We start from the raw sequence: 72,089 nt of genomic DNA, 5'->3' as shown, positions 1-72,089 counted from the left end.
ACACCAACAGCTCCAGGGATTCTGTTCTCTCACGTCCTACATGCCATGGAGTCTGCCTCATTGTCCGATTTTGAGCTGCTCTTAGAAACACAATCTGCTTCGCCTTTCTTCCAGGAACTCACACCCAAGGACCCCATACCTACAGTAGAAAGGAGGCTTGCATCCTACTGCAACGAAACCACAGTTTTCCTGTTACACTGCAGGATTTTAGAATAGGCTTTAGCCTATTCTAGCCCGATAGCCTACATAGAGCATTTCAAATTTGAGGGAGTTCGCTACATGGAGAACACTTTGTGAAGAAAAGTTGATTCAGGCAAGGGACCAGGGTAGAGCTAGAGTCTCTTTTGACTTGTTAGAAATCAGAAGACTTCAGGCTGATTGTTCACCGACAAAGAAGACCTGATGGCACAAGCCTTGCTTTCCCATATTAAAAGCTCTTAGTCATGCTGCCCTGAAGCTACCTAAATAACTCTCTTTTTGACTGGCCTCTAGTCACTGTAGTTAGCCCTCTGGAACAAAAAGCAGTTTTCTCTAAAGAAACACGGTGCTTCCATAGTATGGGTGGGAGCTCATCCTGTCAGGCTCTAGAGCTAAAGGGAAACTTGACGTGAGTACTTGCCTCACGCTAAGGCCTGAAAAGCCCTGCTGAAGCGAAAGCGTGTTGCAGTTTCCATTAGCTAGTATTCGCAGTTCTGCTTTACTTTAACGTTTCTCCGCTTTTCCAGACACTTAGGACCCTCGTGTGGGCACCCCACTGCCTACAAATACAGTGAGTACCAGCAGGTTCCACTGCCCTTCTAAGAAACTTCCAGGCCGTAAGTCTTTCCAAGTCACTCTGCATTCAGAGAGCAGGGCAATACACTGCACCCTTCCTTGGGAAAGCTAGATGTCCTCAGCACACCAACAGCTCCAGGGATTCTGTTCTCTCACGTCCTACATGCCATGGAAGTCTGCCTCATTGTCCTCATTTGAGCTGCACTTAGCAACACAATCTGATTCGCCTTTCTTCTAGGAACTCACACTCAAGGACCCCATACCTACAGGAGAAAGGAGGCTTGCGTTCCTACTGCAACCAAAGCACAGTTGTTCCTCTTACACTGCAGTATTTTGAATAGGCTAAGGACCGATAGCCTACTTAGAGTGTTCCAAGGATGAGTGAGTTCGCTACATGCAGAACACTTTGGGAAGAAAAGTTGATTCAGGCAAGGGAACAGGGTGTAGCTAGAGTCTCTTTTGACTTGTTGGAAATCAGATGGGTTTAGACTTCGTGTTCACCGCAAAAGATGACCTGATGGCACAAGCCTTGTTTCCCATATTAAAAGCTCTATTCAGGCTGCCCTGAAGCTACCTAAATACGTCTATTTCTGACTGGCCTCTAGTCACTGTAGTTACACTCAGGACGAAAAGATTTCTCTAACGAAGCACGATGCTTCCATAGCATGGGTGGTAGCTCATCCCGTCAGGCTCTAGAGCTAAAGGGAAACTTGACGTCAGTACTTGCCTCACGCTAAGGCCTGAAGAGCCCTGCTGAAGCGAAAGCGTGTTGCAGTTTACATTAGCTCGTATTCGCAGTTCTGCTTTACTTTAACGTTTCTACGGTTTTCCAGACTCTTTGGACCCTCGTGTGGGCACCCCATTGCCTACCAATACAGTGAGTACCAGCAGGCCGTACTGCCCTTCTAAGAAACATCCAGGCCGTAAGCCTTTCCAAGTCACTCTATGTGTTCAGAGAGTAGGGCAGTACACTGCACCCTTCCTTGGGAAAGCTAGATGTCCTCAGCACACCAACAGCTCCAGGGATTCTGTTCTCTCACGTCCTACATGCCATGGAGTCTGCCTCATTGTCCGATTTTGAGCTGCTCTTAGAAACACAATCTGCTTCGCCTTTCTTCCAGGAACTCACACCCAAGGACCCCATACCTACAGTAGAAAGGAGGCTTGCATCCTACTGCAACGAAACCACAGTTTTCCTGTTACACTGCAGGATTATAGAATAGGCTTTAGCCTATTCTAGCCCGATAGCCTACATAGAGCATTTCAAATTTGAGGGAGTTCGCTACATGGAGAACACTTTGTGAAGAAAAGTTGATTCAGGCAAGGGACCAGGGTAGAGCTAGAGTCTCTTTTGACTTGTTAGAAATCAGAAGACTTCAGGCTGATTGTTCACCTGCAAAGAAGACCTGATGGCACAAGCCTTGCTTTCCCATATTAAAAGCTCTTAGTCATGCTGCCCTGAAGCTACCTAAATAACTCTCTTTTTGACTGGCCTCTAGTCACTGTAGTTAGCCCTCTGGAACAAAAAGCAGTTTTCTCTAAAGAAACACGGTGCTTCCATAGTATGGGTGGGAGCTCATCCTGTCAGGCTCTAGAGCTAAAGGGAAACTTGACGTGAGTACTTGCCTCACGCTAAGGCCTGAAAAGCCCTGCTGAAGCGAAAGCGTGTTGCAGTTTCCATTAGCTAGTATTCGCAGTTCTGCTTTACTTTAACGTTTCTCCGCTTTTCCAGACACTTAGGACCCTCGTGTGGGCACCCCACTGCCTACAAATACAGTGAGTACCAGCAGGTTCCACTGCCCTTCTAAGAAACTTCCAGGCCGTAAGTCTTTCCAAGTCACTCTGCATTCAGAGAGCAGGGCAATACACTGCACCCTTCCTTGGGAACGCTAGATGTCCTCAGCACACCAACAGCTCCAGGGATTCTGTTCTCTCACGTCCTACATGCCATGGAAGTCTGCCTCATTGTCCTCATTTGAGCTGCACTTAGCAACACAATCTGCTTCACCTCTGTTCTAGGAACTCACACCCAAGGACCCCATACCTACAGTAGAAACGAGGCTTGCATTCCTACTGCAACGAAACCACTGTTTCCTGTTACACTGCAGGATTTTGAATAGGCTAAGGACCGATAGCCTACTCAAAGTGTTCCAAGGATGAGTGAGTTCGCTACATGCAGAACACTTTGGGAAGTAATGTTGATTCAGGCAAGGGAACAGGGTGTAGCTAGAGTCTCTTTTGACTTGTTGGAAATCAGAAGGGTTTAGACTTCGTGTTCACCGCAAAAGATGACCTGATGGCACAAGCCTTGTTTCCCATATTAAAAGCTCTATTCAGGCTGCCCTGAAGCTACCTAAATACGTCTATTTCTGACTGGCCTCTAGTCACTGTAGTTACACTCTGGACGAAAAGGTTTCTCTAACGAAGCACGATGCTTCCATAGCATGGGTGGTAGCTCATCCCGTCAGGCTCTAGAGCTAAAGGGAAACTTGACGTCAGTACTTGCCTCACGCTAAGGCCTGAAGAGCCCTGCTGAAGCGAAAGCGTGTTGCAGTTTACATTAGCTCGTATTCGCAGTTCTGCTTTACTTTAACGTTTCTACGGTTTTCCAGACTCTTTGGACCCTCGTGTGGGCACCCCATTGCCTACCAATACAGTGAGTACCAGCAGGCCGTACTGCCCTTCTAAGAAACATCCAGGCCGTAAGCCTTTCCAAGTCCCTCTATGTGTTCAGAGAGTAGGGCAATACACTGCACCCTTCCTTGGGAAAGCTAGATGTCCTCAGCACACCAACAGCTCCAGGGATTCTGTTCTCTCACGTCCTACATGCCATGGAGTCTGCCTCATTGTCCGATTTTGAGCTGCTCTTAGAAACACAATCTGCTTCGCCTTTCTTCCAGGAACTCACACCCAAGGACCCCATACCTACAGTAGAAAGGAGGCTTGCATCCTACTGCAACGAAACCACAGTTTTCCTGTTACACTGCAGGATTTTAGAATAGGCTTTAGCCTATTCTAGCCCGATAGCCTACATAGAGCATTTCAAATTTGAGGGAGTTCGCTATATGTAGAACACTTTGTGAAGAAAAGTTGATTCAGGCAAGGGACCAGGGTAGAGCTAGAGTCTCTTTTGACTTGTTAGAAATCAGAAGACTTCAGGCTGATTGTTCACCTGCAAAGAAGACCTGATGGCACAAGCCTTGCTTTCCCATATTAAAAGCTCTTAGTCATGCTGCCCTGAAGCTACCTAAATAACTCTCTTTTTGACTGGCCTCTAGTCACTGTAGTTAGCCCTCTGGAACAAAAAGCAGTTTTCTCTAAAGAAACACGGTGCTTCCATAGTATGGGTGGGAGCTCATCCTGTCAGGCTCTAGAGCTAAAGGGAAACTTGACGTGAGTACCTGCCTCACGCTAAGGCCTGAAAAGCCCTGCTGAAGCGAAAGCGTGTTGCAGTTTCCATTAGCTAGTATTCGCAGTTCTGCTTTACTTTAACGTTTCTCCGCTTTTCCAGACACTTAGGACCCTCGTGTGGGCACCCCACTGCCTACAAATACAGTGAGTAACAGCAGGTTCCACTGCCCTTCTAAGAAACTTCCAGGCCGTAAGTCTTTCCAAGTCACTCTGCATTCAGAGAGCAGGGCAATACACTGCACCCTTCCTTGGGAAAGCTAGATGTCCTCAGCACACCAACAGCTCCAGGGATTCTGTTCTCTCACGTCCTACATGCCATGGAAGTCTGCCTCATTGTCCTCATTTGAGCTGCACTTAGCAACACAATCTGATTCGCCTTTCTTCTAGGAACTCACACTCAAGGACCCCATACCTACAGGAGAAAGGAGGCTTGCATTCCTTCTGCAACCAAAGCACAGTTGTTCCTGTTACCCTGCAGGATTTTAGAATAGCCTAAGGACCGATAGCCTACATAGAGCATTTCAAATTTGAGGCCGTTCGCTACATGTAGAACACTTTGTGAAGAAAAGTTGATTCAGGCAAGGGACAAGGGTAGAGCTAGAGTCTCTTTTGACTTGTTAGAAATCAGAAGGCTTCAGGCTGATGGTTCACCGGCAAAGAAACCTGATGGCACGAGCCTTGCTTTCCCTTCTTAAAAGCTCTTAGTCATGCTGCCCTGAAGCTACCTAAATAACTCTCTTTTTGACTGGCCTCTAGTCACTGTAGTTAGCCCTCTGGAACAAAAAGCAGTTTTCTCTAAGGAAACACGGTGCTTCCATAGTATGGGTGGGAGCTCATCTTATCAGGCTCTAGAGCTAAAGGGAAACTTGACGTGAGTACTTGCCTCACGCTAAGGCCTGAGGAGCCCTGCTGAAGCGAAAGCGTGTTGCAGTTTGCATCAGCTCGTATTCGAAGTTCTGCTTTACTTTAACGTTTCTACACATTTCCACACACTTAGGAACCTCGTGTGGGCACCCCATTGCCTACAAATACAGTGAGTAGCAGCAGGCTCCACTGCCCTTCAAAGAAACATCCAGGCCGTAAGCCTTTCCAAGTCACTCTATGTATTCAGAGACTAGGGCAATACACTGCACCCTTCCTTGGGAACGCTAGATGTCCTCAGCACACCAACAGCTCCAGGGATTCTGTTCTCTCACGTCCTACATGCCATGGAAGTCTGCCTCATTGTCCTCATTTGAGCTGCACTTAGCAACACAATCTGCTTCACCTCTGTTCTAGGAACTCACACCCAAGGACCCCATACCTACAGTAGAAACGAGGCTTGCATTCCTACTGCAACGAAACCACTGTTTCCTGTTACCCTGCAGGATTTTGAATAGGCTAAGGACCGATAGCCTACTCAAAGTGTTCCAAGGATGAGTGAGTTCGCTACATGCAGAACACTTTGGGAAGTAATGTTGATTCAGGCAAGGGAACAGGGTGTAGCTAGAGTCTCTTTTGACTTGGAAATCAGAAGGGTTTAGACTTCGTGTTCACCGCAAAAGATGACCTGATGGCACAAGCCTTGTTTCCCATATTAAAAGCTCTATTCAGGCTGCCCTGAAGCTACCTAAATACGTCTATTTCTGACTGGCCTCTAGTCACTGTAGTTACACTCTGGACGAAAAGGTTTCTCTAACGAAGCACGATGCTTCCATAGCATGGGTGGTAGCTCATCCCGTCAGGCTCTAGAGCTAAAGGGAAACTTGACGTCAGTACTTGCCTCACGCTAAGGCCTGAAGAGCCCTGCTGAAGCGAAAGCGTGTTGCAGTTTACATTAGTTCGTATTCGCAGTTCTGCTTTACTTTAACGTTTCTACGGTTTTCCAGACTCTTTAGACCCTCGTGTGGGCACCCCATTGCCTACCAATACAGTGAGAACCAGCAGGCCGTACTGCCCTTCTAAGAAACATCCAGGCCGTAAGCCTTTCCAAGTCACTCTATGTGTTCAGAGAGTAGGGCAATACACTGCACCCTTCCTTGGGAAAGCTAGATGTCCTCAGCACACCAACAGCTCCAGGGATTCTGTTCTCTCACGTCCTACATGCCATGGAGTCTGCCTCATTGTCCGATTTTGAGCTGCTCTTAGAAACACAATCTGCTTCGCCTTTCTTCCAGGAACTCACACCCAAGGACCCCATACCTACAGTAGAAAGGAGGCTTGCATCCTACTGCAACGAAACCACAGTTTTCCTGTTACACTGCAGGATTTTAGAATAGGCTTTAGCCTATTCTAGCCCGATAGCCTACATAGAGCATTTCAAATTTGAGGGAGTTCGCTACATGGAGAACACTTTGTGAAGAAAAGTTGATTCAGGCAAGGGACCAGGGTAGAGCTAGAGTCTCTTTTGACTTGTTAGAAATCAGAAGACTTCAGGCTGATTGTTCACCGGCAAAGAAGACCTGATGGCACAAGCCTTGCTTTCCCATATTAAAAGCTCTTAGTCATGCTGCCCTGAAGCTACCTAAATAACTCTCTTTTTGACTGGCCTCTAGTCACTGTAGTTAGCCCTCTGGAACAAAAAGCAGTTTTCTCTAAAGAAACACGGTGCTTCCATAGTATGGGTGGGAGCTCATCCTGTCAGGCTCTAGAGCTAAAGGGAAACTTGACGTGAGTACTTGCCTCACGCTAAGGCCTGAAAAGCCCTGCTGAAGCGAAAGCGTGTTGCAGTTTCCATTAGCTAGTATTCGCAGTTCTGCTTTACTTTAACGTTTCTCCGCTTTTCCAGACACTTAGGACCCTCGTGTGGGCACCCCACTGCCTACAAATACAGTGAGTACCAGCAGGTTCCACTGCCCTTCTAAGAAACTTCCAGGCCGTAAGTCTTTCCAAGTCACTCTGCATTCAGAGAGCAGGGCAATACACTGCACCCTTCCTTGGGAAAGCTAGATGTCCTCAGCACACCAACAGCTCCAGGGATTCTGTTCTCTCACGTCCTACATGCCATGGAAGTCTGCCTCATTGTCCTCATTTGAGCTGCACTTAGCAACACAATCTGATTCGCCTTTCTTCTAGGAACTCACACTCAAGGACCCCATACCTACAGGAGAAAGGAGGCTTGCGTTCCTACTGCAACCAAAGCACAGTTGTTCCTGTTACACTGCAGTATTTTGAATAGGCTAAGGACCGATAGCCTACTTAGAGTGTTCCAAGGATGAGTGAGTTCGCTACATGCAGAACACTTTGGGAAGAAAAGTTGATTCAGGCAAGGGAACAGGGTGTAGCTAGAGTCTCTTTTGACTTGTTGGAAATCAGATGGGTTTAGACTTCGTGTTCACCGCAAAAGATGACCTGATGGCACAAGCCTTGTTTCCCATATTAAAAGCTCTATTCAGGCTGCCCTGAAGCTACCTAAATACGTCTATTTCTGACTGGCCTCTAGTCACTGTAGTTACACTCAGGACGAAAAGATTTCTCTAACGAAGCACGATGCTTCCATAGCATGGGTGGTAGCTCATCCCGTCAGGCTCTAGAGCTAAAGGGAAACTTGACGTCAGTACTTGCCTCACGCTAAGGCCTGAAGAGCCCTGCTGAAGCGAAAGCGTGTTGCAGTTTACATTAGCTCGTATTCGCAGTTCTGCTTTACTTTAACGTTTCTACGGTTTTCCAGACTCTTTGGACCCTCGTGTGGGCACCCCATTGCCTACCAATACAGTGAGTACCAGCAGGCCGTACTGCCCTTCTAAGAAACATCCAGGCCGTAAGCCTTTCCAAGTCACTCTATGTGTTCAGAGAGTAGGGCAGTACACTGCACCCTTCCTTGGGAAAGCTAGATGTCCTCAGCACACCAACAGCTCCAGGGATTCTGTTCTCTCACGTCCTACATGCCATGGAGTCTGCCTCATTGTCCGATTTTGAGCTGCTCTTAGAAACACAATCTGCTTCGCCTTTCTTCCAGGAACTCACACCCAAGGACCCCATACCTACAGTAGAAAGGAGGCTTGCATCCTACTGCAACGAAACCACAGTTTTCCTGTTACACTGCAGGATTATAGAATAGGCTTTAGCCTATTCTAGCCCGATAGCCTACATAGAGCATTTCAAATTTGAGGGAGTTCGCTACATGGAGAACACTTTGTGAAGAAAAGTTGATTCAGGCAAGGGACCAGGGTAGAGCTAGAGTCTCTTTTGACTTGTTAGAAATCAGAAGACTTCAGGCTGATTGTTCACCTGCAAAGAAGACCTGATGGCACAAGCCTTGCTTTCCCATATTAAAAGCTCTTAGTCATGCTGCCCTGAAGCTACCTAAATAACTCTCTTTTTGACTGGCCTCTAGTCACTGTAGTTAGCCCTCTGGAACAAAAAGCAGTTTTCTCTAAAGAAACACGGTGCTTCCATAGTATGGGTGGGAGCTCATCCTGTCAGGCTCTAGAGCTAAAGGGAAACTTGACGTGAGTACTTGCCTCACGCTAAGGCCTGAAAAGCCCTGCTGAAGCGAAAGCGTGTTGCAGTTTCCATTAGCTAGTATTCGCAGTTCTGCTTTACTTTAACGTTTCTCCGCTTTTCCAGACACTTAGGACCCTCGTGTGGGCACCCCACTGCCTACAAATACAGTGAGTACCAGCAGGTTCCACTGCCCTTCTAAGAAACTTCCAGGCCGTAAGTCTTTCCAAGTCACTCTGCATTCAGAGAGCAGGGCAATACACTGCACCCTTCCTTGGGAACGCTAGATGTCCTCAGCACACCAACAGCTCCAGGGATTCTGTTCTCTCACGTCCTACATGCCATGGAAGTCTGCCTCATTGTCCTCATTTGAGCTGCACTTAGCAACACAATCTGCTTCACCTCTGTTCTAGGAACTCACACCCAAGGACCCCATACCTACAGTAGAAACGAGGCTTGCATTCCTACTGCAACGAAACCACTGTTTCCTGTTACACTGCAGGATTTTGAATAGGCTAAGGACCGATAGCCTACTCAAAGTGTTCCAAGGATGAGTGAGTTCGCTACATGCAGAACACTTTGGGAAGTAATGTTGATTCAGGCAAGGGAACAGGGTGTAGCTAGAGTCACTTTTGACTTGTTGGAAATCAGAAGGGTTTAGACTTCGTGTTCACCGCAAAAGATGACCTGATGGCACAAGCCTTGTTTCCCATATTAAAAGCTCTATTCAGGCTGCCCTGAAGCTACCTAAATACGTCTATTTCTGACTGGCCTCTAGTCACTGTAGTTACACTCTGGACGAAAAGGTTTCTCTAACGAAGCACGATGCTTCCATAGCATGGGTGGTAGCTCATCCCGTCAGGCTCTAGAGCTAAAGGGAAACTTGACGTCAGTACTTGCCTCACGCTAAGGCCTGAAGAGCCCTGCTGAAGCGAAAGCGTGTTGCAGTTTCCATTAGCTCGTATTCGCAGTTCTGCTTTACTTTAACGTTTCTACGGTTTTCCAGACTCTTTGGACCCTCGTGTGGGCACCCCATTGCCTACCAATACAGTGAGTACCAGCAGGCCGTACTGCCCTTCTAAGAAACATCCAGGCCGTAAGCCTTTCCAAGTCCCTCTATGTGTTCAGAGAGTAGGGCAATACACTGCACCCTTCCTTGGGAAAGCTAGATGTCCTCAGCACACCAACAGCTCCAGGGATTCTGTTCTCTCACGTCCTACATGCCATGGAGTCTGCCTCATTGTCCGATTTTGAGCTGCTCTTAGAAACACAATCTGCTTCGCCTTTCTTCCAGGAACTCACACCCAAGGACCCCATACCTACAGTAGAAAGGAGGCTTGCATCCTACTGCAACGAAACCACAGTTTTCCTGTTACACTGCAGGATTTTAGAATAGGCTTTAGCCTATTCTAGCCCGATAGCCTACATAGAGCATTTCAAATTTGAGGGAGTTCGCTATATGTAGAACACTTTGTGAAGAAAAGTTGATTCAGGCAAGGGACCAGGGTAGAGCTAGAGTCTCTTTTGACTTGTTAGAAATCAGAAGACTTCAGGCTGATTGTTCACCTGCAAAGAAGACCTGATGGCACAAGCCTTGCTTTCCCATATTAAAAGCTCTTAGTCATGCTGCCCTGAAGCTACCTAAATAACTCTCTTTTTGACTGGCCTCTAGTCACTGTAGTTAGCCCTCTGGAACAAAAAGCAGTTTTCTCTAAAGAAACACGGTGCTTCCATAGTATGGGTGGGAGCTCATCCTGTCAGGCTCTAGAGCTAAAGGGAAACTTGACGTGAGTACCTGCCTCACGCTAAGGCCTGAAAAGCCCTGCTGAAGCGAAAGCGTGTTGCAGTTTCCATTAGCTAGTATTCGCAGTTCTGCTTTACTTTAACGTTTCTCCGCTTTTCCAGACACTTAGGACCCTCGTGTGGGCACCCCACTGCCTACAAATACAGTGAGTAACAGCAGGTTCCACTGCCCTTCTAAGAAACTTCCAGGCCGTAAGTCTTTCCAAGTCACTCTGCATTCAGAGAGCAGGGCAATACACTGCACCCTTCCTTGGGAAAGCTAGATGTCCTCAGCACACCAACAGCTCCAGGGATTCTGTTCTCTCACGTCCTACATGCCATGGAAGTCTGCCTCATTGTCCTCATTTGAGCTGCACTTAGCAACACAATCTGATTCGCCTTTCTTCTAGGAACTCACACTCAAGGACCCCATACCTACAGGAGAAAGGAGGCTTGCATTCCTTCTGCAACCAAAGCACAGTTGTTCCTGTTACCCTGCAGGATTTTAGAATAGCCTAAGGACCGATAGCCTACATAGAGCATTTCAAATTTGAGGCAGTTCGCTACATGTAGAACACTTTGTGAAGAAAAGTTGATTCAGGCAAGGGACAAGGGTAGAGCTAGAGTCTCTTTTGACTTGTTAGAAATCAGAAGGCTTCAGGCTGATGGTTCACCGGCAAAGAAACCTGATGGCACGAGCCTTGCTTTCCCTTCTTAAAAGCTCTTAGTCATGCTGCCCTGAAGCTACCTAAATAACTCTCTTTTTGACTGGCCTCTAGTCACTGTAGTTAGCCCTCTGGAACAAAAAGCAGTTTTCTCTAAGGAAACACGGTGCTTCCATAGTATGGGTGGGAGCTCATCTTATCAGGCTCTAGAGCTAAAGGGAAACTTGACGTGAGTACTTGCCTCACGCTAAGGCCTGAGGAGCCCTGCTGAAGCGAAAGCGTGTTGCAGTTTGCATCAGCTCGTATTCGAAGTTCTGCTTTACTTTAACGTTTCTACACATTTCCACACACTTAGGAACCTCGTGTGGGCACCCCATTGCCTACAAATACAGTGAGTAGCAGCAGGCTCCACTGCCCTTCAAAGAAACATCCAGGCCGTAAGCCTTTCCAAGTCACTCTATGTATTCAGAGACTAGGGCAATACACTGCACCCTTCCTTGGGAACGCTAGATGTCCTCAGCACACCAACAGCTCCAGGGATTCTGTTCTCTCACGTCCTACATGCCATGGAAGTCTGCCTCATTGTCCTCATTTGAGCTGCACTTAGCAACACAATCTGCTTCACCTCTGTTCTAGGAACTCACACCCAAGGACCCCATACCTACAGTAGAAACGAGGCTTGCATTCCTACTGCAACGAAACCACTGTTTCCTGTTACCCTGCAGGATTTTGAATAGGCTAAGGACCGATAGCCTACTCAAAGTGTTCCAAGGATGAGTGAGTTCGCTACATGCAGAACACTTTGGGAAGTAATGTTGATTCAGGCAAGGGAACAGGGTGTAGCTAGAGTCTCTTTTGACTTGTTGGAAATCAGAAGGGTTTAGACTTCGTGTTCACCGCAAAAGATGACCTGATGGCACAAGCCTTGTTTCCCATATTAAAAGCTCTATTCAGGCTGCCCTGAAGCTACCTAAATACGTCTATTTCTGACTGGCCTCTAGTCACTGTAGTTACACTCTGGACGAAAAGGTTTCTCTAACGAAGCACGATGCTTCCATAGCATGGGTGGTAGCTCATCCCGTCAGGCTCTAGAGCTAAAGGGAAACTTGACGTCAGTACTTGCCTCACGCTAAGGCCTGAAGAGCCCTGCTGAAGCGAAAGCGTGTTGCAGTTTACATTAGCTCGTATTCGCAGTTCTGCTTTACTTTAACGTTTCTACGGTTTTCCAGACTCTTTAGACCCTCGTGTGGGCACCCCATTGCCTACCAATACAGTGAGAACCAGCAGGCCGTACTGCCCTTCTAAGAAACATCCAGGCCGTAAGCCTTTCCAAGTCACTCTATGTGTTCAGAGAGTAGGGCAATACACTGCACCCTTCCTTGGGAAAGCTAGATGTCCTCAGCACACCAACAGCTCCAGGGATTCTGTTCTCTCACGTCCTACATGCCATGGAGTCTGCCTCATTGTCCGATTTTGAGCTGCTCTTAGAAACACAATCTGCTTCGCCTTTCTTCCAGGAACTCACACCCAAGGACCCCACACCTACAGTAGAAAGGAGGCTTGCATCCTACTGCAACGAAACCACAGTTTTCCTGTTACACTGCAGGATTTTAGAATAGGCTTTAGCCTATTCTAGCCCGATAGCCTACATAGAGCATTTCAAATTTGAGGGAGTTCGCTACATGGAGAACACTTTGTGAAGAAAAGTTGATTCAGGCAAGGGACCAGGGTAGAGCTAGAGTCTCTTTTGACTTGTTAGAAATCAGAAGACTTCAGGCTGATTGTTCACCGGCAAAGAAGACCTGATGGCACAAGCCTTGCTTTCCCATATTAAAAGCTCTTAGTCATGCTGCCCTGAAGCTACCTAAATAACTCTCTTTTTGACTGGCCTCTAGTCACTGTAGTTAGCCCTCTGGAACAAAAAGCAGTTTTCTCTAAAGAAACACGGTGCTTCCATAGTATGGGTGGGAGCTCATCCTGTCAGGCTCTAGAGCTAAAGGGAAACTTGACGTGAGTACTTGCCTCACGCTAAGGCCTGAAAAGCCCTGCTGAAGCGAAAGCGTGTTGCAGTTTCCATTAGCTAGTATTCGCAGTTCTGCTTTACTTTAACGTTTCTCCGCTTTTCCAGACACTTAGGACCCTCGTGTGGGCACCCCACTGCCTACAAATACAGTGAGTACCAGCAGGTTCCACTGCCCTTCTAAGAAACTTCCAGGCCGTAAGTCTTTCCAAGTCACTCTGCATTCAGAGAGCAGGGCAATACACTGCACCCTTCCTTGGGAAAGCTAGATGTCCTCAGCACACCAACAGCTCCAGGGATTCTGTTCTCTCACGTCCTACATGCCATGGAAGTCTGCCTCATTGTCCTCATTTGAGCTGCACTTAGCAACACAATCTGATTCGCCTTTCTTCTAGGAACTCACACTCAAGGACCCCATACCTACAGGAGAAAGGAGGCTTGCGTTCCTACTGCAACCAAAGCACAGTTGTTCCTGTTACACTGCAGTATTTTGAATAGGCTAAGGACCGATAGCCTACTTAGAGTGTTCCAAGGATGAGTGAGTTCGCTACATGCAGAACACTTTGGGAAGAAAAGTTGATTCAGGCAAGGGAACAGGGTGTAGCTAGAGTCTCTTTTGACTTGTTGGAAATCAGATGGGTTTAGACTTCGTGTTCACCGCAAAAGATGACCTGATGGCACAAGCCTTGTTTCCCATATTAAAAGCTCTATTCAGGTTGCCCTGAAGCTACCTAAATACGTCTATTTCTGACTGGCCTCTAGTCACTGTAGTTACACTCAGGACGAAAAGATTTCTCTAACGAAGCACGATGCTTCCATAGCATGGGTGGTAGCTCATCCCGTCAGGCTCTAGAGCTAAAGGGAAACTTGACGTCAGTACTTGCCTCACGCTAAGGCCTGAAGAGCCCTGCTGAAGCGAAAGCGTGTTGCAGTTTACATTAGCTCGTATTCGCAGTTCTGCTTTACTTTAACGTTTCTACGGTTTTCCAGACTCTTTGGACCCTCGTGTGGGCACCCCATTGCCTACCAATACAGTGAGTACCAGCAGGCCGTACTGCCCTTCTAAGAAACATCCAGGCCGTAAGCCTTTCCAAGTCCCTCTATGTGTTCAGAGAGTAGGGCAATACACTGCACCCTTCCTTGGGAAAGCTAGATGTCCTCAGCACACCAACAGCTCCAGGGATTCTGTTCTCTCACGTCCTACATGCCATGGAGTCTGCCTCATTGTCCGATTTTGAGCTGCTCTTAGAAACACAATCTGCTTCGCCTTTCTTCCAGGAACTCACACCCAAGGACCCCATACCTACAGTAGAAAGGAGGCTTGCATCCTACTGCAACGAAACCACAGTTTTCCTGTTACACTGCAGGATTTTAGAATAGGCTTTAGCCTATTCTAGCCCGATAGCCTACATAGAGCATTTCAAATTTGAGGGAGTTCGCTATATGTAGAACACTTTGTGAAGAAAAGTTGATTCAGGCAAGGGACCAGGGTAGAGCTAGAGTCTCTTTTGACTTGTTAGAAATCAGAAGACTTCAGGCTGATTGTTCACCTGCAAAGAAGACCTGATGGCACAAGCCTTGCTTTCCCATATTAAAAGCTCTTAGTCATGCTGCCCTGAAGCTACCTAAATAACTCTCTTTTTGACTGGCCTCTAGTCACTGTAGTTAGCCCTCTGGAACAAAAAGCAGTTTTCTCTAAAGAAACACGGTGCTTCCATAGTATGGGTGGGAGCTCATCCTGTCAGGCTCTAGAGCTAAAGGGAAACTTGACGTGAGTACCTGCCTCACGCTAAGGCCTGAAAAGCCCTGCTGAAGCGAAAGCGTGTTGCAGTTTCCATTAGCTAGTATTCGCAGTTCTGCTTTACTTTAACGTTTCTCCGCTTTTCCAGACACTTAGGACCCTCGTGTGGGCACCCCACTGCCTACAAATACAGTGAGTAACAGCAGGTTCCACTGCCCTTCTAAGAAACTTCCAGGCCGTAAGTCTTTCCAAGTCACTCTGCATTCAGAGAGCAGGGCAATACACTGCACCCTTCCTTGGGAAAGCTAGATGTCCTCAGCACACCAACAGCTCCAGGGATTCTGTTCTCTCACGTCCTACATGCCATGGAAGTCTGCCTCATTGTCCTCATTTGAGCTGCACTTAGCAACACAATCTGATTCGCCTTTCTTCTAGGAACTCACACTCAAGGACCCCATACCTACAGGAGAAAGGAGGCTTGCATTCCTTCTGCAACCAAAGCACAGTTGTTCCTGTTACCCTGCAGGATTTTAGAATAGCCTAAGGACCGATAGCCTACATAGAGCATTTCAAATTTGAGGCAGTTCGCTACATGTAGAACACTTTGTGAAGAAAAGTTGATTCAGGCAAGGGACAAGGGTAGAGCTAGAGTCTCTTTTGACTTGTTAGAAATCAGAAGGCTTCAGGCTGATGGTTCACCGGCAAAGAAACCTGATGGCACGAGCCTTGCTTTCCCTTCTTAAAAGCTCTTAGTCATGCTGCCCTGAAGCTACCTAAATAACTCTCTTTTTGACTGGCCTCTAGTCACTGTAGTTAGCCCTCTGGAACAAAAAGCAGTTTTCTCTAAGGAAACACGGTGCTTCCATAGTATGGGTGGGAGCTCATCTTATCAGGCTCTAGAGCTAAAGGGAAACTTGACGTGAGTACTTGCCTCACGCTAAGGCCTGAGGAGCCCTGCTGAAGCGAAAGCGTGTTGCAGTTTGCATCAGCTCGTATTCGAAGTTCTGCTTTACTTTAACGTTTCTACACATTTCCACACACTTAGGAACCTCGTGTGGGCACCCCATTGCCTACAAATACAGTGAGTAGCAGCAGGCTCCACTGCCCTTCAAAGAAACATCCAGGCCGTAAGCCTTTCCAAGTCACTCTATGTATTCAGAGACTAGGGCAATACACTGCACCCTTCCTTGGGAACGCTAGATGTCCTCAGCACACCAACAGCTCCAGGGATTCTGTTCTCTCACGTCCTACATGCCATGGAAGTCTGCCTCATTGTCCTCATTTGAGCTGCACTTAGCAACACAATCTGCTTCACCTCTGTTCTAGGAACTCACACCCAAGGACCCCATACCTACAGTAGAAACGAGGCTTGCATTCCTACTGCAACGAAACCACTGTTTCCTGTTACCCTGCAGGATTTTGAATAGGCTAAGGACCGATAGCCTACTCAAAGTGTTCCAAGGATGAGTGAGTTCGCTACATGCAGAACACTTTGGGAAGTAATGTTGATTCAGGCAAGGGAACAGGGTGTAGCTAGAGTCTCTTTTGACTTGGAAATCAGAAGGGTTTAGACTTCGTGTTCACCGCAAAAGATGACCTGATGGCACAAGCCTTGTTTCCCATATTAAAAGCTCTATTCAGGCTGCCCTGAAGCTACCTAAATACGTCTATTTCTGACTGGCCTCTAGTCACTGTAGTTACACTCTGGACGAAAAGGTTTCTCTAACGAAGCACGATGCTTCCATAGCATGGGTGGTAGCTCATCCCGTCAGGCTCTAGAGCTAAAGGGAAACTTGACGTCAGTACTTGCCTCACGCTAAGGCCTGAAGAGCCCTGCTGAAGCGAAAGCGTGTTGCAGTTTACATTAGTTCGTATTCGCAGTTCTGCTTTACTTTAACGTTTCTACGGTTTTCCAGACTCTTTAGACCCTCGTGTGGGCACCCCATTGCCTACCAATACAGTGAGAACCAGCAGGCCGTACTGCCCTTCTAAAAAACATCCAGGCCGTAAGCCTTTCCAAGTCACTCTATGTGTTCAGAGAGTAGGGCAATACACTGCACCCTTCCTTGGGAAAGCTAGATGTCCTCAGCACACCAACAGCTCCAGGGATTCTGTTCTCTCACGTCCTACATGCCATGGAGTCTGCCTCATTGTCCGATTTTGAGCTGCTCTTAGAAACACAATCTGCTTCGCCTTTCTTCCAGGAACTCACACCCAAGGACCCCATACCTACAGTAGAAAGGAGGCTTGCATCCTACTGCAACGAAACCACAGTTTTCCTGTTACACTGCAGGATTTTAGAATAGGCTTTAGCCTATTCTAGCCCGATAGCCTACATAGAGCATTTCAAATTTGAGGGAGTTCGCTACATGGAGAACACTTTGTGAAGAAAAGTTGATTCAGGCAAGGGACCAGGGTAGAGCTAGAGTCTCTTTTGACTTGTTAGAAATCAGAAGACTTCAGGCTGATTGTTCACCGGCAAAGAAGACCTGATGGCACAAGCCTTGCTTTCCCATATTAAAAGCTCTTAGTCATGCTGCCCTGAAGCTACCTAAATAACTCTCTTTTTGACTGGCCTCTAGTCACTGTAGTTAGCCCTCTGGAACAAAAAGCAGTTTTCTCTAAAGAAACACGGTGCTTCCATAGTATGGGTGGGAGCTCATCCTGTCAGGCTCTAGAGCTAAAGGGAAACTTGACGTGAGTACTTGCCTCACGCTAAGGCCTGAAAAGCCCTGCTGAAGCGAAAGCGTGTTGCAGTTTCCATTAGCTAGTATTCGCAGTTCTGCTTTACTTTAACGTTTCTCCGCTTTTCCAGACACTTAGGACCCTCGTGTGGGCACCCCACTGCCTACAAATACAGTGAGTACCAGCAGGTTCCACTGCCCTTCTAAGAAACTTCCAGGCCGTAAGTCTTTCCAAGTCACTCTGCATTCAGAGAGCAGGGCAATACACTGCACCCTTCCTTGGGAAAGCTAGATGTCCTCAGCACACCAACAGCTCCAGGGATTCTGTTCTCTCACGTCCTACATGCCATGGAAGTCTGCCTCATTGTCCTCATTTGAGCTGCACTTAGCAACACAATCTGATTCGCCTTTCTTCTAGGAACTCACACTCAAGGACCCCATACCTACAGGAGAAAGGAGGCTTGCGTTCCTACTGCAACCAAAGCACAGTTGTTCCTGTTACACTGCAGTATTTTGAATAGGCTAAGGACCGATAGCCTACTTAGAGTGTTCCAAGGATGAGTGAGTTCGCTACATGCAGAACACTTTGGGAAGAAAAGTTGATTCAGGCAAGGGAACAGGGTGTAGCTAGAGTCTCTTTTGACTTGTTGGAAATCAGATGGGTTTAGACTTCGTGTTCACCGCAAAAGATGACCTGATGGCACAAGCCTTGTTTCCCATATTAAAAGCTCTATTCAGGTTGCCCTGAAGCTACCTAAATACGTCTATTTCTGACTGGCCTCTAGTCACTGTAGTTACACTCAGGACGAAAAGATTTCTCTAACGAAGCACGATGCTTCCATAGCATGGGTGGTAGCTCATCCCGTCAGGCTCTAGAGCTAAAGGGAAACTTGACGTCAGTACTTGCCTCACGCTAAGGCCTGAAGAGCCCTGCTGAAGCGAAAGCGTGTTGCAGTTTACATTAGCTCGTATTCGCAGTTCTGCTTTACTTTAACGTTTCTACGGTTTTCCAGACTCTTTGGACCCTCGTGTGGGCACCCCATTGCCTACCAATACAGTGAGTACCAGCAGGCCGTACTGCCCTTCTAAGAAACATCCAGGCCGTAAGCCTTTCCAAGTCCCTCTATGTGTTCAGAGAGTAGGGCAATACACTGCACCCTTCCTTGGGAAAGCTAGATGTCCTCAGCACACCAACAGCTCCAGGGATTCTGTTCTCTCACGTCCTACATGCCATGGAGTCTGCCTCATTGTCCGATTTTGAGCTGCTCTTAGAAACACAATCTGCTTCGCCTTTCTTCCAGGAACTCACACCCAAGGACCCCATACCTACAGTAGAAAGGAGGCTTGCATCCTACTACAACGAAACCACAGTTTTCCTGTTACACTGCAGGATTTTAGAATAGGCTTTAGCCTATTCTAGCCCGATAGCCTACATAGAGCATTTCAAATTTGAGGGAGTTCGCTATATGTAGAACACTTTGTGAAGAAAAGTTGATTCAGGCAAGGGACCAGGGTAGAGCTAGAGTCTCTTTTGACTTGTTAGAAATCAGAAGACTTCAGGCTGATTGTTCACCTGCAAAGAAGACCTGATGGCACAAGCCTTGCTTTCCCATATTAAAAGCTCTTAGTCATGCTGCCCTGAAGCTACCTAAATAACTCTCTTTTTGACTGGCCTCTAGTCACTGTAGTTAGCCCTCTGGAACAAAAAGCAGTTTTCTCTAAAGAAACACGGTGCTTCCATAGTATGGGTGGGAGCTCATCCTGTCAGGCTCTAGAGCTAAAGGGAAACTTGACGTGAGTACCTGCCTCACGCTAAGGCCTGAAAAGCCCTGCTGAAGCGAAAGCGTGTTGCAGTTTCCATTAGCTAGTATTCGCAGTTCTGCTTTACTTTAACGTTTCTCCGCTTTTCCAGACACTTAGGACCCTCGTGTGGGCACCCCACTGCCTACAAATACAGTGAGTAACAGCAGGTTCCACTGCCCTTCTAAGAAACTTCCAGGCCGTAAGTCTTTCCAAGTCACTCTGCATTCAGAGAGCAGGGCAATACACTGCACCCTTCCTTGGGAAAGCTAGATGTCCTCAGCACACCAACAGCTCCAGGGATTCTGTTCTCTCACGTCCTACATGCCATGGAAGTCTGCCTCATTGTCCTCATTTGAGCTGCACTTAGCAACACAATCTGATTCGCCTTTCTTCTAGGAACTCACACTCAAGGACCCCATACCTACAGGAGAAAGGAGGCTTGCATTCCTTCTGCAACCAAAGCACAGTTGTTCCTGTTACCCTGCAGGATTTTAGAATAGCCTAAGGACCGATAGCCTACATAGAGCATTTCAAATTTGAGGCAGTTCGCTACATGTAGAACACTTTGTGAAGAAAAGTTGATTCAGGCAAGGGACAAGGGTAGAGCTAGAGTCTCTTTTGACTTGTTAGAAATCAGAAGGCTTCAGGCTGATGGTTCACCGGCAAAGAAACCTGATGGCACGAGCCTTGCTTTCCCTTCTTAAAAGCTCTTAGTCATGCTGCCCTGAAGCTACCTAAATAACTCTCTTTTTGACTGGCCTCTAGTCACTGTAGTTAGCCCTCTGGAACAAAAAGCAGTTTTCTCTAAGGAAACACGGTGCTTCCATAGTATGGGTGGGAGCTCATCTTATCAGGCTCTAGAGCTAAAGGGAAACTTGACGTGAGTACTTGCCTCACGCTAAGGCCTGAGGAGCCCTGCTGAAGCGAAAGCGTGTTGCAGTTTGCATCAGCTCGTATTCGAAGTTCTGCTTTACTTTAACGTTTCTACACATTTCCACACACTTAGGAACCTCGTGTGGGCACCCCATTGCCTACAAATACAGTGAGTAGCAGCAGGCTCCACTGCCCTTCAAAGAAACATCCAGGCCGTAAGCCTTTCCAAGTCACTCTATGTATTCAGAGACTAGGGCAATACACTGCACCCTTCCTTGGGAACGCTAGATGTCCTCAGCACACCAACAGCTCCAGGGATTCTGTTCTCTCACGTCCTACATGCCATGGAAGTCTGCCTCATTGTCCTCATTTGAGCTGCACTTAGCAACACAATCTGCTTCACCTCTGTTCTAGGAACTCACACCCAAGGACCCCATACCTACAGTAGAAACGAGGCTTGCATTCCTACTGCAACGAAACCACTGTTTCCTGTTACCCTGCAGGATTTTGAATAGGCTAAGGACCGATAGCCTACTCAAAGTGTTCCAAGGATGAGTGAGTTCGCTACATGCAGAACACTTTGGGAAGTAATGTTGATTCAGGCAAGGGAACAGGGTGTAGCTAGAGTCTCTTTTGACTTGGAAATCAGAAGGGTTTAGACTTCGTGTTCACCGCAAAAGATGACCTGATGGCACAAGCCTTGTTTCCCATATTAAAAGCTCTATTCAGGCTGCCCTGAAGCTACCTAAATACGTCTATTTCTGACTGGCCTCTAGTCACTGTAGTTACACTCTGGACGAAAAGGTTTCTCTAACGAAGCACGATGCTTCCATAGCATGGGTGGTAGCTCATCCCGTCAGGCTCTAGAGCTAAAGGGAAACTTGACGTCAGTACTTGCCTCACGCTAAGGCCTGAAGAGCCCTGCTGAAGCGAAAGCGTGTTGCAGTTTACATTAGTTCGTATTCGCAGTTCTGCTTTACTTTAACGTTTCTACGGTTTTCCAGACTCTTTGGACCCTCGTGTGGGCACCCCATTGCCTACCAATACAGTGAGAACCAGCAGGCCGTACTGCCCTTCTAAGAAACATCCAGGCCGTAAGCCTTTCCAAGTCACTCTATGTGTTCAGAGAGTAGGGCAATACACTGCACCCTTCCTTGGGAAAGCTAGATGTCCTCAGCACACCAACAGCTCCAGGGATTCTGTTCTCTCACGTCCTACATGCCATGGAGTCTGCCTCATTGTCCGATTTTGAGCTGCTCTTAGAAACACAATCTGCTTCGCCTTTCTTCCAGGAACTCACACCCAAGGACCCCATACCTACAGTAGAAAGGAGGCTTGCATCCTACTGCAACGAAACCACAGTTTTCCTGTTACACTGCAGGATTTTAGAATAGGCTTTAGCCTATTCTAGCCCGATAGCCTACATAGAGCATTTCAAATTTGAGGGAGTTCGCTACATGGAGAACACTTTGTGAAGAAAAGTTGATTCAGGCAAGGGACCAGGGTAGAGCTAGAGTCTCTTTTGACTTGTTAGAAATCAGAAGACTTCAGGCTGATTGTTCACCGGCAAAGAAGACCTGATGGCACAAGCCTTGCTTTCCCATATTAAAAGCTCTTAGTCATGCTGCCCTGAAGCTACCTAAATAACTCTCTTTTTGACTGGCCTCTAGTCACTGTAGTTAGCCCTCTGGAACAAAAAGCAGTTTTCTCTAAAGAAACACGGTGCTTCCATAGTATGGGTGGGAGCTCATCCTGTCAGGCTCTAGAGCTAAAGGGAAACTTGACGTGAGTACTTGCCTCACGCTAAGGCCTGAAAAGCCCTGCTGAAGCGAAAGCGTGTTGCAGTTTCCATTAGCTAGTATTCGCAGTTCTGCTTTACTTTAACGTTTCTCCGCTTTTCCAGACACTTAGGACCCTCGTGTGGGCACCCCACTGCCTACAAATACAGTGAGTACCAGCAGGTTCCACTGCCCTTCTAAGAAACTTCCAGGCCGTAAGTCTTTCCAAGTCACTCTGCATTCAGAGAGCAGGGCAATACACTGCACCCTTCCTTGGGAAAGCTAGATGTCCTCAGCACACCAACAGCTCCAGGGATTCTGTTCTCTCACGTCCTACATGCCATGGAAGTCTGCCTCATTGTCCTCATTTGAGCTGCACTTAGCAACACAATCTGATTCGCCTTTCTTCTAGGAACTCACACTCAAGGACCCCATACCTACAGGAGAAAGGAGGCTTGCGTTCCTTCTGCAACCAAAGCACAGTTGTTCCTGTTACCCTGCAGGATTTTAGAATAGCCTAAGGACCGATAGCCTACATAGAGCATTTCAAATTTGAGGCAGTTCGCTACATGTAGAACACTTTGTGAAGAAAAGTTGATTCAGGCAAGGGACAAGGGTAGAGCTAGAGTCTCTTTTGACTTGTTAGAAATCAGAAGGCTTCAGGCTGATGGTTCACCGGCAAAGAAACCTGATGGCACGAGCCTTGCTTTCCCTTCTTAAAAGCTCTTAGTCATGCTGCCCTGAAGCTACCTAAATAACTCTCTTTTTGACTGGCCTCTAGTCACTGTAGTTAGCCCTCTGGAACAAAAAGCAGTTTTCTCTAAGGAAACACGGTGCTTCCATAGTATGGGTGGGAGCTCATCTTATCAGGCTCTAGAGCTAAAGGGAAACTTGACGTGAGTACTTGCCTCACGCTAAGGCCTGAGGAGCCCTGCTGAAGCGAAAGCGTGTTGCAGTTTGCATCAGCTCGTATTCGAAGTTCTGCTTTACTTTAACGTTTCTACACATTTCCAGACACCTAGGAACCTCGTGTGGGCACCCCATTGCCTACAAATACAGTGAGTAGCAGCAGGCTCCACTGCCCTTCAAAGAAACATCCAGGCCGTAAGCCTTTCCAAGTCACTCTATGTATTCAGAGACTAGGGCAATACACTGCACCCTTCCTTGGGAACGCTAGATGTCCTCAGCACACCAACAGCTCCAGGGATTCTGTTCTCTCACGTCCTACATGCCATGGAAGTCTGCCTCATTGTCCTCATTTGAGCTGCACTTAGCAACACAATCTGCTTCACCTCTGTTCTAGGAACTCACACCCAAGGACCCCATACCTACAGTAGAAACGAGGCTTGCATTCCTACTGCAACGAAACCACTGTTTCCTGTTACCCTGCAGGATTTTGAATAGGCTAAGGACCGATAGCCTACTCAAAGTGTTCCAAGGATGAGTGAGTTCGCTACATGCAGAACACTTTGGGAAGTAATGTTGATTCAGGCAAGGGAACAGGGTGTAGCTAGAGTCTCTTTTGACTTGTTGGAAATCAGAAGGGTTTAGACTTCGTGTTCACCGCAAAAGATGACCTGATGGCACAAGCCTTGTTTCCCATATTAAAAGCTCTATTCAGGCTGCCCTGAAGCTACCTAAATACGTCTATTTCTGACTGGCCTCTAGTCACTGTAGTTACACTCAGGACGAAAAGATTTCTCTAACGAAGCACGATGCTTCCATAGCATGGGTGGTAGCTCATCCCGTCAGGCTCTAGAGCTAAAGGGAAACTTGACGTCAGTACTTGCCTCACGCTAAGGCCTGAAGAGCCCTGCTGAAGCGAAAGCGTGTTGCAGTTTACATTAGCTCGTATTCGCAGTTCTGCTTTACTTTAACGTTTCTACGGTTTTCCAGACTCTTTGGACCCTCGTGTGGGCACCCCATTGCCTACCAATACAGTGAGTACCAGCAGGCCGTACTGCCCTTCTAAGAAACATCCAGGCCGTAAGCCTTTCCAAGTCCCTCTATGTGTTCAGAGAGTAGGGCAATACACTGCACCCTTCCTTGGGAAAGCTAGATGTCCTCAGCACACCAACAGCTCCAGGGATTCTGTTCTCTCACGTCCTACATGCCATGGAGTCTGCCTCATTGTCCGATTTTGAGCTGCTCTTAGAAACACAATCTGCTTCGCCTTTCTTCCAGGAACTCACACCCAAGGACCCCATACCTACAGTAGAAAGGAGGCTTGCATCCTCCTGCAACGAAACCACAGTTTTCCTGTTACACTGCAGGATTATAGAATAGGCTTTAGCCTATTCTAGCCCGATAGCCTACATAGAGCATTTCAAATTTGAGGGAGTTCGCTACATGGAGAACACTTTGTGAAGAAAAGTTGATTCAGGCAAGGGACCAGGGTAGAGCTAGAGTCTCTTTTGACTTGTTAGAAATCAGAAGACTTCAGGCTGATTGTTCACCGGCAAAGAAGACCTGATGGCACAAGCCTTGCTTTCCCATATTAAAAGCTCTTAGTCATGCTGCCCTGAAGCTACCTAAATAACTCTCTTTTTGACTGGCCTCTAGTCACTGTAGTTAGCCCTCTGGAACAAAAAGCAGTTTTCTCTAAAGAAACACGGTGCTTCCATAGTATGGGTGGGAGCTCATCCCGGCAGGCTCTAGAGCTAAAGGGAAACTTGACGTGAGTACTTGCCTCACGCTAAGGCCTGAAAAGCCCTGCTGAAGCGAAAGCGTGTTGCAGTTTCCATTAGCTAGTATTCGCAGTTCTGCTTTACTTTAACGTTTCTCCGCTTTTCCAGACACTTAGGACCCTCGTGTGGGCACCCCATTGCCTACAAATACAGTGAGTAGCAGCAGGCCGTACTGCCCTTCTAAGAAACATCCAGGCCGTAAGCCTTTCCAAGTCACTCTATGTATTCAGAGACTAGGGCAATACACTGCACCCTTCCTTGGGAACGCTAGATGTCCTCAGCACACCAACAGCTCCAGGGATTCTGTTCTCTCACGTCCTACATGCCATGGAAGTCTGCCTCATTGTCCTCATTTGAGCTGCACTTAGCAACACAATCTGCTTCACCTCTGTTCTAGGAACTCACACCCAAGGACCCCATACCTACAGTAGAAACGGGGCTTGCATTCCTACTGCAACGAAACCACTGTTTCCTGTTACCCTGCAGGATTTTGAATAGGCTAAGGACCGATAGCCTACTCAAAGTGTTCCAAGGATGAGTGAGTTCGCTACATGCAGAACACTTTGGGAAGTAATGTTGATTCAGGCAAGGGAACAGGGTGTAGCTAGAGTCTCTTTTGACTTGTTGGAAATCAGAAGGGTTTAGACTTCGTGTTCACCGCAAAAGATGACCTGATGGCACAAGCCTTGTTTCCCATATTAAAAGCTCTATTCAGGCTGCCCTGAAGCTACCTAAATACGTCTATTTCTGACTGGCCTCTAGTCACTGTAGTTACACTCTGGACGAAAAGGTTTCTCTAACGAAGCACGATGCTTCCATAGCATGGGTGGTAGCTCATCCCGTCAGGCTCTAGAGCTAAAGGGAAACTTGACGTCAGTACTTGCCTCACGCTAAGGCCTGAAGAGCCCTGCTGAAGCGAAAGCGTGTTGCAGTTTACATTAGCTCGTATTCGCAGTTCTGCTTTACTTTAACGTTTCTACGGTTTTCCAGACTCTTTGGACCCTCGTGTGGGCACCCCATTGCCTACCAATACAGTGAGTACCAGCAGGCCGTACTGCCCTTCTAAGAAACATCCAGGCCGTAAGCCTTTCCAAGTCCCTCTATGTGTTCAGAGAGTAGGGCAATACACTGCACCCTTCCTTGGGAAAGCTAGATGTCCTCAGCACACCAACAGCTCCAGGGATTCTGTTCTCTCACGTCCTACATGCCATGGAGTCTGCCTCATTGTCCGATTTTGAGCTGCTCTTAGAAACACAATCTGCTTCGCCTTTCTTCCAGGAACTCACACCCAAGGACCCCATACCTACAGTAGAAAGGAGGCTTGCATCCTACTGCAACGAAACCACAGTTTTCCTGTTACACTGCAGGATTTTAGAATAGGCTTTAGCCTATTCTAGCCCGATAGCCTACATAGAGCATTTCAAATTTGAGGGAGTTCGCTACATGGAGAACACTTTGTGAAGAAAAGTTGATTCAGGCAAGGGACCAGGGTAGAGCTAGAGTCTCTTTTGACTTGTTAGAAATCAGAAGACTTCAGGCTGATTGTTCACCGGCAAAGAAGACCTGATGGCACAAGCCTTGCTTTCCCATATTAAAAGATCTTAGTCATGCTGCCCTGAAGCTACCTAAATAACTCTCTTTTTGACTGGCCTCTAGTCACTGTAGTTAGCCCTCTGGAACAAAAAGCAGTTTTCTCTAAAGAAACACGGTGCTTCCATAGTATGGGTGGGAGCTCATCCTGTCAGGCTCTAGAGCTAAAGGGAAACTTGACGTGAGTACTTGCCTCACGCTAAGGCCTGAAAAGCCCTGCTGAAGCGAAAGCGTGTTGCAGTTTCCATTAGCTAGTATTCGCAGTTCTGCTTTACTTTAACGTTTCTCCGCTTTTCCAGACACTTAGGACCCTCGTGTGGGCACCCCACTGCCTACAAATACAGTGAGTACCAGCAGGTTCCACTGCCCTTCTAAGAAACTTCCAGGCCGTAAGTCTTTCCAAGTCACTCTGCATTCAGAGAGCAGGGCAATACACTGCACCCTTCCTTGGGAAAGCTAGATGTCCTCAGCACACCAACAGCTCCAGGGATTCTGTTCTCTCACGTCCTACATGCCATGGAAGTCTGCCTCATTGTCCTCATTTGAGCTGCACTTAGCAACACAATCTGATTCGCCTTTCTTCTAGGAACTCACACTCAAGGACCCCATACCTACAGGAGAAAGGAGGCTTGCGTTCCTTCTGCAACCAAAGCACAGTTGTTCCTGTTACCCTGCAGGATTTTAGAATAGCCTAAGGACCGATAGCCTACATAGAGCATTTCAAATTTGAGGCAGTTCGCTACATGTAGAACACTTTGTGAAGAAAAGTTGATTCAGGCAAGGGACAAGGGTAGAGCTAGAGTCTCTTTTGACTTGTTAGAAATCAGAAGGCTTCAGGCTGATGGTTCACCGGCAAAGAAACCTGATGGCACGAGCCTTGCTTTCCCTTCTTAAAAGCTCTTAGTCATGCTGCCCTGAAGCTACCTAAATAACTCTCTTTTTGACTGGCCTCTAGTCACTGTAGTTAGCCCTCTGGAACAAAAAGCAGTTTTCTCTAAGGAAACACGGTGCTTCCATAGTATGGGTGGGAGCTCATCTTATCAGGCTCTAGAGCTAAAGGGAAACTTGACGTGAGTACTTGCCTCACGCTAAGGCCTGAGGAGCCCTGCTGAAGCGAAAGCGTGTTGCAGTTTGCCTCAGCTCGTATTCGAAGTTCTGCTTTACTTTAACGTTTCTACACATTTCCAGACACCTAGGAACCTCGTGTGGGCACCCCATTGCCTACAAATACAGTGAGTAGCAGCAGGCTCCACTGCCCTTCAAAGAAACATCCAGGCCGTAAGCCTTTCCAAGTCACTCTATGTATTCAGAGACTAGGGCAATACACTGCACCCTTCCTTGGGAACGCTAGATGTCCTCAGCACACCAACAGCTCCAGGGATTCTGTTCTCTCACGTCCTACATGCCATGGAAGTCTGCCTCATTGTCCTCATTTGAGCTGCACTTAGCAACACAATCTGCTTCACCTCTGTTCTAGGAACTCACACCCAAGGACCCCATACCTACAGTAGAAACGAGGCTTGCATTCCTACTGCAACGAAACCACTGTTTCCTGTTACCCTGCAGGATTTTGAATAGGCTAAGGACCGATAGCCTACTCAAAGTGTTCCAAGGATGAGTGAGTTCGCTACATGCAGAACACTTTGGGAAGTAATGTTGATTCAGGCAAGGGAACAGGGTGTAGCTAGAGTCTCTTTTGACTTGTTGGAAATCAGAAGGGTTTAGACTTCGTGTTCACCGCAAAAGATGACCTGATGGCACAAGCCTTGTTTCCCATATTAAAAGCTCTATTCAGGCTGCCCTGAAGCTACCTAAATACGTCTATTTCTGACTGGCCTCTAGTCACTGTAGTTACACTCAGGACGAAAAGATTTCTCTAACGAAGCACGATGCTTCCATAGCATGGGTGGTAGCTCATCCCGTCAGGCTCTAGAGCTAAAGGGAAACTTGACGTCAGTACTTGCCTCACGCTAAGGCCTGAAGAGCCCTGCTGAAGCGAAAGCGTGTTGCAGTTTACATTAGCTCGTATTCGCAGTTCTGCTTTACTTTAACGTTTCTACGGTTTTCCAGACTCTTTGGACCCTCGTGTGGGCACCCCATTGCCTACCAATACAGTGAGTACCAGCAGGCCGTACTGCCCTTCTAAGAAACATCCAGGCCGTAAGCCTTTCCAAGTCCCTCTATGTGTTCAGAGAGTAGGGCAATACACTGCACCCTTCCTTGGGAAAGCTAGATGTCCTCAGCACACCAACAGCTCCAGGGATTCTGTTCTCTCACGTCCTACATGCCATGGATCTGCCTCATTGTCCGATTTTGAGCTGCTCTTAGAAACACAATCTGCTTCGCCTTTCTTCCAGGAACTCACACCCAAGGACCCCATACCTACAGTAGAAAGGAGGCTTGCATCCTACTGCAACGAAACCACAGTTTTCCTGTTACACTGCAGGATTTTAGAATAGGCTTTAGCCTATTCTAGCCCGATAGCCTACATAGAGCATTTCAAATTTGAGGGAGTTCGCTACATGGAGAACACTTTGTGAAGAAAAGTTGATTCAGGCAAGGGACCAGGGTAGAGCTAGAGTCTCTTTTGACTTGTTAGAAATCAGAAGACTTCAGGCTGATTGTTCACCGGCAAAGAAGACCTGATGGCACAAGCCTTGCTTTCCCATATTAAAAGCTCTTAGTCATGCTGCCCTGAAGCTACCTAAATAACTCTCTTTTTGACTGGCCTCTAGTCACTGTAGTTAGCCCTCTGGAACAAAAAGCAGTTTTCTCTAAAGAAACACGGTGCTTCCATAGTATGGGTGGGAGCTCATCCTGTCAGGCTCTAGAGCTAAAGGGAAACTTGACGTGAGTACTTGCCTCACGCTAAGGCCTGAAAAGCCCTGCTGAAGCGAAAGCGTGTTGCAGTTTCCATTAGCTAGTATTCGCAGTTCTGCTTTACTTTAACGTTTCTCCGCTTTTCCAGACACTTAGGACCCTCGTGTGGGCACCCCACTGCCTACAAATACAGTGAGTACCAGCAGGTTCCACTGCCCTTCTAAGAAACTTCCAGGCCGTAAGTCTTTCCAAGTCACTCTGCATTCAGAGAGCAGGGCAATACACTGCACCCTTCCTTGGGAAAGCTAGATGTCCTCAGCACACCAACAGCTCCAGGGATTCTGTTCTCTCACGTCCTACATGCCATGGAAGTCTGCCTCATTGTCCTCATTTGAGCTGCACTTAGCAACACAATCTGATTCGCCTTTCTTCTAGGAACTCACACTCAAGGACCCCATACCTACAGGAGAAAGGAGGCTTGCGTTCCTTCTGCAACCAAAGCACAGTTGTTCCTGTTACCCTGCAGGATTTTAGAATAGCCTAAGGACCGATAGCCTACATAGAGCATTTCAAATTTGAGGCAGTTCGCTACATGTAGAACACTTTGTGAAGAAAAGTTGATTCAGGCAAGGGACAAGGGTAGAGCTAGAGTCTCTTTTGACTTGTTAGAAATCAGAAGGCTTCAGGCTGATGGTTCACCGGCAAAGAAACCTGATGGCACGAGCCTTGCTTTCCCTTCTTAAAAGCTCTTAGTCATGCTGCCCTGAAGCTACCTAAATAACTCTCTTTTTGACTGGCCTCTAGTCACTGTAGTTAGCCCTCTGGAACAAAAAGCAGTTTTCTCTAAGGAAACACGGTGCTTCCATAGTATGGGTGGGAGCTCATCTTATCAGGCTCTAGAGCTAAAGGGAAACTTGACGTGAGTACTTGCCTCACGCTAAGGCCTGAGGAGCCCTGCTGAAGCGAAAGCGTGTTGCAGTTTGCATCAGCTCGTATTCGAAGTTCTGCTTTACTTTAACGTTTCTACACATTTCCAGACACCTAGGAACCTCGTGTGGGCACCCCATTGCCTACAAATACAGTGAGTAGCAGCAGGCTCCACTGCCCTTCAAAGAAACATCCAGGCCGTAAGCCTTTCCAAGTCACTCTATGTATTCAGAGACTAGGGCAATACACTGCACCCTTCCTTGGGAACGCTAGATGTCCTCAGCACACCAACAGCTCCAGGGATTCTGTTCTCTCACGTCCTACATGCCATGGAAGTCTGCCTCATTGTCCTCATTTGAGCTGCACTTAGCAACACAATCTGCTTCACCTCTGTTCTAGGAACTCACACCCAAGGACCCCATACCTACAGTAGAAACGAGGCTTGCATTCCTACTGCAACGAAACCACTGTTTCCTGTTACCCTGCAGGATTTTGAATAGGCTAAGGACCGATAGCCTACTCAAAGTGTTCCAAGGATGAGTGAGTTCGCTACATGCAGAACACTTTGGGAAGTAATGTTGATTCAGGCAAGGGAACAGGGTGTAGCTAGAGTCTCTTTTGACTTGTTGGAAATCAGAAGGGTTTAGACTTCGTGTTCACCGCAAAAGATGACCTGATGGCACAAGCCTTGTTTCCCATATTAAAAGCTCTATTCAGGCTGCCCTGAAGCTACCTAAATACGTCTATTTCTGACTGGCCTCTAGTCACTGTAGTTACACTCAGGACGAAAAGATTTCTCTAACGAAGCACGATGCTTCCATAGCATGGGTGGTAGCTCATCCCGTCAGGCTCTAGAGCTAAAGGGAAACTTGACGTCAGTACTTGCCTCACGCTAAGGCCTGAAGAGCCCTGCTGAAGCGAAAGCGTGTTGCAGTTTACATTAGCTCGTATTCGCAGTTCTGCTTTACTTTAACGTTTCTACGGTTTTCCAGACTCTTTGGACCCTCGTGTGGGCACCCCATTGCCTACCAATACAGTGAGTACCAGCAGGCCGTACTGCCCTTCTAAGAAACATCCAGGCCGTAAGCCTTTCCAAGTCCCTCTATGCGTTCAGAGAGTAGGGCAATACACTGCACCCTTCCTTGGGAAAGCTAGATGTCCTCAGCACACCAACAGCTCCAGGGATTCTGTTCTCTCACGTCCTACATGCCATGGAGTCTGCCTCATTGTCCGATTTTGAGCTGCTCTTAGAAACACAATCTGCTTCGCCTTTCTTCCAGGAACTCACACCCAAGGACCCCATACCTACAGTAGAAAGGAGGCTTGCATCCTACTGCAACGAAACCACAGTTTTCCTGTTACACTGCAGGATTTTAGAATAGGCTTTAGCCTATTCTAGCCCGATAGCCTACATAGAGCATTTCAAATTTGAGGGAGTTCGCTACATGGAGAACACTTTGTGAAGAAAAGTTGATTCAGGCAAGGGACCAGGGTAGAGCTAGAGTCTCTTTTGACTTGTTAGAAATCAGAAGACTTCAGGCTGATTGTTCACCGGCAAAGAAGACCTGATGGCACAAGCCTTGCTTTCCCATATTAAAAGCTCTTAGTCATGCTGCCCTGAAGCTACCTAAATAACTCTCTTTTTGACTGGCCTCTAGTCACTGTAGTTAGCCCTCTGGAACAAAAAGCAGTTTTCTCTAAAGAAACACGGTGCTTCCATAGTATGGGTGGGAGCTCATCCCGGCAGGCTCTAGAGCTAAAGGGAAACTTGACGTGAGTACTTGCCTCACGCTAAGGCCTGAGGAGCCCTGCTGAAGCGAAAGCGTGTTGCAGTTTGCCTCAGCTCGTATTCGAAGTTCTGCTTTACTTTAACGTTTCTACACATTTCCAGACACCTAGGAACCTCGTGTGGGCACCCCATTGCCTACAAATACAGTGAGTAGCAGCAGGCTCCACTGCCCTTCAAAGAAACATCCAGGCCGTAAGCCTTTCCAAGTCACTCTATGTATTCAGAGACTAGGGCAATACACTGCACCCTTCCTTGGGAACGCTAGATGTCCTCAGCACACCAACAGCTCCAGGGATTCTGTTCTCTCACGTCCTACATGCCATGGAAGTCTGCCTCATTGTCCTCATTTGAGCTGCACTTAGCAACACAATCTGCTTCACCTCTGTTCTAGGAACTCACACCCAAGGACCCCATACCTACAGTAGAAACGAGGCTTGCATTCCTACTGCAACGAAACCACTGTTTCCTGTTACCCTGCAGGATTTTGAATAGGCTAAGGACCGATAGCCTACTCAAAGTGTTCCAAGGATGAGTGAGTTCGCTACATGCAGAACACTTTGGGAAGTAATGTTGATTCAGGCAAGGGAACAGGGTGTAGCTAGAGTCTCTTTTGACTTGTTGGAAATCAGAAGGGTTTAGACTTCGTGTTCACCGCAAAAGATGACCTGATGGCACAAGCCTTGTTTCCCATATTAAAAGCTCTATTCAGGCTGCCCTGAAGCTACCTAAATACGTCTATTTCTGACTGGCCTCTAGTCACTGTAGTTACACTCAGGACGAAAAGATTTCTCTAACGAAGCACGATGCTTCCATAGCATGGGTGGTAGCTCATCCCGTCAGGCTCTAGAGCTAAAGGGAAACTTGACGTCAGTACTTGCCTCACGCTAAGGCCTGAAGAGCCCTGCTGAAGCGAAAGCGTGTTGCAGTTTACATTAGCTCGTATTCGCAGTTCTGCTTTACTTTAACGTTTCTACGGTTTTCCAGACTCTTTGGACCCTCGTGTGGGCACCCCATTGCCTACCAATACAGTGAGTACCAGCAGGCCGTACTGCCCTTCTAAGAAACATCCAGGCCGTAAGCCTTTCCAAGTCCCTCTATGCGTTCAGAGAGTAGGGCAATACACTGCACCCTTCCTTGGGAAAGCTAGATGTCCTCAGCACACCAACAGCTCCAGGGATTCTGTTCTCTCACGTCCTACATGCCATGGAGTCTGCCTCATTGTCCGATTTTGAGCTGCTCTTAGAAACACAATCTGCTTCGCCTTTCTTCCAGGAACTCACACCCAAGGACCCCATACCTACAGTAGAAAGGAGGCTTGCATCCTACTGCAACGAAACCACAGTTTTCCTGTTACACTGCAGGATTTTAGAATAGGCTTTAGCCTATTCTAGCCCGATAGCCTACATAGAGCATTTCAAATTTGAGGGAGTTCGCTACATGGAGAACACTTTGTGAAGAAAAGTTGATTCAGGCAAGGGACCAGGGTAGAGCTAGAGTCTCTTTTGACTTGTTAGAAATCAGAAGACTTCAGGCTGATTGTTCACCGGCAAAGAAGACCTGATGGCACAAGCCTTGCTTTCCCATATTAAAAGCTCTTAGTCATGCTGCCCTGAAGCTACCTAAATAACTCTCTTTTTGACTGGCCTCTAGTCACTGTAGTTAGCCCTCTGGAACAAAAAGCAGTTTTCTCTAAAGAAACACGGTGCTTCCATAGTATGGGTGGGAGCTCATCCCGGCAGGCTCTAGAGCTAAAGGGAAACTTGACGTGAGTACTTGCCTCACGCTAAGGCCTGAAAAGCCCTGCTGAAGCGAAAGCGTGTTGCAGTTTCCATTAGCTAGTATTCGCAGTTCTGCTTTACTTTAACGTTTCTCCGCTTTTCCAGACACTTAGGACCCTCGTGTGGGCACCCCATTGCCTACAAATACAGTGAGTAGCAGCAGGCCGTACTGCCCTTCTAAGAAACATCCAGGCCGTAAGCCTTTCCAAGTCACTCTATGTATTCAGAGACTAGGGCAATACACTGCACCCTTCCTTGGGAACGCTAGATGTCCTCAGCACACCAACAGCTCCAGGGATTCTGTTCTCTCACGTCCTACATGCCATGGAAGTCTGCCTCATTGTCCTCATTTGAGCTGCACTTAGCAACACAATCTGCTTCACCTCTGTTCTAGGAACTCACACCCAAGGACCCCATACCTACAGTAGAAACGAGGCTTGCATTCCTACTGCAACGAAACCACTGTTTCCTGTTACCCTGCAGGATTTTGAATAGGCTAAGGACCGATAGCCTACTCAAAGTGTTCCAAGGATGAGTGAGTTCGCTACATGCAGAACACTTTGGGAAGTAATGTTGATTCAGGCAAGGGAACAGGGTGTAGCTAGAGTCTCTTTTGACTTGTTGGAAATCAGAAGGGTTTAGACTTCGTGTTCACCGCAAAAGATGACCTGATGGCACAAGCCTTGTTTCCCATATTAAAAGCTCTATTCAGGCTGCCCTGAAGCTACCTAAATACGTCTATTTCTGACTGGCCTCTAGTCACTGTAGTTACACTCTGGACGAAAAGGTTTCTCTAACGAAGCACGATGCTTCCATAGCATGGGTGGTAGCTCATCCCGTCAGGCTCTAGAGCTAAAGGGAAACTTGACGTCAGTACTTGCCTCACGCTAAGGCCTGAAGAGCCCTGCTGAAGCGAAAGCGTGTTGCAGTTTACATTAGCTCGTATTCGCAGTTCTGCTTTACTTTAACGTTTCTACGGTTTTCCAGACTCTTTGGACCCTCGTGTGGGCACCCCATTGCCTACCAATACAGTGAGTACCAGCAGGCCGTACTGCCCTTCTAAGAAACATCCAGGCCGTAAGCCTTTCCAAGTCCCTCTATGTGTTCAGAGAGTAGGGCAATACACTGCACCCTTCCTTGGGAAAGCTAGATGTCCTCAGCACACCAACAGCTCCAGGGATTCTGTTCTCTCACGTCCTACATGCCATGGAGTCTGCCTCATTGTCCGATTTTGAGCTGCTCTTAGAAACACAATCTGCTTCGCCTTTCTTCCAGGAACTCACACCCAAGGACCCCATACCTACAGTAGAAAGGAGGCTTGCATCCTACTGCAACGAAACCACAGTTTTCCTGTTACACTGCAGGATTTTAGAATAGGCTTTAGCCTATTCTAGCCCGATAGCCTACATAGAGCATTTCAAATTTGAGGGAGTTCGCTACATGGAGAACACTTTGTGAAGAAAAGTTGATTCAGGCAAGGGACCAGGGTAGAGCTAGAGTCTCTTTTGACTTGTTAGAAATCAGAAGACTTCAGGCTGATTGTTCACCGGCAAAGAAGACCTGATGGCACAAGCCTTGCTTTCCCATATTAAAAGATCTTAGTCATGCTGCCCTGAAGCTACCTAAATAACTCTCTTTTTGACTGGCCTCTAGTCACTGTAGTTAGCCCTCTGGAACAAAAAGCAGTTTTCTCTAAAGAAACACGGTGCTTCCATAGTATGGGTGGGAGCTCATCCTGTCAGGCTCTAGAGCTAAAGGGAAACTTGACGTGAGTACTTGCCTCACGCTAAGGCCTGAAAAGCCCTGCTGAAGCGAAAGCGTGTTGCAGTTTCCATTAGCTAGTATTCGCAGTTCTGCTTTACTTTAACGTTTCTCCGCTTTTCCAGACACTTAGGACCCTCGTGTGGGCACCCCACTGCCTACAAATACAGTGAGTACCAGCAGGTTCCACTGCCCTTCTAAGAAACTTCCAGGCCGTAAGTCTTTCCAAGTCACTCTGCATTCAGAGAGCAGGGCAATACACTGCACCCTTCCTTGGGAAAGCTAGATGTCCTCAGCACACCAACAGCTCCAGGGATTCTGTTCTCTCACGTCCTACATGCCATGGAAGTCTGCCTCATTGTCCTCATTTGAGCTGCACTTAGCAACACAATCTGATTCGCCTTTCTTCTAGGAACTCACACTCAAGGACCCCATACCTACAGGAGAAAGGAGGCTTGCGTTCCTTCTGCAACCAAAGCACAGTTGTTCCTGTTACCCTGCAGGATTTTAGAATAGCCTAAGGACCGATAGCCTACATAGAGCATTTCAAATTTGAGGCAGTTCGCTACATGTAGAACACTTTGTGAAGAAAAGTTGATTCAGGCAAGGGACAAGGGTAGAGCTAGAGTCTCTTTTGACTTGTTAGAAATCAGAAGGCTTCAGGCTGATGGTTCACCGGCAAAGAAACCTGATGGCACGAGCCTTGCTTTCCCTTCTTAAAAGCTCTTAGTCATGCTGCCCTGAAGCTACCTAAATAACTCTCTTTTTGACTGGCCTCTAGTCACTGTAGTTAGCCCTCTGGAACAAAAAGCAGTTTTCTCTAAGGAAACACGGTGCTTCCATAGTATGGGTGGGAGCTCATCTTATCAGGCTCTAGAGCTAAAGGGAAACTTGACGTGAGTACTTGCCTCACGCTAAGGCCTGAGGAGCCCTGCTGAAGCGAAAGCGTGTTGCAGTTTGCATCAGCTCGTATTCGAAGTTCTGCTTTACTTTAACGTTTCTACACATTTCCAGACACCTAGGAACCTCGTGTGGGCACCCCATTGCCTACAAATACAGTGAGTAGCAGCAGGCTCCACTGCCCTTCAAAGAAACATCCAGGCCGTAAGCCTTTCCAAGTCACTCTATGTATTCAGAGACTAGGGCAATACACTGCACCCTTCCTTGGGAACGCTAGATGTCCTCAGCACACCAACAGCTCCAGGGATTCTGTTCTCTCACGTCCTACATGCCATGGAAGTCTGCCTCATTGTCCTCATTTGAGCTGCACTTAGCAACACAATCTGCTTCACCTCTGTTCTAGGAACTCACACCCAAGGACCCCATACCTACAGTAGAAACGAGGCTTGCATTCCTACTGCAACGAAACCACTGTTTCCTGTTACCCTGCAGGATTTTGAATAGGCTAAGGACCGATAGCCTACTCAAAGTGTTCCAAGGATGAGTGAGTTCGCTACATGCAGAACACTTTGGGAAGTAATGTTGATTCAGGCAAGGGAACAGGGTGTAGCTAGAGTCTCTTTTGACTTGTTGGAAATCAGAAGGGTTTAGACTTCGTGTTCACCGCAAAAGATGACCTGATGGCACAAGCCTTGTTTCCCATATTAAAAGCTCTATTCAGGCTGCCCTGAAGCTACCTAAATACGTCTATTTCTGACTGGCCTCTAGTCACTGTAGTTACACTCAGGACGAAAAGATTTCTCTAACGAAGCACGATGCTTCCATAGCATGGGTGGTAGCTCATCCCGTCAGGCTCTAGAGCTAAAGGGAAACTTGACGTCAGTACTTGCCTCACGCTAAGGCCTGAAGAGCCCTGCTGAAGCGAAAGCGTGTTGCAGTTTACATTAGCTCGTATTCGCAGTTCTGCTTTACTTTAACGTTTCTACGGTTTTCCAGACTCTTTGGACCCTCGTGTGGGCACCCCATTGCCTACCAATACAGTGAGTACCAGCAGGCCGTACTGCCCTTCTAAGAAACATCCAGGCCGTAAGCCTTTCCAAGTCCCTCTATGTGTTCAGAGAGTAGGGCAATACACTGCACCCTTCCTTGGGAAAGCTAGATGTCCTCAGCACACCAACAGCTCCAGGGATTCTGTTCTCTCACGTCCTACATGCCATGGAGTCTGCCTCATTGTCCGATTTTGAGCTGCTCTTAGAAACACAATCTGCTTCGCCTTTCTTCCAGGAACTCACACCCAAGGACCCCATACCTACAGTAGAAAGGAGGCTTGCATCCTACTGCAACGAAACCACAGTTTTCCTGTTACACTGCAGGATTTTAGAATAGGCTTTAGCCTATTCTAGCCCGATAGCCTACATAGAGCATTTCAAATTTGAGGGAGTTCGCTACATGGAGAACACTTTGTGAAGAAAAGTTGATTCAGGCAAGGGACCAGGGTAGAGCTAGAGTCTCTTTTGACTTGTTAGAAATCAGAAGACTTCAGGCTGATTGTTCACCGGCAAAGAAGACCTGATGGCACAAGCCTTGCTTTCCCATATTAAAAGCTCTTAGTCATGCTGCCCTGAAGCTACCTAAATAACTCTCTTTTTGACTGGCCTCTAGTCACTGTAGTTAGCCCTCTGGAACAAAAAGCAGTTTTCTCTAAAGAAACACGGTGCTTCCATAGTATGGGTGGGAGCTCATCCTGTCAGGCTCTAGAGCTAAAGGGAAACTTGACGTGAGTACTTGCCTCACGCTAAGGCCTGAAAAGCCCTGCTGAAGCGAAAGCGTGTTGCAGTTTCCATTAGCTAGTATTCGCAGTTCTGCTTTACTTTAACGTTTCTCCGCTTTTCCAGACACTTAGGACCCTCGTGTGGGCACCCCACTGCCTACAAATACAGTGAGTACCAGCAGGTTCCACTGCCCTTCTAAGAAACTTCCAGGCCGTAAGTCTTTCCAAGTCACTCTGCATTCAGAGAGCAGGGCAATACACTGCACCCTTCCTTGGGAAAGCTAGATGTCCTCAGCACACCAACAGCTCCAGGGATTCTGTTCTCTCACGTCCTACATGCCATGGAAGTCTGCCTCATTGTCCTCATTTGAGCTGCACTTAGCAACACAATCTGATTCGCCTTTCTTCTAGGAACTCACACTCAAGGACCCCATACCTACAGGAGAAAGGAGGCTTGCGTTCCTTCTGCAACCAAAGCACAGTTGTTCCTGTTACCCTGCAGGATTTTAGAATAGCCTAAGGACCGATAGCCTACATAGAGCATTTCAAATTTGAGGCAGTTCGCTACATGTAGAACACTTTGTGAAGAAAAGTTGATTCAGGCAAGGGACAAGGGTAGAGCTAGAGTCTCTTTTGACTTGTTAGAAATCAGAAGGCTTCAGGCTGATGGTTCACCGGCAAAGAAACCTGATGGCACAAGCCTTGCTTTCCCTTCTTAAAAGCTCTTAGTCATGCTGCCCTGAAGCTACCTAAATAACTCTCTTTTTGACTGGCCTCTAGTCACTGTAGTTAGCCCTCTGGAACAAAAAGCAGTTTTCTCTAAGGAAACACGGTGCTTCCATAGTATGGGTGGGAGCTCATCTTATCAGGCTCTAGAGCTAAAGGGAAACTTGACGTGAGTACTTGCCTCACGCTAAGGCCTGAGGAGCCCTGCTGAAGCGAAAGCGTGTTGCAGTTTGCATCAGCTCGTATTCGAAGTTCTGCTTTACTTTAACGTTTCTACACATTTCCAGACACCTAGGAACCTCGTGTGGGCACCCCATTGCCTACAAATACAGTGAGTAGCAGCAGGCTCCACTGCCCTTCAAAGAAACATCCAGGCCGTAAGCCTTTCCAAGTCACTCTATGTATTCAGAGACTAGGGCAATACACTGCACCCTTCCTTGGGAACGCTAGATGTCCTCAGCACACCAACAGCTCCAGGGATTCTGTTCTCTCACGTCCTACATGCCATGGAAGTCTGCCTCATTGTCCTCATTTGAGCTGCACTTAGCAACACAATCTGCTTCACCTCTGTTCTAGGAACTCACACCCAAGGACCCCATACCTACAGTAGAAACGAGGCTTGCATTCCTACTGCAACGAAACCACTGTTTCCTGTTACCCTGCAGGATTTTGAATAGGCTAAGGACCGATAGCCTACTCAAAGTGTTCCAAGGATGAGTGAGTTCGCTACATGCAGAACACTTTGGGAAGTAATGTTGATTCAGGCAAGGGAACAGGGTGTAGCTAGAGTCTCTTTTGACTTGTTGGAAATCAGAAGGGTTTAGACTTCGTGTTCACCGCAAAAGATGACCTGATGGCACAAGCCTTGTTTCCCATATTAAAAGCTCTATTCAGGCTGCCCTGAAGCTACCTAAATACGTCTATTTCTGACTGGCCTCTAGTCACTGTAGTTACACTCAGGACGAAAAGATTTCTCTAACGAAGCACGATGCTTCCATAGCATGGGTGGTAGCTCATCCCGTCAGGCTCTAGAGCTAAAGGGAAACTTGACGTCAGTACTTGCCTCACGCTAAGGCCTGAAGAGCCCTGCTGAAGCGAAAGCGTGTTGCAGTTTACATTAGCTCGTATTCGCAGTTCTGCTTTACTTTAACGTTTCTACGGTTTTCCAGACTCTTTGGACCCTCGTGTGGGCACCCCATTGCCTACCAATACAGTGAGTACCAGCAGGCCGTACTGCCCTTCTAAGAAACATCCAGGCCGTAAGCCTTTCCAAGTCCCTCTATGTGTTCAGAGAGTAGGGCAATACACTGCACCCTTCCTTGGGAAAGCTAGATGTCCTCAGCACACCAACAGCTCCAGGGATTCTGTTCTCTCACGTCCTACATGCCATGGAGTCTGCCTCATTGTCCGATTTTGAGCTGCTCTTAGAAACACAATCTGCTTCGCCTTTCTTCCAGGAACTCACACCCAAGGACCCCATACCTACAGTAGAAAGGAGGCTTGCATCCTACTGCAACGAAACCACAGTTTTCCTGTTACACTGCAGGATTTTAGAATAGGCTTTAGCCTATTCTAGCCCGATAGCCTACATAGAGCATTTCAAATTTGAGGGAGTTCGCTACATGGAGAACACTTTGTGAAGAAAAGTTGATTCAGGCAAGGGACCAGGGTAGAGCTAGAGTCTCTTTTGACTTGTTAGAAATCAGAAGACTTCAGGCTGATTGTTCACCGGCAAAGAAGACCTGATGGCACAAGCCTTGCTTTCCCATATTAAAAGCTCTTAGTCATGCTGCCCTGAAGCTACCTAAATAACTCTCTTTTTGACTGGCCTCTAGTCACTGTAGTTAGCCCTCTGGAACAAAAAGCAGTTTTCTCTAAAGAAACACGGTGCTTCCATAGTATGGGTGGGAGCTCATCCTGTCAGGCTCTAGAGCTAAAGGGAAACTTGACGTGAGTACTTGCCTCACGCTAAGGCCTGAAAAGCCCTGCTGAAGCGAAAGCGTGTTGCAGTTTCCATTAGCTAGTATTCGCAGTTCTGCTTTACTTTAACGTTTCTCCGCTTTTCCAGACACTTAGGACCCTCGTGTGGGCACCCCACTGCCTACAAATACAGTGAGTACCAGCAGGTTCCACTGCCCTTCTAAGAAACTTCCAGGCCGTAAGTCTTTCCAAGTCACTCTGCATTCAGAGAGCAGGGCAATACACTGCACCCTTCCTTGGGAAAGCTAGATGTCCTCAGCACACCAACAGCTCCAGGGATTCTGTTCTCTCACGTCCTACATGCCATGGAGTCTGCCTCATTGTCCGATTTTGAGCTGCTCTTAGAAACACAATCTGCTTCGCCTTTCTTCCAGGAACTCACACCCAAGGACCCCATACCTACAGTAGAAAGGAGGCTTGCATCCTACTGCAACGAAACCACAGTTTTCCTGTTACACTGCAGGATTATAGAATAGGCTTTAGCCTATTCTAGCCCGATAGCCTACATAAAGCATTTCAAATTTGAGGGAGTTCGCTACATGGAGAACACTTTGTGAAGAAAAGTTGATTCAGGCAAGGGACCAGGGTAGAGCTAGAGTCTCTTTTGACTTGTTAGAAATCAGAAGACTTCAGGCTGATTGTTCACCTGCAAAGAAGACCTGATGGCACAAGCCTTGCTTTCCCATATTAAAAGCTCTTAGTCATGCTGCCCTGAAGCTACCTAAATAACTCTCTTTTTGACTGGCCTCTAGTCACTGTAGTTAGCCCTCTGGAACAAAAAGCAGTTTTCTCTAAAGAAACACGGTGCTTCCATAGTATGGGTGGGAGCTCATCCTGTCAGGCTCTAGAGCTAAAGGGAAACTTGACGTGAGTACTTGCCTCACGCTAAGGCCTGAAAAGCCCTGCTGAAGCGAAAGCGTGTTGCAGTTTCCATTAGCTAGTATTCGCAGTTCTGCTTTACTTTAACGTTTCTCCGCTTTTCCAGACACTTAGGACCCTCGTGTGGGCACCCCACTGCCTACAAATACAGTGAGTACCAGCAGGTTCCACTGCCCTTCTAAGAAACTTCCAGGCCGTAAGTCTTTCCAAGTCACTCTGCATTCAGAGAGCAGGGCAATACACTGCACCCTTCCTTGGGAACGCTAGATGTCCTCAGCACACCAACAGCTCCAGGGATTCTGTTCTCTCACGTCCTACATGCCATGGAAGTCTGCCTCATTGTCCTCATTTGAGCTGCACTTAGCAACACAATCTGCTTCACCTCTGTTCTAGGAACTCACACCCAAGGACCCCATACCTACAGTAGAAACGAGGCTTGCATTCCTACTGCAACGAAACCACTGTTTCCTGTTACACTGCAGGATTTTGAATAGGCTAAGGACCGATAGCCTACTTAGAGTGTTCCAAGGATGAGTGAGTTCGCTACATGCAGAACACTTTGGGAAGTAATGTTGATTCAGGCAAGGGAACAGGGTGTAGCTAGAGTCTCTTTTGACTTGTTGGAAATCAGAAGGGTTTAGACTTCGTGTTCACCGCAAAAGATGACCTGATGGCACAAGCCTTGTTTCCCATATTAAAAGCTCTATTCAGGCTGCCCTGAAGCTACCTAAATACGTCTATTTCTGACTGGCCTCTAGTCACTGTAGTTACACTCTGGACGAAAAGGTTTCTCTAACGAAGCACGATGCTTCCATAGCATGGGTGGTAGCTCATCCCGTCAGGCTCTAGAGCTAAAGGGAAACTTGACGTCAGTACTTGCCTCACGCTAAGGCCTGAAGAGCCCTGCTGAAGCGAAAGCGTGTTGCAGTTTACATTAGTTCGTATTCGCAGTTCTGCTTTACTTTAACGTTTCTACGGTTTTCCAGACTCTTTGGACCCTCGTGTGGGCACCCCATTGCTTACCAATACAGTGAGAACCAGCAGGCCGTACTGCCCTTCTAAGAAACATCCAGGCCGTAAGCCTTTCCAAGTCACTCTATGTGTTCAGAGAGTAGGGCAATACACTGCACCCTTCCTTGGGAAAGCTAGATGTCCTCAGCACACCAACAGCTCCAGGGATTCTGTTCTCTCACGTCCTACATGCCATGGAGTCTGCCTCATTGTCCGATTTTGAGCTGCTCTTAGAAACACAATCTGCTTCGCCTTTCTTCCAGGAACTCACACCCAAGGACCCCATACCTACAGTAGAAAGGAGGCTTGCATCCTACTGCAACGAAACCACAGTTTTCCTGTTACACTGCAGGATTTTAGAATAGGCTTTAGCCTATTCTAGCCCGATAGCCTACATAGAGCATTTCAAATTTGAGGGAGTTCGCTACATGGAGAACACTTTGTGAAGAAAAGTTGATTCAGGCAAGGGACCAGGGTAGAGCTAGAGTCTCTTTTGACTTGTTAGAAATCAGAAGACTTCAGGCTGATTGTTCACCGGCAAAGAAGACCTGATGGCACAAGCCTTGCTTTCCCATATTAAAAGCTCTTAGTCATGCTGCCCTGAAGCTACCTAAATAACTCTCTTTTTGACTGGCCTCTAGTCACTGTAGTTAGCCCTCTGGAACAAAAAGCAGTTTTCTCTAAAGAAACACGGTGCTTCCATAGTATGGGTGGGAGCTCATCCTGTCAGGCTCTAGAGCTAAAGGGAAACTTGACGTGAGTACTTGCCTCACGCTAAGGCCTGAAAAGCCCTGCTGAAGCGAAAGCGTGTTGCAGTTTCCATTAGCTAGTATTCGCAGTTCTGCTTTACTTTAACGTTTCTCCGCTTTTCCAGACACTTAGGACCCTCGTGTGGGCACCCCACTGCCTACAAATACAGTGAGTACCAGCAGGTTCCACTGCCCTTCTAAGAAACTTCCAGGCCGTAAGTCTTTCCAAGTCACTCTGCATTCAGAGAGCAGGGCAATACACTGCACCCTTCCTTGGGAAAGCTAGATGTCCTCAGCACACCAACAGCTCCAGGGATTCTGTTCTCTCACGTCCTACATGCCATGGAAGTCTGCCTCATTGTCCTCATTTGAGCTGCACTTAGCAACACAATCTGATTCGCCTTTCTTCTAGGAACTCACACTCAAGGACCCCATACCTACAGGAGAAAGGAGGCTTGCGTTCCTACTGCAACCAAAGCACAGTTGTTCCTGTTACACTGCAGTATTTTGAATAGGCTAAGGACCGATAGCCTACTTAGAGTGTTCCAAGGATGAGTGAGTTCGCTACATGCAGAACACTTTGGGAAGAAAAGTTGATTCAGGCAAGGGAACAGGGTGTAGCTAGAGTCTCTTTTGACTTGTTGGAAATCAGATGGGTTTAGACTTCGTGTTCACCGCAAAAGATGACCTGATGGCACAAGCCTTGTTTCCCATATTAAAAGCTCTATTCAGGCTGCCCTGAAGCTACCTAAATACGTCTATTTCTGACTGGCCTCTAGTCACTGTAGTTACACTCAGGACGAAAAGATTTCTCTAACGAAGCACGATGCTTCCATAGCATGGGTGGTAGCTCATCCCGTCAGGCTCTAGAGCTAAAGGGAAACTTGACGTCAGTACTTGCCTCACGCTAAGGCCTGAAGAGCCCTGCTGAAGCGAAAGCGTGTTGCAGTTTCCATTAGCTCGTATTCGCAGTTCTGCTTTACTTTAACGTTTCTACGGTTTTCCAGACTCTTTGGACCCTCGTGTGGGCACCCCATTGCCTACCAATACAGTGAGTACCAGCAGGCCGTACTGCCCTTCTAAGAAACATCCAGGCCGTAAGCCTTTCCAAGTCACTCTATGTGTTCAGAGAGTAGGGCAGTACACTGCACCCTTCCTTGGGAAAGCTAGATGTCCTCAGCACACCAACAGCTCCAGGGATTCTGTTCTCTCACGTCCTACATGCCATGGAGTCTGCCTCATTGTCCGATTTTGAGCTGCTCTTAGAAACACAATGTGCTTCGCCTTTCTTCCAGGAACTCACACCCAAGGACCCCATACCTACAGTAGAAAGGAGGCTTGCATCCTACTGCCACGAAACCACAGTTTTCCTGTTACACTGCAGGATTATAGAATAGGCTTTAGCCTATTCTAGCCCGATAGCCTACATAAAGCATTTCAAATTTGAGGGAGTTCGCTACATGGAGAACACTTTGTGAAGAAAAGTTGATTCAGGCAAGGGACCAGGGTAGAGCTAGAGTCTCTTTTGACTTGTTAGAAATCAGAAGACTTCAGGCTGATTGTTCACCTGCAAAGAAGACCTGATGGCACAAGCCTTGCTTTCCCATATTAAAAGCTCTTAGTCATGCTGCCCTGAAGCTACCTAAATAACTCTCTTTTTGACTGGCCTCTAGTCACTGTATTTAGCCCTCTGGAACAAAAAGCAGTTTTCTCTAAAGAAACACGGTGCTTCCATAGTATGGGTGGGAGCTCATCCTGTCAGGCTCTAGAGCTAAAGGGAAACTTGACGTGAGTACTTGCCTCACGCTAAGGCCTGAAAAGCCCTGCTGAAGCGAAAGCGTGTTGCAGTTTCCATTAGCTAGTATTCGCAGTTCTGCTTTACTTTAACGTTTCTCCGCTTTTCCAGACACTTAGGACCCTCGTGTGGGCACCCCACTGCCTACAAATACAGTGAGTACCAGCAGGTTCCACTGCCCTTCTAAGAAACTTCCAGGCCGTAAGTCTTTCCAAGTCACTCTGCATTCAGAGAGCAGGGCAATACACTGCACCCTTCCTTGGGAAAGCTAGATGTCCTCAGCACACCAACAGCTCCAGGGATTCTGTTCTCTCACGTCCTACATGCCATGGAAGTCTGCCTCATTGTCCTCATTTGAGCTGCACTTAGCAACACAATCTGATTCGCCTTTCTTCTAGGAACTCACACTCAAGGACCCCATACCTACAGGAGAAAGGAGGCTTGCGTTCCTTCTGCAACCAAAGCACAGTTGTTCCTGTTACCCTGCAGGATTTTAGAATAGCCTAAGGACCGATAGCCTACATAGAGCATTTCAAATTTGAGGCAGTTCGCTACATGTAGAACACTTTGTGAAGAAAAGTTGATTCAGGCAAGGGACAAGGGTAGAGCTAGAGTCTCTTTTGACTTGTTAGAAATCAGAAGGCTTCAGGCTGATGGTTCACCGGCAAAGAAACCTGATGGCACAAGCCTTGCTTTCCCTTCTTAAAAGCTCTTAGTCATGCTGCCCTGAAGCTACCTAAATAACTCTCTTTTTGACTGGCCTCTAGTCACTGTAGTTAGCCCTCTGGAACAAAAAGCAGTTTTCTCTAAGGAAACACGGTGCTTCCATAGTATGGGTGGGAGCTCATCTTATCAGGCTCTAGAGCTAAAGGGAAACTTGACGTGAGTACTTGCCTCACGCTAAGGCCTGAGGAGCCCTGCTGAAGCGAAAGCGTGTTGCAGTTTGCATCAGCTCGTATTCGAAGTTCTGCTTTACTTTAACGTTTCTACACATTTCCAGACACCTAGGAACCTCGTGTGGGCACCCCATTGCCTACAAATACAGTGAGTAGCAGCAGGCTCCACTGCCCTTCAAAGAAACATCCAGGCCGTAAGCCTTTCCAAGTCACTCTATGTATTCAGAGACTAGGGCAATACACTGCACCCTTCCTTGGGAACGCTAGATGTCCTCAGCACACCAACAGCTCCAGGGATTCTGTTCTCTCACGTCCTACATGCCATGGAAGTCTGCCTCATTGTCCTCATTTGAGCTGCACTTAGCAACACAATCTGCTTCACCTCTGTTCTAGGAACTCACACCCAAGGACCCCATACCTACAGTAGAAACGAGGCTTGCATTCCTACTGCAACGAAACCACTGTTTCCTGTTACCCTGCAGGATTTTGAATAGGCTAAGGACCGATAGCCTACTCAAAGTGTTCCAAGGATGAGTGAGTTCGCTACATGCAGAACACTTTGGGAAGTAATGTTGATTCAGGCAAGGGAACAGGGTGTAGCTAGAGTCTCTTTTGACTTGTTGGAAATCAGAAGGGTTTAGACTTCGTGTTCACCGCAAAAGATGACCTGATGGCACAAGCCTTGTTTCCCATATTAAAAGCTCTATTCAGGCTGCCCTGAAGCTACCTAAATACGTCTATTTCTGACTGGCCTCTAGTCACTGTAGTTACACTCAGGACGAAAAGATTTCTCTAACGAAGCACGATGCTTCCATAGCATGGGTGGTAGCTCATCCCGTCAGGCTCTAGAGCTAAAGGGAAACTTGACGTCAGTACTTGCCTCACGCTAAGGCCTGAAGAGCCCTGCTGAAGCGAAAGCGTGTTGCAGTTTACATTAGCTCGTATTCGCAGTTCTGCTTTACTTTAACGTTTCTACGGTTTTCCAGACTCTTTGGACCCTCGTGTGGGCACCCCATTGCCTACCAATACAGTGAGTACCAGCAGGCCGTACTGCCCTTCTAAGAAACATCCAGGCCGTAAGCCTTTCCAAGTCCCTCTATGTGTTCAGAGAGTAGGGCAATACACTGCACCCTTCCTTGGGAAAGCTAGATGTCCTCAGCACACCAACAGCTCCAGGGATTCTGTTCTCTCACGTCCTACATGCCATGGAGTCTGCCTCATTGTCCGATTTTGAGCTGCTCTTAGAAACACAATCTGCTTCGCCTTTCTTCCAGGAACTCACACCCAAGGACCCCATACCTACAGTAGAAAGGAGGCTTGCATCCTACTGCAACGAAACCACAGTTTTCCTGTTACACTGCAGGATTTTAGAATAGGCTTTAGCCTATTCTAGCCCGATAGCCTACATAGAGCATTTCAAATTTGAGGGAGTTCGCTACATGGAGAACACTTTGTGAAGAAAAGTTGATTCAGGCAAGGGACCAGGGTAGAGCTAGAGTCTCTTTTGACTTGTTAGAAATCAGAAGACTTCAGGCTGATTGTTCACCGGCAAAGAAGACCTGATGGCACAAGCCTTGCTTTCCCATATTAAAAGCTCTTAGTCATGCTGCCCTGAAGCTACCTAAATAACTCTCTTTTTGACTGGCCTCTAGTCACTGTAGTTAGCCCTCTGGAACAAAAAGCAGTTTTCTCTAAAGAAACACGGTGCTTCCATAGTATGGGTGGGAGCTCATCCTGTCAGGCTCTAGAGCTAAAGGGAAACTTGACGTGAGTACTTGCCTCACGCTAAGGCCTGAAAAGCCCTGCTGAAGCGAAAGCGTGTTGCAGTTTCCATTAGCTAGTATTCGCAGTTCTGCTTTACTTTAACGTTTCTCCGCTTTTCCAGACACTTAGGACCCTCGTGTGGGCACCACACTGCCTACAAATACAGTGAGTACCAGCAGGTTCCACTGCCCTTCTAAGAAACTTCCAGGCCGTAAGTCTTTCCAAGTCACTCTGCATTCAGAGAGCAGGGCAATACACTGCACCCTTCCTTGGGAAAGCTAGATGTCCTCAGCACACCAACAGCTCCAGGGATTCTGTTCTCTCACGTCCTACATGCCATGGAGTCTGCCTCATTGTCCGATTTTGAGCTGCTCTTAGAAACACAATCTGCTTCGCCTTTCTTCCAGGAACTCACACCCAAGGACCCCATACCTACAGTAGAAAGGAGGCTTGCATCCTACTGCAACGAAACCACAGTTTTCCTGTTACACTGCAGGATTATAGAATAGGCTTTAGCCTATTCTAGCCCGATAGCCTACATAAAGCATTTCAAATTTGAGGGAGTTCGCTACATGGAGAACACTTTGTGAAGAAAAGTTGATTCAGGCAAGGGACCAGGGTAGAGCTAGAGTCTCTTTTGACTTGTTAGAAATCAGAAGACTTCAGGCTGATTGTTCACCTGCAAAGAAGACCTGATGGCACAAGCCTTGCTTTCCCATATTAAAAGCTCTTAGTCATGCTGCCCTGAAGCTACCTAAATAACTCTCTTTTTGACTGGCCTCTAGTCACTGTAGTTAGCCCTCTGGGACAAAAAGCAGTTTTCTCTAAAGAAACACGGTGCTTCCATAGTATGGGTGGGAGCTCATCCTGTCAGGCTCTAGAGCTAAAGGGAAACTTGACGTGAGTACTTGCCTCACGCTAAGGCCTGAAAAGCCCTGCTGAAGCGAAAGCGTGTTGCAGTTTCCATTAGCTAGTATTCGCAGTTCTGCTTTACTTTAACGTTTCTCCGCTTTTCCAGACACTTAGGACCCTCGTGTGGGCACCCCACTGCCTACAAATACAGTGAGTACCAGCAGGTTCCACTGCCCTTCTAAGAAACTTCCAGGCCGTAAGTCTTTCCAAGTCACTCTGCATTCAGAGAGCAGGGCAATACACTGCACCCTTCCTTGGGAACGCTAGATGTCCTCAGCACACCAACAGCTCCAGGGATTCTGTTCTCTCACGTCCTACATGCCATGGAAGTCTGCCTCATTGTCCTCATTTGAGCTGCACTTAGCAACACAATCTGCTTCACCTCTGTTCTAGGAACTCACACCCAAGGACCCCATACCTACAGTAGAAACGAGGCTTGCATTCCTACTGCAACGAAACCACTGTTTCCTGTTACACTGCAGGATTTTGAATAGGCTAAGGACCGATAGCCTACTTAGAGTGTTCCAAGGATGAGTGAGTTCGCTACATGCAGAACACTTTGGGAAGTAATGTTGATTCAGGCAAGGGAACAGGGTGTAGCTAGAGTCTCTTTTGACTTGTTGGAAATCAGAAGGGTTTAGACTTCGTGTTCACCGCAAAAGATGACCTGATGGCACAAGCCTTGTTTCCCATATTAAAAGCTCTATTCAGGCTGCCCTGAAGCTACCTAAATACGTCTATTTCTGACTGGCCTCTAGTCACTGTAGTTACACTCTGGACGAAAAGGTTTCTCTAACGAAGCACGATGCTTCCATAGCATGGGTGGTAGCTCATCCCGTCAGGCTCTAGAGCTAAAGGGAAACTTGACGTCAGTACTTGCCTCACGCTAAGGCCTGAAGAGCCCTGCTGAAGCGAAAGCGTGTTGCAGTTTACATTAGTTCGTATTCGCAGTTCTGCTTTACTTTAACGTTTCTACGGTTTTCCAGACTCTTTGGACCCTCGTGTGGGCACCCCATTGCTTACCAATACAGTGAGAACCAGCAGGCCGTACTGCCCTTCTAAGAAACATCCAGGCCGTAAGCCTTTCCAAGTCACTCTATGTGTTCAGAGAGTAGGGCAATACACTGCACCCTTCCTTGGGAAAGCTAGATGTCCTCAGCACACCAACAGCTCCAGGGATTCTGTTCTCTCACGTCCTACATGCCATGGAGTCTGCCTCATTGTCCGATTTTGAGCTGCTCTTAGAAACACAATCTGCTTCGCCTTTCTTCCAGGAACTCACACCCAAGGACCCCATACCTACAGTAGAAAGGAGGCTTGCATCCTACTGCAACGAAACCACAGTTTTCCTGTTACACTGCAGGATTTTAGAATAGGCTTTAGCCTATTCTAGCCCGATAGCCTACATAGAGCATTTCAAATTTGAGGGAGTTCGCTACATGGAGAACACTTTGTGAAGAAAAGTTGATTCAGGCAAGGGACCAGGGTAGAGCTAGAGTCTCTTTTGACTTGTTAGAAATCAGAAGACTTCAGGCTGATTGTTCACCGGCAAAGAAGACCTGATGGCACAAGCCTTGCTTTCCCATATTAAAAGCTCTTAGTCATGCTGCCCTGAAGCTACCTAAATAACTCTCTTTTTGACTGGCCTCTAGTCACTGTAGTTAGCCCTCTGGAACAAAAAGCAGTTTTCTCTAAAGAAACACGGTGCTTCCATAGTATGGGTGGGAGCTCATCCTGTCAGGCTCTAGAGCTAAAGGGAAACTTGACGTGAGTACTTGCCTCACGCTAAGGCCTGAAAAGCCCTGCTGAAGCGAAAGCGTGTTGCAGTTTCCATTAGCTAGTATTCGCAGTTCTGCTTTACTTTAACGTTTCTCCGCTTTTCCAGACACTTAGGACCCTCGTGTGGGCACCCCACTGCCTACAAATACAGTGAGTACCAGCAGGTTCCACTGCCCTTCTAAGAAACTTCCAGGCCGTAAGTCTTTCCAAGTCACTCTGCATTCAGAGAGCAGGGCAATACACTGCACCCTTCCTTGGGAAAGCTAGATGTCCTCAGCACACCAACAGCTCCAGGGATTCTGTTCTCTCACGTCCTACATGCCATGGAAGTCTGCCTCATTGTCCTCATTTGAGCTGCACTTAGCAACACAATCTGATTCGCCTTTCTTCTAGGAACTCACACTCAAGGACCCCATACCTACAGGAGAAAGGAGGCTTGCGTTCCTACTGCAACCAAAGCACAGTTGTTCCTGTTACACTGCAGTATTTTGAATAGGCTAAGGACCGATAGCCTACTTAGAGTGTTCCAAGGATGAGTGAGTTCGCTACATGCAGAACACTTTGGGAAGAAAAGTTGATTCAGGCAAGGGAACAGGGTGTAGCTAGAGTCTCTTTTGACTTGTTGGAAATCAGATGGGTTTAGACTTCGTGTTCACCGCAAAAGATGACCTGATGGCACAAGCCTTGTTTCCCATATTAAAAGCTCTATTCAGGCTGCCCTGAAGCTACCTAAATACGTCTATTTCTGACTGGCCTCTAGTCACTGTAGTTACACTCAGGACGAAAAGATTTCTCTAACGAAGCACGATGCTTCCATAGCATGGGTGGTAGCTCATCCCGTCAGGCTCTAGAGCTAAAGGGAAACTTGACGTCAGTACTTGCCTCACGCTAAGGCCTGAAGAGCCCTGCTGAAGCGAAAGCGTGTTGCAGTTTCCATTAGCTCGTATTCGCAGTTCTGCTTTACTTTAACGTTTCTACGGTTTTCCAGACTCTTTGGACCCTCGTGTGGGCACCCCATTGCCTACCAATACAGTGAGTACCAGCAGGCCGTACTGCCCTTCTAAGAAACATCCAGGCCGTAAGCCTTTCCAAGTCACTCTATGTGTTCAGAGAGTAGGGCAGTACACTGCACCCTTCCTTGGGAAAGCTAGATGTCCTCAGCACACCAACAGCTCCAGGGATTCTGTTCTCTCACGTCCTACATGCCATGGAGTCTGCCTCATTGTCCGATTTTGAGCTGCTCTTAGAAACACAATGTGCTTCGCCTTTCTTCCAGGAACTCACACCCAAGGACCCCATACCTACAGTAGAAAGGAGGCTTGCATCCTACTGCCACGAAACCACAGTTTTCCTGTTACACTGCAGGATTATAGAATAGGCTTTAGCCTATTCTAGCCCGATAGCCTACATAAAGCATTTCAAATTTGAGGGAGTTCGCTACATGGAGAACACTTTGTGAAGAAAAGTTGATTCAGGCAAGGGACCAGGGTAGAGCTAGAGTCTCTTTTGACTTGTTAGAAATCAGAAGACTTCAGGCTGATTGTTCACCTGCAAAGAAGACCTGATGGCACAAGCCTTGCTTTCCCATATTAAAAGCTCTTAGTCATGCTGCCCTGAAGCTACCTAAATAACTCTCTTTTTGACTGGCCTCTAGTCACTGTAGTTAGCCCTCTGGAACAAAAAGCAGTTTTCTCTAAAGAAACACGGTGCTTCCATAGTATGGGTGGGAGCTCATCCTGTCAGGCTCTAGAGCTAAAGGGAAACTTGACGTGAGTACCTGCCTCACGCTAAGGCCTGAAAAGCCCTGCTGAAGCGAAAGCGTGTTGCAGTTTCCATTAGCTAGTATTCGCAGTTCTGCTTTACTTTAACGTTTCTCCGCTTTTCCAGACACTTAGGACCCTCGTGTGGGCACCCCACTGCCTACAAATACAGTGAGTACCAGCAGGTTCCACTGCCCTTCTAAGAAACTTCCAGGCCGTAAGTCTTTCCAAGTCACTCTGCATTCAGAGAGCAGGGCAATACACTGCACCCTTCCTTGGGAACGCTAGATGTCCTCAGCACACCAACAGCTCCAGGGATTCTGTTCTCTCACGTCCTACATGCCATGGAAGTCTGCCTCATTGTCCTCATTTGAGCTGCACTTAGCAACACAATCTGCTTCACCTCTGTTCTAGGAACTCACACCCAAGGACCCCATACCTACAGTAGAAACGAGGCTTGCATTCCTACTGCAACGAAACCACTGTTTCCTGTTACACTGCAGGATTTTGAATAGGCTAAGGACCGATAGCCTACTTAGAGTGTTCCAAGGATGAGTGAGTTCGCTACATGCAGAACACTTTGGGAAGTAATGTTGATTCAGGCAAGGGAACAGGGTGTAGCTAGAGTCTCTTTTGACTTGTTGGAAATCAGAAGGGTTTAGACTTCGTGTTCACCGCAAAAGATGACCTGATGGCACAAGCCTTGTTTCCCATATTAAAAGCTCTATTCAGGCTGCCCTGAAGCTACCTAAATACGTCTATTTCTGACTGGCCTCTAGTCACTGTAGTTACACTCTGGACGAAAAGGTTTCTCTAACGAAGCACGATGCTTCCATAGCATGGGTGGTAGCTCATCCCGTCAGGCTCTAGAGCTAAAGGGAAACTTGACGTCAGTACTTGCCTCACGCTAAGGCCTGAAGAGCCCTGCTGAAGCGAAAGCGTGTTGCAGTTTACATTAGCTCGTATTCGCAGTTCTGCTTTACTTTAACGTTTCTACGGTTTTCCAGACTCTTTGGACCCTCGTGTGGGCACCCCATTGCCTACCAATACAGTGAGTACCAGCAGGCCGTACTGCCCTTCTAAGAAACATCCAGGCCGTAAGCCTTTCCAAGTCCCTCTATGTGTTCAGAGAGTAGGGCAATACACTGCACCCTTCCTTGGGAAAGCTAGATGTCCTCAGCACACCAACAGCTCCAGGGATTCTGTTCTCTCACGTCCTACATGCCATGGAGTCTGCCTCATTGTCCGATTTTGAGCTGCTCTTAGAAACACAATCTGCTTCGCCTTTCTTCCAGGAACTCACACCCAAGGACCCCATACCTACAGTAGAAAGGAGGCTTGCATCCTACTGCAACGAAACCACAGTTTTCCTGTTACACTGCAGGATTTTAGAATAGGCTTTAGCCTATTCTAGCCCGATAGCCTACATAGAGCATTTCAAATTTGAGGGAGTTCGCTACATGGAGAACACTTTGTGAAGAAAAGTTGATTCAGGCAAGGGACCAGGGTAGAGCTAGAGTCTCTTTTGACTTGTTAGAAATCAGAAGACTTCAGGCTGATTGTTCACCTGCAAAGAAGACCTGATGGCACAAGCCTTGCTTTCCCATATTAAAAGCTCTTAGTCATGCTGCCCTGAAGCTACCTAAATAACTCTCTTTTTGACTGGCCTCTAGTCACTGTAGTTAGCCCTCTGGAACAAAAAGCAGTTTTCTCTAAAGAAACACGGTGCTTCCATAGTATGGGTGGGAGCTCATCCTGTCAGGCTCTAGAGCTAAAGGGAAACTTGACGTGAGTACTTGCCTCACGCTAAGGCCTGAAAAGCCCTGCTGAAGCGAAAGCGTGTTGCAGTTTCCATTAGCTAGTATTCGCAGTTCTGCTTTACTTTAACGTTTCTCCGCTTTTCCAGACACTTAGGACCCTCGTGTGGGCACCCCACTGCCTACAAATACAGTGAGTACCAGCAGGTTCCACTGCCCTTCTAAGAAACTTCCAGGCCGTAAGTCTTTCCAAGTCACTCTGCATTCAGAGAGCAGGGCAATACACTGCACCTTTCCTTGGGAACGCTAGATGTCCTCAGCACACCAACAGCTCCAGGGATTCTGTTCTCTCACGTCCTACATGCCATGGAAGTCTGCCTCATTGTCCTCATTTGAGCTGCACTTAGCAACACAATCTGCTTCACCTCTGTTCTAGGAACTCACACCCAAGGACCCCATACCTACAGTAGAAACGAGGCTTGCATTCCTACTGCAACGAAACCACTGTTTCCTGTTACACTGCAGGATTTTGAATAGGCTAAGGACCGATAGCCTACTTAGAGTGTTCCAAGGATGAGTGAGTTCGCTACATGCAGAACACTTTGGGAAGTAATGTTGATTCAGGCAAGGGAACAGGGTGTAGCTAGAGTCTCTTTTGACTTGTTGGAAATCAGAAGGGTTTAGACTTCGTGTTCACCGCAAAAGATGACCTGATGGCACAAGCCTTGTTTCCCATATTAAAAGCTCTATGCAGGCTGCCCTGAAGCTACCTAAATACGTCTATTTCTGACTGGCCTCTAGTCACTGTAGTTACACTCTGGACGAAAAGGTTTCTCTAACGAAGCACGATGCTTCCATAGCATGGGTGGTAGCTCATCCCGTCAGGCTCTAGAGCTAAAGGGAAACTTGACGTCAGTACTTGCCTCACGCTAAGGCCTGAAGAGCCCTGCTGAAGCGAAAGCGTGTTGCAGTTTACATTAGCTCGTATTCGCAGTTCTGCTTTACTTTAACGTTTCTACGGTTTTCCAGACTCTTTGGACCCTCGTGTGGGCACCCCATTGCCTACCAATACAGTGAGTACCAGCAGGCCGTACTGCCCTTCTAAGAAACATCCAGGCCGTAAGCCTTTCCAAGTCCCTCTATGTGTTCAGAGAGTAGGGCAATACACTGCACCCTTCCTTGGGAAAGCTAGATGTCCTCAGCACACCAACAGCTCCAGGGATTCTGTTCTCTCACGTCCTACATGCCATGGAGTCTGCCTCATTGTCCGATTTTGAGCTGCTCTTAGAAACACAATCTGCTTCGCCTTTCTTCCAGGAACTCACACCCAAGGACCCCATACCTACAGTAGAAAGGAGGCTTGCATCCTACTGCAACGAAACCACAGTTTTCCTGTTACACTGCAGGATTTTAGAATAGGCTTTAGCCTATTCTAGCCCGATAGCCTACATAGAGCATTTCAAATTTGAGGGAGTTCGCTATATGTAGAACACTTTGTGAAGAAAACTTGATTCAGGCAAGGGACCAGGGTAGAGCTAGAGTCTCTTTTGACTTGTTAGAAATCAGAAGACTTCAGGCTGATTGTTCACCTGCAAAGAAGACCTGATGGCACAAGCCTTGCTTTCCCATATTAAAAGCTCTTAGTCATGCTGCCCTGAAGCTACCTAAATAACTCTCTTTTTGACTGGCCTCTAGTCACTGTAGTTAGCCCTCTGGAACAAAAAGCAGTTTTCTCTAAAGAAACACGGTGCTTCCATAGTATGGGTGGGAGCTCATCCTGTCAGGCTCTAGAGCTAAAGGGAAACTTGACGTGAGTACCTGCCTCACGCTAAGGCCTGAAAAGCCCTGCTGAAGCGAAAGCGTGTTGCAGTTTCCATTAGCTAGTATTCGCAGTTCTGCTTTACTTTAACGTTTCTCCGCTTTTCCAGACACTTAGGACCCTCGTGTGGGCACCCCACTGCCTACAAATACAGTGAGTAACAGCAGGTTCCACTGCCCTTCTAAGAAACTTCCAGGCCGTAAGTCTTTCCAAGTCACTCTGCATTCAGAGAGCAGGGCAATACACTGCACCCTTCCTTGGGAAAGCTAGATGTCCTCAGCACACCAACAGCTCCAGGGATTCTGTTCTCTCACGTCCTACATGCCATGGAAGTCTGCCTCATTGTCCTCATTTGAGCTGCACTTAGCAACACAATCTGATTCGCCTTTCTTCTAGGAACTCACACTCAAGGACCCCATACCTACAGGAGAAAGGAGGCTTGCATTCCTTCTGCAACCAAAGCACAGTTGTTCCTGTTACCCTGCAGGATTTTAGAATAGCCTAAGGACCGATAGCCTACATAGAGCATTTCAAATTTGAGGCAGTTCGCTACATGTAGAACACTTTGTGAAGAAAAGTTGATTCAGGCAAGGGACAAGGGTAGAGCTAGAGTCTCTTTTGACTTGTTAGAAATCAGAAGGCTTCAGGCTGATGGTTCACCGGCAAAGAAACCTGATGGCACGAGCCTTGCTTTCCCTTCTTAAAAGCTCTTACTCATGCTGCCCTGAAGCTACCTAAATAACTCTCTTTTTGACTGGCCTCTAGTCACTGTAGTTAGCCCTCTGGAACAAAAAGCAGTTTTCTCTAAAGAAACACGGTGCTTCCATAGTATGGGTGGGAGCTCATCCTGTCAGGCTCTAGAGCTAAAGGGAAACTTGACGTGAGTACTTGCCTCACGCTAAGGCCTGAAAAGCCCTGCTGAAGCGAAAGCGTGTTGCAGTTTCCATTAGCTAGTATTCGCAGTTCTGCTTTACTTTAACGTTTCTCCGCTTTTCCAGACACTTAGGACCCTCGTGTGGGCACCCCACTGCCTACAAATACAGTGAGTACCAGCAGGTTCCACTGCCCTTCTAAGAAACTTCCAGGCCGTAAGTCTTTCCAAGTCACTCTGCATTCAGAGAGCAGGGCAATACACTGCACCCTTCCTTGGGAAAGCTAGATGTCCTCAGCACACCAACAGCTCCAGGGATTCTGTTCTCTCACGTCCTACATGCCATGGAAGTCTGCCTCATTGTCCTCATTTGAGCTGCACTTAGCAACACAATCTGATTCGCCTTTCTTCTAGGAACTCACACTCAAGGACCCCATACCTACAGGAGAAAGGAGGCTTGCTTTCCTTCTGCAACCAAAGCACAGTTGTTCCTGTTACACTGCAGGATTTTGAATAGGCTAAGGACCGATAGCCTACTCAAAGTGTTCCAAGGATGAGTGAGTTCGCTACATGCAGAACACTTTGGGAAGTAATGTTGATTCAGGCAAGGGAACAGGGTGTAGCTAGAGTCTCTTTTGACTTGGAAATCAGAAGGGTTTAGACTTCGTGTTCACCGCAAAAGATGACCTGATGGCACAAGCCTTGTTTCCCATATTAAAAGCTCTATTCAGGCTGCCCTGAAGCTACCTAAATACGTCTATTTCTGACTGGCCTCTAGTCACTGTAGTTACACTCAGGACGAAAAGATTTCTCTAACGAAGCACGATGCTTCCATAGCATGGGTGGTAGCTCATCCCGTCAGGCTCTAGAGCTAAAGGGAAACTTGACGTCAGTACTTGCCTCACGCTAAGGCCTGAAGAGCCCTGCTGAAGCGAAAGCGTGTTGCAGTTTCCATTAGCTCGTATTCGCAGTTCTGCTTTACTTTAACGTTTCTACGGTTTTCCAGACTCTTTGGACCCTCGTGTGGGCACCCCATTGCCTACCAATACAGTGAGTACCAGCAGGCCGTACTGCCCTTCTAAGAAACATCCAGGCCGTAAGCCTTTCCAAGTCACTCTATGTGTTCAGAGAGTAGGGCAGTACACTGCACCCTTCCTTGGGAAAGCTAGATGTCCTCAGCACACCAACAGCTCCAGGGATTCTGTTCTCTCACGTCCTACATGCCATGGAGTCTGCCTCATTGTCCGATTTTGAGCTGCTCTTAGAAACACAATGTGCTTCGCCTTTCTTCCAGGAACTCACACCCAAGGACCCCATACCTACAGTAGAAAGGAGGCTTGCATCCTACTGCCACGAAACCACAGTTTTCCTGTTACACTGCAGGATTATAGAATAGGCTTTAGCCTATTCTAGCCCGATAGCCTACATAAAGCATTTCAAATTTGAGGGAGTTCGCTACATGGAGAACACTTTGTGAAGAAAAGTTGATTCAGGCAAGGGACCAGGGTAGAGCTAGAGTCTCTTTTGACTTGTTAGAAATCAGAAGACTTCAGGCTGATTGTTCACCTGCAAAGAAGACCTGATGGCACAAGCCTTGCTTTCCCATATTAAAAGCTCTTAGTCATGCTGCCCTGAAGCTACCTAAATAACTCTCTTTTTGACTGGCCTCTAGTCACTGTAGTTAGCCCTCTGGAACAAAAAGCAGTTTTCTCTAAAGAAACACGGTGCTTCCATAGTATGGGTGGGAGCTCATCCTGTCAGGCTCTAGAGCTAAAGGGAAACTTGACGTGAGTACCTGCCTCACGCTAAGGCCTGAAAAGCCCTGCTGAAGCGAAAGCGTGTTGCAGTTTCCATTAGCTAGTATTCGCAGTTCTGCTTTACTTTAACGTTTCTCCGCTTTTCCAGACACTTAGGACCCTCGTGTGGGCACCCCACTGCCTACAAATACAGTGAGTACCAGCAGGTTCCACTGCCCTTCTAAGAAACTTCCAGGCCGTAAGTCTTTCCAAGTCACTCTGCATTCAGAGAGCAGGGCAATACACTGCACCCTTCCTTGGGAACGCTAGATGTCCTCAGCACACCAACAGCTCCAGGGATTCTGTTCTCTCACGTCCTACATGCCATGGAAGTCTGCCTCATTGTCCTCATTTGAGCTGCACTTAGCAACACAATCTGCTTCACCTCTGTTCTAGGAACTCACACCCAAGGACCCCATACCTACAGTAGAAACGAGGCTTGCATTCCTACTGCAACGAAACCACTGTTTCCTGTTACACTGCAGGATTTTGAATAGGCTAAGGACCGATAGCCTACTTAGAGTGTTCCAAGGATGAGTGAGTTCGCTACATGCAGAACACTTTGGGAAGTAATGTTGATTCAGGCAAGGGAACAGGGTGTAGCTAGAGTCTCTTTTGACTTGTTGGAAATCAGAAGGGTTTAGACTTCGTGTTCACCGCAAAAGATGACCTGATGGCACAAGCCTTGTTTCCCATATTAAAAGCTCTATTCAGGCTGCCCTGAAGCTACCTAAATACGTCTATTTCTGACTGGCCTCTAGTCACTGTAGTTACACTCTGGACGAAAAGGTTTCTCTAACGAAGCACGATGCTTCCATAGCATGGGTGGTAGCTCATCCCGTCAGGCTCTAGAGCTAAAGGGAAACTTGACGTCAGTACTTGCCTCACGCTAAGGCCTGAAGAGCCCTGCTGAAGCGAAAGCGTGTTGCAGTTTACATTAGCTCGTATTCGCAGTTCTGCTTTACTTTAACGTTTCTACGGTTTTCCAGACTCTTTGGACCCTCGTGTGGGCACCCCATTGCCTACCAATACAGTGAGTACCAGCAGGCCGTACTGCCCTTCTAAGAAACATCCAGGCCGTAAGCCTTTCCAAGTCCCTCTATGTGTTCAGAGAGTAGGGCAATACACTGCACCCTTCCTTGGGAAAGCTAGATGTCCTCAGCACACCAACAGCTCCAGGGATTCTGTTCTCTCACGTCCTACATGCCATGGAGTCTGCCTCATTGTCCGATTTTGAGCTGCTCTTAGAAACACAATCTGCTTCGCCTTTCTTCCAGGAACTCACACCCAAGGACCCCATACCTACAGTAGAAAGGAGGCTTGCATCCTACTGCAACGAAACCACAGTTTTCCTGTTACACTGCAGGATTTTAGAATAGGCTTTAGCCTATTCTAGCCCGATAGCCTACATAGAGCATTTCAAATTTGAGGGAGTTCGCTACATGGAGAACACTTTGTGAAGAAAAGTTGATTCAGGCAAGGGACCAGGGTAGAGCTAGAGTCTCTTTTGACTTGTTAGAAATCAGAAGACTTCAGGCTGATTGTTCACCTGCAAAGAAGACCTGATGGCACAAGCCTTGCTTTCCCATATTAAAAGCTCTTAGTCATGCTGCCCTGAAGCTACCTAAATAACTCTCTTTTTGACTGGCCTCTAGTCACTGTAGTTAGCCCTCTGGAACAAAAAGCAGTTTTCTCTAAAGAAACACGGTGCTTCCATAGTATGGGTGGGAGCTCATCCTGTCAGGCTCTAGAGCTAAAGGGAAACTTGACGTGAGTACTTGCCTCACGCTAAGGCCTGAAAAGCCCTGCTGAAGCGAAAGCGTGTTGCAGTTTCCATTAGCTAGTATTCGCAGTTCTGCTTTACTTTAACGTTTCTCCGCTTTTCCAGACACTTAGGACCCTCGTGTGGGCACCCCACTGCCTACAAATACAGTGAGTACCAGCAGGTTCCACTGCCCTTCTAAGAAACTTCCAGGCCGTAAGTCTTTCCAAGTCACTCTGCATTCAGAGAGCAGGGCAATACACTGCACCTTTCCTTGGGAACGCTAGATGTCCTCAGCACACCAACAGCTCCAGGGATTCTGTTCTCTCACGTCCTACATGCCATGGAAGTCTGCCTCATTGTCCTCATTTGAGCTGCACTTAGCAACACAATCTGCTTCACCTCTGTTCTAGGAACTCACACCCAAGGACCCCATACCTACAGTAGAAACGAGGCTTGCATTCCTACTGCAACGAAACCACTGTTTCCTGTTACACTGCAGGATTTTGAATAGGCTAAGGACCGATAGCCTACTTAGAGTGTTCCAAGGATGAGTGAGTTCGCTACATGCAGAACACTTTGGGAAGTAATGTTGATTCAGGCAAGGGAACAGGGTGTAGCTAGAGTCTCTTTTGACTTGTTGGAAATCAGAAGGGTTTAGACTTCGTGTTCACCGCAAAAGATGACCTGATGGCACAAGCCTTGTTTCCCATATTAAAAGCTCTATGCAGGCTGCCCTGAAGCTACCTAAATACGTCTATTTCTGACTGGCCTCTAGTCACTGTAGTTACACTCTGGACGAAAAGGTTTCTCTAACGAAGCACGATGCTTCCATAGCATGGGTGGTAGCTCATCCCGTCAGGCTCTAGAGCTAAAGGGAAACTTGACGTCAGTACTTGCCTCACGCTAAGGCCTGAAGAGCCCTGCTGAAGCGAAAGCGTGTTGCAGTTTACATTAGCTCGTATTCGCAGTTCTGCTTTACTTTAACGTTTCTACGGTTTTCCAGACTCTTTGGACCCTCGTGTGGGCACCCCATTGCCTACCAATACAGTGAGTACCAGCAGGCCGTACTGCCCTTCTAAGAAACATCCAGGCCGTAAGCCTTTCCAAGTCCCTCTATGTGTTCAGAGAGTAGGGCAATACACTGCACCCTTCCTTGGGAAAGCTAGATGTCCTCAGCACACCAACAGCTCCAGGGATTCTGTTCTCTCACGTCCTACATGCCATGGAGTCTGCCTCATTGTCCGATTTTGAGCTGCTCTTAGAAACACAATCTGCTTCGCCTTTCTTCCAGGAACTCACACCCAAGGACCCCATACCTACAGTAGAAAGGAGGCTTGCATCCTACTGCAACGAAACCACAGTTTTCCTGTTACACTGCAGGATTTTAGAATAGGCTTTAGCCTATTCTAGCCCGATAGCCTACATAGAGCATTTCAAATTTGAGGGAGTTCGCTATATGTAGAACACTTTGTGAAGAAAACTTGATTCAGGCAAGGGACCAGGGTAGAGCTAGAGTCTCTTTTGACTTGTTAGAAATCAGAAGACTTCAGGCTGATTGTTCACCTGCAAAGAAGACCTGATGGCACAAGCCTTGCTTTCCCATATTAAAAGCTCTTAGTCATGCTGCCCTGAAGCTACCTAAATAACTCTCTTTTTGACTGGCCTCTAGTCACTGTAGTTAGCCCTCTGGAACAAAAAGCAGTTTTCTCTAAAGAAACACGGTGCTTCCATAGTATGGGTGGGAGCTCATCCTGTCAGGCTCTAGAGCTAAAGGGAAACTTGACGTGAGTACCTGCCTCACGCTAAGGCCTGAAAAGCCCTGCTGAAGCGAAAGCGTGTTGCAGTTTCCATTAGCTAGTATTCGCAGTTCTGCTTTACTTTAACGTTTCTCCGCTTTTCCAGACACTTAGGACCCTCGTGTGGGCACCCCACTGCCTACAAATACAGTGAGTAACAGCAGGTTCCACTGCCCTTCTAAGAAACTTCCAGGCCGTAAGTCTTTCCAAGTCACTCTGCATTCAGAGAGCAGGGCAATACACTGCACCCTTCCTTGGGAAAGCTAGATGTCCTCAGCACACCAACAGCTCCAGGGATTCTGTTCTCTCACGTCCTACATGCCATGGAAGTCTGCCTCATTGTCCTCATTTGAGCTGCACTTAGCAACACAATCTGATTCGCCTTTCTTCTAGGAACTCACACTCAAGGACCCCATACCTACAGGAGAAAGGAGGCTTGCATTCCTTCTGCAACCAAAGCACAGTTGTTCCTGTTACCCTGCAGGATTTTAGAATAGCCTAAGGACCGATAGCCTACATAGAGCATTTCAAATTTGAGGCAGTTCGCTACATGTAGAACACTTTGTGAAGAAAAGTTGATTCAGGCAAGGGACAAGGGTAGAGCTAGAGTCTCTTTTGACTTGTTAGAAATCAGAAGGCTTCAGGCTGATGGTTCACCGGCAAAGAAACCTGATGGCACGAGCCTTGCTTTCCCTTCTTAAAAGCTCTTACTCATGCTGCCCTGAAGCTACCTAAATAACTCTCTTTTTGACTGGCCTCTAGTCACTGTAGTTAGCCCTCTGGAACAAAAAGCAGTTTTCTCTAAAGAAACACGGTGCTTCCATAGTATGGGTGGGAGCTCATCCTGTCAGGCTCTAGAGCTAAAGGGAAACTTGACGTGAGTACTTGCCTCACGCTAAGGCCTGAAAAGCCCTGCTGAAGCGAAAGCGTGTTGCAGTTTCCATTAGCTAGTATTCGCAGTTCTGCTTTACTTTAACGTTTCTCCGCTTTTCCAGACACTTAGGACCCTCGTGTGGGCACCCCACTGCCTACAAATACAGTGAGTACCAGCAGGTTCCACTGCCCTTCTAAGAAACTTCCAGGCCGTAAGTCTTTCCAAGTCACTCTGCATTCAGAGAGCAGGGCAATACACTGCACCCTTCCTTGGGAAAGCTAGATGTCCTCAGCACACCAACAGCTCCAGGGATTCTGTTCTCTCACGTCCTACATGCCATGGAAGTCTGCCTCATTGTCCTCATTTGAGCTGCACTTAGCAACACAATCTGATTCGCCTTTCTTCTAGGAACTCACACTCAAGGACCCCATACCTACAGGAGAAAGGAGGCTTGCTTTCCTTCTGCAACCAAAGCACAGTTGTTCCTGTTACACTGCAGGATTTTGAATAGGCTAAGGACCGATAGCCTACTCAAAGTGTTCCAAGGATGAGTGAGTTCGCTACATGCAGAACACTTTGGGAAGTAATGTAGATTCAGGCAAGGGAACAGGGTGTAGCTAGAGTCTCTTTTGACTTGGAAATCAGAAGGGTTTAGACTTCGTGTTCACCGCAAAAGATGACCTGATGGCACAAGCCTTGTTTCCCATATTAAAAGCTCTATTCAGGCTGCCCTGAAGCTACCTAAATACGTCTATTTCTGATTGGCCTCTAGTCACTGTAGTTACACTCTGGACGAAAAGGTTTCTCTAACGAAGCACGATGCTTCCATAGCATGGGTGGTAGCTCATCCCGTCAGGCTCTAGAGCTAAAGGGAAACTTGACGTCAGTACTTGCCTCACGCTAAGGCCTGAAGAGCCCTGCTGAAGCGAAAGCGTGTTGCAGTTTACATTAGTTCGTATTCGCAGTTCTGCTTTACTTTAACGTTTCTACGGTTTTCCAGACTCTTTGGACCCTCGTGTGGGCACCCCATTGCCTACCAATACAGTGAGAACCAGCAGGCCGTACTGCCCTTCTAAGAAACATCCAGGCCGTAAGCCTTTCCAAGTCACTCTATGTGTTCAGAGAGTAGGGCAATACACTGCACCCTTCCTTGGGAAAGCTAGATGTCCTCAGCACACCAACAGCTCCAGGGATTCTGTTCTCTCACGTCCTACATGCCATGGAGTCTGCCTCATTGTCCGATTTTGAGCTGCTCTTAGAAACACAATCTGCTTCGCCTTTCTTCCAGGAACTCACACCCAAGGACCCCATACCTACAGTAGAAAGGAGGCTTGCATCCTACTGCAACGAAACCACAGTTTTCCTGTTACACTGCAGGATTTTAGAATAGGCTTTAGCCTATTCTAGCCCGATAGCCTACATAGAGCATTTCAAATTTGAGGGAGTTCGCTACATGGAGAACACTTTGTGAAGAAAAGTTGATTCAGGCAAGGGACCAGGGTAGAGCTAGAGTCTCTTTTGACTTGTTAGAAATCAGAAGACTTCAGGCTGATTGTTCACCGGCAAAGAAGACCTGATGGCACAAGCCTTGCTTTCCCATATTAAAAGCTCTTAGTCATGCTGCCCTGAAGCTACCTAAATAACTCTCTTTTTGACTGGCCTCTAGTCACTGTAGTTAGCCCTCTGGAACAAAAAGCAGTTTTCTCTAAAGAAACACGGTGCTTCCATAGTATGGGTGGGAGCTCATCCTGTCAGGCTCTAGAGCTAAAGGGAAACTTGACGTGAGTACTTGCCTCACGCTAAGGCCTGAAAAGCCCTGCTGAAGCGAAAGCGTGTTGCAGTTTCCATTAGCTAGTATTCGCAGTTCTGCTTTACTTTAACGTTTCTCCGCTTTTCCAGACACTTAGGACCCTCGTGTGGGCACCCCACTGCCTACAAATACAGTGAGTACCAGCAGGTTCCACTGCCCTTCTAAGAAACTTCCAGGCCGTAAGTCTTTCCAAGTCACTCTGCATTCAGAGAGCAGGGCAATACACTGCACCCTTCCTTGGGAAAGCTAGATGTCCTCAGCACACCAACAGCTCCAGGGATTCTGTTCTCTCACGTCCTACATGCCATGGAAGTCTGCCTCATTGTCCTCATTTGAGCTGCACTTAGCAACACAATCTGATTCGCCTTTCTTCTAGGAACTCACACTCAAGGACCCCATACCTACAGGAGAAAGGAGGCTTGCGTTCCTACTGCAACCAAAGCACAGTTGTTCCTGTTACACTGCAGTATTTTGAATAGGCTAAGGACCGATAGCCTACTTAGAGTGTTCCAAGGATGAGTGAGTTCGCTACATGCAGAACACTTTGGGAAGAAAAGTTGATTCAGGCAAGGGAACAGGGTGTAGCTAGAGTCTCTTTTGACTTGTTGGAAATCAGATGGGTTTAGACTTCGTGTTCACCGCAAAAGATGACCTGATGGCACAAGCCTTGTTTCCCATATTAAAAGCTCTATTCAGGTTGCCCTGAAGCTACCTAAATACGTCTATTTCTGACTGGCCTCTAGTCACTGTAGTTACACTCAGGACGAAAAGATTTCTCTAACGAAGCACGATGCTTCCATAGCATGGGTGGTAGCTCATCCCGTCAGGCTCTAGAGCTAAAGGGAAACTTGACGTCAGTACTTGCCTCACGCTAAGGCCTGAAGAGCCCTGCTGAAGCGAAAGCGTGTTGCAGTTTACATTAGCTCGTATTCGCAGTTCTGCTTTACTTTAACGTTTCTACGGTTTTCCAGACTCTTTGGACCCTCGTGTGGGCACCCCATTGCCTACCAATACAGTGAGTACCAGCAGGCCGTACTGCCCTTCTAAGAAACATCCAGGCCGTAAGCCTTTCCAAGTCCCTCTATGTGTTCAGAGAGTAGGGCAATACACTGCACCCTTCCTTGGGAAAGCTAGATGTCCTCAGCACACCAACAGCTCCAGGGATTCTGTTCTCTCACGTCCTACATGCCATGGAGTCTGCCTCATTGTCCGATTTTGAGCTGCTCTTAGAAACACAATCTGCTTCGCCTTTCTTCCAGGAACTCACACCCAAGGACCCCATACCTACAGTAGAAAGGAGGCTTGCATCCTACTGCAACGAAACCACAGTTTTCCTGTTACACTGCAGGATTTTAGAATAGGCTTTAGCCTATTCTAGCCCGATAGCCTACATAGAGCATTTCAAATTTGAGGGAGTTCGCTATATGTAGAACACTTTGTGAAGAAAAGTTGATTCAGGCAAGGGACCAGGGTAGAGCTAGAGTCTCTTTTGACTTGTTAGAAATCAGAAGACTTCAGGCTGATTGTTCACCTGCAAAGAAGACCTGATGGCACAAGCCTTGCTTTCCCATATTAAAAGCTCTTAGTCATGCTGCCCTGAAGCTACCTAAATAACTCTCTTTTTGACTGGCCTCTAGTCACTGTAGTTAGCCCTCTGGAACAAAAAGCAGTTTTCTCTAAAGAAACACGGTGCTTCCATAGTATGGGTGGGAGCTCATCCTGTCAGGCTCTAGAGCTAAAGGGAAACTTGACGTGAGTACCTGCCTCACGCTAAGGCCTGAAAAGCCCTGCTGAAGCGAAAGCGTGTTGCAGTTTCCATTAGCTAGTATTCGCAGTTCTGCTTTACTTTAACGTTTCTCCGCTTTTCCAGACACTTAGGACCCTCGTGTGGGCACCCCACTGCCTACAAATACAGTGAGTACCAGCAGGTTCCACTGCCCTTCTAAGAAACTTCCAGGCCGTAAGTCTTTCCAAGTCACTCTGCATTCAGAGAGCAGGGCAATACACTGCACCCTTCCTTGGGAAAGCTAGATGTCCTCAGCACACCAACAGCTCCAGAGATTCTGTTCTCTCACGTCCTACATGCCATGGAAGTCTGCCTCATTGTCCTCATTTGAGCTGCACTTAGCAACACAATCTGATTCGCCTTTCTTCTAGGAACTCACACTCAAGGACCCCATACCTACAGGAGAAAGGAGGCTTGCATTCCTTCTGCAACCAAAGCACAGTTGTTCCTGTTACCCTGCAGGATTTTAGAATAGCCTACGGACCGATAGCCTACATAGAGCATTTCAAATTTGAGGCAGTTCGCTACATGTAGAACACTTTGTGAAGAAAAGTTGATTCAGGCAAGGGACAAGGGTAGAGCTAGAGTCTCTTTTGACTTGTTAGAAATCAGAAGGCTTCAGGCTGATGGTTCACCGGCAAAGAAACCTGATGGCACGAGCCTTGCTTTCCCTTCTTAAAAGCTCTTAGTCATGCTGCCCTGAAGCTACCTAAATAACTCTCTTTTTGACTGGCCTCTAGTCACTGTAGTTAGCCCTCTGGAACAAAAAGCAGTTTTCTCTAAGGAAACACGGTGCTTCCATAGTATTGGTGGGAGCTCATCTTATCAGGCTCTAGAGCTAAAGGGAAACTTGACGTGAGTACTTGCCTCACGCTAAGGCCTGAGGAGCCCTGCTGAAGCGAAAGCGTGTTGCAGTTTGCATCAGCTCGTATTCGAAGTTCTGCTTTACTTTAACGTTTCTACACATTTCCAGACACTTAGGAACCTCGTGTGGGCACCCCATTGCCTACAAATACAGTGAGTAGCAGCAGGCTCCACTGCCCTTCAAAGAAACATCCAGGCCGTAAGCCTTTCCAAGTCACTCTATGTATTCAGAGACTAGGGCAATACACTGCACCCTTCCTTGGGAACGCTAGATGTCCTCAGCACACCAACAGCTCCAGGGATTCTGTTCTCTCACGTCCTACATGCCATGGAAGTCTGCCTCATTGTCCTCATTTGAGCTGCACTTAGCAACACAATCTGCTTCACCTCTGTTCTAGGAACTCACACCCAAGGACCCCATACCTACAGTAGAAACGAGGCTTGCATTCCTACTGCAACGAAACCACTGTTTCCTGTTACACTGCAGGATTTTGAATAGGCTAAGGACCGATAGCCTACTCAAAGTGTTCCAAGGATGAGTGAGTTCGCTACATGCAGAACACTTTGGGAAGTAATGTTGATTCAGGCAAGGGAACAGGGTGTAGCTAGAGTCTCTTTTGACTTGTTGGAAATCAGAAGGGTTTAGACTTCGTGTTCACCGCAAAAGATGACCTGATGGCACAAGCCTTGTTTCCCATATTAAAAGCTCTATTCAGGCTGCCCTGAAGCTACCTAAATACGTCTATTTCTGACTGGCCTCTAGTCACTGTAGTTACACTCTGGACGAAAAGGTTTCTCTAACGAAGCACGATGCTTCCATAGCATGGGTGGTAGCTCATCCCGTCAGGCTCTAGAGCTAAAGGGAAACTTGACGTCAGTACTTGCCTCACGCTAAGGCCTGAAGAGCCCTGCTGAAGCGAAAGCGTGTTGCAGTTTACATTAGCTCGTATTCGCAGTTCTGCTTTACTTTAACGTTTCTACGGTTTTCCAGACTCTTTGGACCCTCGTGTGGGCACCCCATTGCTTACCAATACAGTGAGAACCAGCAGGCCGTACTGCCCTTCTAAGAAACATCCAGGCCGTAAGCCTTTCCAAGTCACTCTATGTGTTCAGAGAGTAGGGCAATACACTGCACCCTTCCTTGGGAAAGCTAGATGTCCTCAGCACACCAACAGCTCCAGGGATTCTGTTCTCTCACGTCCTACATGCCATGGAGTCTGCCTCATTGTCCGATTTTGAGCTGCTCTTAGAAACACAATCTGCTTCGCCTTTCTTCCAGGAACTCACACCCAAGGACCCCATACCTACAGTAGAAAGGAGGCTTGCATCCTACTGCAACGAAACCACCGTTTTCCTGTTACACTGCAGGATTTTAGAATAGGCTTTAGCCTATTCTAGCCCGATAGCCTACATAGAGCATTTCAAATTTGAGGGAGTTCGCTACATGGAGAACACTTTGTGAAGAAAAGTTGATTCAGGCAAGGGACCAGGGTAGAGCTAGAGTCTCTTTTGACTTGTTAGAAATCAGAAGACTTCAGGCTGATTGTTCACCGGCAAAGAAGACCTGATGGCACAAGCCTTGCTTTCCCATATTAAAAGCTCTTAGTCATGCTGCCCTGAAGCTACCTAAATAACTCTCTTTTTGACTGGCCTCTACTCACTGTAGTTAGCCCTCTGGAACAAAAAGCAGTTTTCTCTAAAGAAACACGGTGCTTCCATAGTATGGGTGGGAGCTCATCCTGTCAGGCTCTAGAGCTAAAGGGAAACTTGACGTGAGTACTTGCCTCACGCTAAGGCCTGAAAAGCCCTGCTGAAGCGAAAGCGTGTTGCAGTTTCCATTAGCTAGTATTCGCAGTTCTGCTTTACTTTAACGTTTCTCCGCTTTTCCAGACACTTAGGACCCTCGTGTGGGCACCCCACTGCCTACAAATACAGTGAGTACCAGCAGGTTCCACTGCCCTTCTAAGAAACTTCCAGGCCGTAAGTCTTTCCAAGTCACTCTGCATTCAGAGAGCAGGGCAATACACTGCACCCTTCCTTGGGAACGCTAGATGTCCTCAGCACACCAACAGCTCCAGGGATTCTGTTCTCTCACGTCCTACATGCCATGGAAGTCTGCCTCATTGTCCTCATTTGAGCTGCACTTAGCAACACAATCTGCTTCACCTCTGTTCTAGGAACTCACACTCAAGGACCCCATACCTACAGGAGAAAGGAGGCTTGCGTTCCTACTGCAACCAAAGCACAGTTGTTCCTGTTACACTGCAGTATTTTGAATAGGCTAAGGACCGATAGCCTACTTAGAGTGTTCCAAGGATGAGTGAGTTCGCTACATGCAGAACACTTTGGGAAGAAAAGTTGATTCAGGCAAGGGAACAGGGTGTAGCTAGAGTCTCTTTTGACTTGTTGGAAATCAGATGGGTTTAGACTTCGTGTTCACCGCAAAAGATGACCTGATGGCACAAGCCTTGTTTCCCATATTAAAAGCTCTATTCAGGTTGCCCTGAAGCTACCTAAATACGTCTATTTCTGACTGGCCTCTAGTCACTGTAGTTACACTCAGGACGAAAAGATTTCTCTAACGAAGCACGATGCTTCCATAGCATGGGTGGTAGCTCATCCCGTCAGGCTCTAGAGCTAAAGGGAAACTTGACGTCAGTACTTGCCTCACGCTAAGGCCTGAAGAGCCCTGCTGAAGCGAAAGCGTGTTGCAGTTTCCATTAGCTCGTATTCGCAGTTCTGCTTTACTTTAACGTTTCTACGGTTTTCCAGACTCTTTGGACCCTCGTGTGGGCACCCCATTGCCTACCAATACAGTGAGTACCAGCAGGCCGTACTGCCCTTCTAAGAAACATCCAGGCCGTAAGCCTTTCCAAGTCCCTCTATGTGTTCAGAGAGTAGGGCAATACACTGCACCCTTCCTTGGGAAAGCTAGATGTCCTCAGCACACCAACAGCTCCAGGGATTCTGTTCTCTCACGTCCTACATGCCATGGAGTCTGCCTCATTGTCCGATTTTGAGCTGCTCTTAGAAACACAATCTGCTTCGCCTTTCTTCCAGGAACTCACACCCAAGGACCCCATACCTACAGTAGAAAGGAGGCTTGCATCCTACTGCAACGAAACCACAGTTTTCCTGTTACACTGCAGGATTTTAGAATAGGCTTTAGCCTATTCTAGCCCGATAGCCTACATAGAGCATTTCAAATTTGAGGGAGTTCGCTACATGGAGAACACTTTGTGAAGAAAAGTTGATTCAGGCAAGGGACCAGGGTAGAGCTAGAGTCTCTTTTGACTTGTTAGAAATCAGAAGACTTCAGGCTGATTGTTCACCTGCAAAGAAGACCTGATGGCACAAGCCTTGCTTTCCCATATTAAAAGCTCTTAGTCATGCTGCCCTGAAGCTACCTAAATAACTCTCTTTTTGACTGGCCTCTAGTCACTGTAGTTAGCCCTCTGGAACAAAAAGCAGTTTTCTCTAAGGAAACATGGTGCTTCCATAGTATGGGTGGGGGCTCATCTTATCAGGGTCTAGAGCTAAAGGGAAACTTGACGTGAGTACTTGCCTCACGCTAAGGCCTGAGGAGCCCTGCTGAAGCGAAAGCGTGTTGCAGTTTGCATCAGCTCGTATTCGAAGTTCTGCTTTACTTTAACGTTTCTACACATTTCCAGACACTTAGGAACCTCGTGTGGGCACCCCACTGCCTACAAATACAGTGAGTACCAGCAGGTTCCACTGCCCTTCTAAGAAACTTCCAGGCCGTAAGTCTTTCCAAGTCACTCTGCATTCAGAGAGCAGGGCAATACACTGCACCCTTCCTTGGGAAAGCTAGATGTCCTCAGCACACCAACAGCTCCAGGGATTCTGTTCTCTCACGTCCTACATGCCATGGAAGTCTGCCTCATTGTCCTCATTTGAGCTGCACTTAGCAACACAATCTGATTCGCCTTTCTTCTAGGAACTCACACTCAAGGACCCCATACCTACAGGAGAAAGGAGGCTTGCGTTCCTACTGCAACCAAAGCACAGTTGTTCCTGTTACACTGCAGTATTTTGAATAGGCTAAGGACCGATAGCCTACTTAGAGTGTTCCAAGGATGAGTGAGTTCGCTACATGCAGAACACTTTGGGAAGAAAAGTTGATTCAGGCAAGGGAACAGGGTGTAGCTAGAGTCTCTTTTGACTTGTTGGAAATCAGATGGGTTTAGACTTCGTGTTCACCGCAAAAGATGACCTGATGGCACAAGCCTTGTTTCCCATATTAAAAGCTCTATTCATGCTGCCCTGAAGCTACCTAAATACGTCTATTTCTGACTGGCCTCTAGTCACTGTAGTTACACTCAGGACGAAAAGATTTCTCTAACGAAGCACGATGCTTCCATAGCATGGGTGGTAGCTCATCCCGTCAGGCTCTAGAGCTAAAGGGAAACTTGACGTCAGTACTTGCCTCACGCTAAGGCCTGAAGAGCCCTGCTGAAGCGAAAGCGTGTTGCAGTTTACATTAGCTCGTATTCGCAGTTCTGCTTTACTTTAACGTTTCTACGGTTTTCCAGACTCTTTGGACCCTCGTGTGGGCACCCCATTGCCTACCAATACAGTGAGTACCAGCAGGCCGTACTGCCCTTCTAAGAAACATCCAGGCCGTAAGCCTTTCCAAGTCCCTCTATGTGTTCAGAGAGTAGGGCAATACACTGCAACCTTCCTTGGGAAAGCTAGATGTCCTC

The sequence above is a fragment of the Eubalaena glacialis genome, chromosome 20 (genome assembly GCF_028564815.1).
Source record: "Eubalaena glacialis isolate mEubGla1 chromosome 20, mEubGla1.1.hap2.+ XY, whole genome shotgun sequence".
Lineage (NCBI taxonomy): Eukaryota > Metazoa > Chordata > Mammalia > Artiodactyla > Balaenidae > Eubalaena > Eubalaena glacialis.
Note: the sequence above shows the minus strand (reverse complement) of the source record.